The sequence below is a fragment of the Dioscorea cayenensis genome, chromosome 7 (assembly GCF_009730915.1).
Source record: "Dioscorea cayenensis subsp. rotundata cultivar TDr96_F1 chromosome 7, TDr96_F1_v2_PseudoChromosome.rev07_lg8_w22 25.fasta, whole genome shotgun sequence".
In the NCBI taxonomy this organism is placed as follows: domain Eukaryota; kingdom Viridiplantae; phylum Streptophyta; class Magnoliopsida; order Dioscoreales; family Dioscoreaceae; genus Dioscorea; species Dioscorea cayenensis.
In genome coordinates, this window is record NC_052477.1 from 7273216 (window position 1) to 7334496 (window position 61281).

Sequence of the window (61281 nt, forward strand, 5' to 3'; positions counted from 1 at the left end):
GCCGTCCTCTCTCCAAAAGATAGGAAAATGCCCCTTCATAACTCTTCAAAGCGGCTTTTTAAAAAAATAGAAATCAGGATTTCACACGCCGACGTGGATTTTTCACACGGATGTGTGGATTCTTTGTTTCTCTTAATTTCACACTGCGTGAACAGTAACAACTATAATACTATGAACAGTACTTTACTACATTGATTGCTACAGTGATCTGAATTCCTCTTCTTCCATTGAGGCCACAAGGTTGGGCACACACACGTGTGGTAGGTCATGTCACTTCTTCAATCTCAAATGTGTTAATGATGCTCTTGAAAACTCTGCATAAGTTGGAACATGAGTTTGTGACTGCCTTTGTGACCTTCCAATTTGTAGATAGATTTGAGCACTCTTGGAAGTTGGCACACACCCTCATGTGTTTGATCACGGCTCATGTCTTAACACTTGTTCCACACAAGAAAATCCTCGAAACCTGTGTTCATGACCTATTTTTACTTTCTTTCTTCTTATACTGCCTTTACAACCCTGAATGCACAAAAGAACACAAAAACACATGAATGAGCCATAAAACCTGATAAAAACAATGCTCATTATAAATAAAACATGCTCAATAATATGCATACACAAGCACTTATCATAATATATGAGGGAGTGAAGTTTAACTGGGATGAGAAAGGTGAATAGAATTTCCAAGAGTTGAAGAATTAGTTAACTTTAGTACCAATCCCTGCTTTACCTTCTAATGGAAATGACTCTGTGGTATTCAGTGATATTTCCCACTAAGGCCTCAGTTGGTAGAACTTTAAGAATTGAGTGCAGATACAAGGCAGAGGCTAATAGAGAATTGTTGGAAACCCTTAAATTAAAACCTACATTGTTGGAGCAAATCCATGATGCGCAACATTATGACGAGGAACTAGTGGAAGAGGTGCACAAACTTTAAGTTTAGGTCAAGTTTGTGTCCCTAGGGACCCTAAACTTCGAAGATTGATTCTGGAAGAGGCTTATTTTCAGCATATGTGACTCTCTATGAGAGTATGAAGATGTATCAATCAACTTGGGAATATTTCCAATGGCCAATAATGAAGCCTCATATAGTTGATGATGTGGCTAGATGCTTAGATTGTCAGCAAGTGAAGATAGAGCATCAACGACCAACAAGATTGTTGTAGTCTACTGATTCCTAGGTGGTAGTGCAAGTATTTATTTCACCATGGACTTCGTAGTTAACCTACCTTGCACATCACATTGTCATGACTCTATTTAAGTGATTGTTGATTGGTTGATAAAGTCAACTCATTTTCTGGTTCTCATACCAAGGATTCATTGGAGAAGTTAGCATAGTTTTACATTGATGAAGTTTTCAGAATTTCTAGAGTGTAGCAGCCACAAGAATGATCGGTACTCGTGGTGTGTGCAAATTCTCAAGATAAGAAAATGTTCGATCTACTATAATGCACAAGTGATTCAAGTAATAAATGTGTGCGTAAACGCAAGATGTCAATCCCACGAGGAGTATACATACTAGTACTAGCTAATTCTTACTATCTAGTCTAAAAGTCAATTTGGTTTTGATCCAAAATCTAAATGAAAACAAATAAGAAATTTATATAGGGTAAGAGTTATTATGATATTCAAGATGTGGGATTTCTCAAGCACATAAACTTTACTCCATACATAAATCAAGGTTGAATTGAGGTGTGGAGATTCTACAAGCATGACAATACTTCTCTTGAAGCTACTAGCATCTAAATCAATACAAGATTGGGTGAGATCTCTCTCCCTAGCCCTAATCAAACATGAGAACAAGACACTCAATGAACTTCTTGCTAAGGATGAGCACAAGACTTCTTACCAAAGATGAGCACTCGGCTTCTAACCAAAGAATTAACCCTATGATGAGAGGAGGAAGATGTCATATCTATAGGTACACCTTCAATTCTCTTTTGTCTATGAATATCTATTCACAAAGCTTTCTCAATTACAAACTGAAAATCAATTATATATCCCATTTCTTGCTATTACAAATCCATATATTCAATGCACAACACATAGACATAATACAAATTTGAAAACCTTTATTGGCTCCGGAAAGATTAAGATTCAAGGTACAAGATCCATCTTAGGGTTTCTCAATCTGGAGACCCTTAGCTACTCATGAAGTAGAAGTTCAAAACACAAATAAAGAGTGCTAAAAAATTGGAAGAAAACATCATAAACACTCATTCAATCTCAATAATGAAAGCTTAAGAAAAACCCTCCAAGCTTGATGTCGAACCAAAGGAGTTATCACCTTGAATTTCTTCTCCGATAACTCCTCTAATGTCTCTAAGATTTTTATACCCAAAATCTACCAAAACCTTGAGGAAATCTCCTATCCAAGCTTTAATTCTGTTGGTGGTAGCTAAAACCCTCCAAAAGGTCAAACATGGGGTGCATAGGTCGTGCTTCTTTTAGAGAAAGCTAATAAAATCAGGAATAAAATGCTAGGCACGGGCCATACCTGTCTCAGCAATGGTCATGCTTGGGTTTTAGCATGGCGGTGCCTAGCTCTAAATGGGGGGTGCCTAGCTTAGAGTTGGACAACTTCTCTTTCTTTTTACTCCCCATATAGCTATATCTTTGATGCCATTAATTTGGAGTCTTGTTGCTTTCCAAAGAACATCATTTTCACCTTGAATTTAGCCTTCAAATTGCATTAAACTTGTTCTTTTCATCCATGATAATCTTAAATTAGCCTAAACACAAAATGAAACAAACTAAGAACTACAACAACAAAATAAAGAATTGAGAAGCAAAGTAAGTGCTACAAAATATTATCTAAAAATATCCATGATTGAGTACTTATCATTGAATGTTTTTGAAGTTCAGTAACATCTATTACCCACAGACAGATGGTCAATCCAAGCAGATGATCCAAACTCTTGAAGTTTTCCTACGAGCTTATATTATTGAGTTTAAAGGCAGTTGGAATAGAAATTTGTCACTTGTGGAGTTTGCCTACAACAACCATTTTCAAGCTAGCATTGGTATGGTTCCGAATGAAACACTATATATGCGAATATGCTGAAAGCTACTATGCTAGAGTGAAGTCAGTGAAAGGAAGTAGTATCCTCATCTTTTTGGAGAGTTACACGAGTTGAAATTTTGAGGACAAAATTTTTGTAAGGAGAGTAGGATGTGATGTCTGGTTCCTAATAACGAAATAAGAGAGACTTCGAGTTAGGATCTATGGTTTGTAATGTGTATAAAGTTTTGTATAGGTCTATGCATAACAATTTTGATATTTCAATTTTACCTTAAAAACTGATTTTTTTTTTTCAGCCATGTTTGGATTGGCTCATTGATAACCCCTATAGAATGTCCCTTCCTATGTTTTTTACTTGAGGTTTTATGAGCATGAAAATAGCCCATTTCATCGAAATACATTTTCTTAAGGTTTATTAAAGGATGGGATGAAATGGTAAATTGATATTTTCCTACCTTAATGCTTAAGTTTGTTCGATCCATATCAATTCGTTGTTCTCCTTCAATCTCTGGTCTTTTTGTTCTCCACTCTCTCCTTCATCCTCTTAATGCTTTTCCCTTTTCTTAATTAATTTTTTCTTTTTCTTCATCAAGTAGAGGGCTAGGAATTGAAGACTCTTCGGCAAACTTATAGGGCAAGAAACTTTCTCTTTTCTCTTGAACTTCCTTTGATCTACATGAAATTGTTTTAGCCTTTTGGAAGCTCTTTGAATGAGTTTAAATATGGTTTGCTATTCTTAAGTGTTTTATCTATTGATTGTAATCGACTTTTTATGTTTTTTGTACATAGATGAAACCTATCTCCTAGTGTTTCATTTGTCATGTTTGAATGTGGAATTTAGGTGTTTTAATGACCCAAATCACCTTCAAGCTTATCCTTTTTGTTCTCCTCTTAGAAATTGTAGAGAAATGAATATATTTGCATGCTAAACCTTGATGCTTTATGCTCGGCTACTGTAGTAAAGGCGGTGTTACTGTATCACCCAAGAAGGTATTTCAATTTTCTTCGATTCATGTGTTTTAATGTTTTACATGCTCCTTTGATAAATTGGTTGGGTTAAATTAAGTTTAAAATCATCCTGCATCGTTTATAGGCCAAATGTTGTTACTCATAGTTTATTTAGCTTGATGTTCTTAGGTAGTGACCTCATCTAAGGGTAAAGGATTGTAGCAGAGGACTAGTGAGAACCCAAGATTGAGAGTTTGTAGTTTTGCGAGTGGAATTTAGTCTTAATTGTGCATAGCCTAACGTGGATTAGTTAACCTATAAATGTCTTTCATATATATATATATATATATATATATATATATGATTTCATACTTGACACACCAATTCCTTATTGTACGATTTATAATTACTTTGTATATATATGATTTTATATTTGATGCATTGTTTCTTAATTGTACTGTGTTATTCTATGTTGGTAAAACTATCTTGTTTTGATATCAATATATTTCAAAAATGTATGTTCAACGTGTTTCAAGATTTAAAGACTTTTTCAAGCTATGGGTAGGTGTTTGAAAAGATTTTTCAAAGTGTTGAAATGTATATATATATATATGGTTTGATGTGAGTGAATTCCAGTTGATTTTTCATGGTTCTGATAGGCTCTAACTTGGTGAAGAAGAAAGACATCTATATGTTGGCCCGATCTTCACAACGTAGGATCGAGGTAGAAGGATAACTAGCTATACCAAGTGTGGATGTGACCCGTGCATTGGGGAGAGAAGGTTCGAAGCTTCAAGTATTCTAACCCTCTGTCCAAATAATTATGGAACCACAATTGGAATGATCCATCTTGCTAAACCTATAAAGTACCATGAAAAGTGCTTGTGTATAAGTAATACAAATTATATTTTTCTTACATTGAGCATTACTTTTATAAGATTTTATAGCTCATTCATATGTATTTGTATCCTTTTGTGAATTTAGGGTTGTGGAGAAAAGTTTTGAAGAAAAGAAGCAAAAGTAGATCTCGGACATGATTGTTGATGGAGTTCTTGGATCGAACAAAGGTGAAGACGTAAGTTGTAGTCAAAAATATGTGGGTGTGTGACAACCTCCATTGTGCTCAAGTGAATACACAAAGTGGAGGGGCACAAAGACAGTCACATTCACATGTTCTGACTTGTGCAACATTGTCAAGAGCTTCGTCAATATAGTTTCATTAAAGACGTGATGTGATCTACCACGTGGATGTATGCCCATTCAAGCGACCTCGATGAAAAGAGTGAATTCGGAAACATTCCGACAAAGTACTGCAACAGTTTAATGTAGTAAAAAACAATGTAGTAAAACCACTATAGCAGTTACTGTTCACAGCGCGCAGGAAAAGAAAATCTGGAAATCCATACGACCGTGTGGATGCCCGATTCCAGCCCTATAAATACCACTTTGAGAGTTTTATTTGGGGATCTTCTTCCTATCTTTTACCCATCTTTTGGGGAGAAGCAGCTAGGGTTTGGAGAGCCTTTTGCTAGGTTTTTGGAGCGGTTCTACGGCATTCGACATCAAGTTCCTTTGGAGGAGAACTATTGGGGGAGCTTTTGTCGGCATCAATTCGGTGAGGTGTGTCCTAGGTTTGACAAGGGAACTTTTGGAGAAGACGAGTACAATGGGGTTTTATCTATGGATTGCTTGTATTTATTTCGATTTCATTATTGATTTTGTATTGCTCCATGGAGAGCTAAACCCCTAGTGGGTGCTTGAACTTATAAACTTTAGGATGATTTTGTTTCATTGACTCTTATTTTGTTTCCTTTAATTAATGTTTTAATTGAGTTTCAATCTCGTAAGCTTGTTAATTTGATTTTCCCTTAGAGTGACAATAGGGTTGAGAATCTATCTAGATAATCCTTTGAAGGGGTGACAACTTCATTAGGGTTAGACTTCGCGAGATTGAAGAGAGTTAAGAGGGTGAGTCGAGAGGTAACGGAACGTCCCCTTTCCCTTCCAATGTGATTTATTCTACCTATACATTCCAAGAGTTCTTTGCGGTCATGATAGATTGAAGTGCTAAGAGACAAATTCCATTGGGGCTTAGTTGCACGAGCAACAGAGTGAAGTGTTGAAGTAATCCTTAGTGTTGGGGTTTAATCGTGACTAGGGGTCTTTCGCTTGGACCAAAGGGTTAAATCTATATTAGGGAATAAGGTTTATCACTTAGAATTCCTAGATCTGCAAGCAGTCCTACATACTGTGAGGCGTCGAGTGTATCATTTTCCGCCTGGGCATAGTGTAAAGGGCTAGTCACGGTTGACCTTAGATTTGGGATTGTGTTTCTTTGGATTTTCATAACTCATTTAAACTTAATTAAGAGACATAACATTAGTCTTGCACTTGAAACAATAGTCCTAGGATGAGCATTGTCCGAGTACCCCATTTTACCATCGATTACCTCTTTTTACTCCTCTTGCTTTCTCTGATCTTTTACTCTTCTTTGCATTGATTTCTTTAATTCAACATCACAAATTGGTTTTCATTCTAGCTAAATAGCAATATTTGTGTTTCTAAATAACTATTCCCTGTGGATTCGACTACCCACTCACTGGGTATTTTATTACTTCATCGACTCGTGCACTTATGGTACACACATGCAAGGGAATGGTAGGTGTCTTCATCTACCTCAACACCCCGAGATGAAAACATAAAGCCAAGAAATACTGCTTTGTCGGTGTAAAAAGTGTACTTTGTAAGGTTAGCATATAATTGTTCTTTTTCAAAACGACAACTGTAACACGCAAATGTTCAATATGGTCATCTAAAGACTAGCTAAAAATTAAGATATTATCAAAGTAGACTACCACAAAATTTCCAATAAAAGCTCTAAGCACATGGTTCATCAATCTTATGAAAGTATTAGGTGCATTTATTAAACCAAAAGGCATAACTAACCATTCATACAATCCGAATTTTGTTTTAAATGATGCTTTCCACTCATCACCCTCTTTCATTCTAATGTGGTGATAGCCACTACGCAAGTCTAACTTGATCAAGATAACGTATCCACTAAATTCATCAAGCATATCATCAAGTCTAGGTATGGGATGTCTATACCTCACAGTTATGTTGTTAATGGCTCTACAATCTACACACATTCTCCAAAAACGACCTTTCTTAGGAACTAAAATAACTGGTACTACACAAGGAGAGAGACTTTCCCTTATATAACCCTTGTTGAGAAGTTCTTGAATTTAACACTGGATTTCTTCTATCTCCTCTTGATTTGTTCAGTAAGGTGGCCGGTTAGGCAATGGAGCTCCTAGTATCAAATCAACTTGATGCTCAATTCCTCACTATGGTGGCAGCCTGGGTGGTACCTCATTAGGGAACACGTCCTTATATGCTGCAAAAGATCTAAAACAGAACTAGGCAAAGTAGATGATAAATCATTAGTAGTTAGCAAACTTTCTTTATATAGGAGAACAAAGAACATAGAACTGGGTTCTCTCATATCCTTCATGTCAGCTTTCCTAGCCATCATCACTAAACCCTTTTTCTCCCCGGGCTTGGTTAATTTAAGCTATGGGGTTTTATTTGTCTTTGGATTCACTCGCTCACTATGATAGCGGCTCTCACTCAAGTGTTTCACATTCTCTCTCTCTCTTTTAGATCATCCATCAATATTTCCTCTAGAGTTATGGGAAGCAAAGAAATGTGCTCCCCTTTGTACATAAAAGTGAGTCAGTTAGCACGACTACTAATATAAACATAGTGATCAAACAACCAAGGACATTCCAACAATAATTGGCATGCTTGCATTGGGACAACATCACACTTTACCTGATTATGATACTTTCGAATGGAAAACTAAATTGTTACAATGTTGCTAACGCACAATGATACACAATCATTGAGCCACTGCATCTTCTATGGACTAGGGTGACATCTATGCTTCAACCCCAATCTCTCTGCCAAGTCTGAACTACAAATATTAATACAGTTGCCATTATCAATAATAATCCTACATTGCCAGTGTGGAAGATGTTATGCCATTGTTTCTTCTCCTCTTCAACAACATTGATGCTAAGCACACGGCGGGAAAAAAATGAGCAAGGTCCTTGATAAGTGTTGTTTGTACATATTGTAAGTTAATATTGCACATAGATTTAGCATTTTTTTATATCAGTTGTATGTGCTCATTTTGTGTTTTTACTTTCATTCGTGCAACTAGGATGTGCGCCCCATAAGAGCAGAGTTGGTGATGTGAAGCAAATTTGAGGCGCTTGAGCAAGAAATAGACCATTGCGTACAACAAATGATCACATCACCAACCAGACATTCATTGGAGTTCATATGGGCACGATTCACAGCCGTATTTGCATATAGTACTGTAGCAGGTTTAGTTTATCAGAGTTACTATAGTGGAATTAATGTACCATAGTACTGTAGCTGATCTAGTCAAAAATGACAGAGAGCACCATAGCCATAGAGTTGCTCGATTTTGCTCTTTTTAAGTCAGTTTGGTGAACTTTTGGAAAGGGGCTTGGACTAAAGCTTCAAGGGAGGAAAGATCCGGCTAAAGGGAGGCTCCAGCATCGTTCTTCATCATCTACACCATCATCCATACCACTGAAAGGCCTTTAAGAAGCTTTATTCGGCATTTTCAAGACTTCATTGGTGAAGCGTCATTCAGTCGTCGAAGGGCTAGTCGGGGGAGCTTTCACCAAGGACTTAGAGGGAGTTTGCTTGCTTTCTTTGACGTATTTGATGATCATTCTTGTTTGTAGATTATATTACTCCGTGAGGAGCTAAACTCTTATTGGAGCTTGGGTGTATGAACCCTAGGGTTGCATTTTGGTTGATTTCATTCATGCTTTTCTACTTTTTGATTTGAGTTTCAACCTCTTGTGTTAATGCCATACTACCATTTGTAGAGAGAGCTCGGATTGTGTATTAGGGTTGACCTAGTGTTGAGTGGAGAAACCCACTAAGGCTAGACCTACCAAGGCTGGAGAGGGTTGAGAGGGTAGAACTTTAGGTAGAGAAGAGCCTCTTTCCCCTTCGAGTTGATCACACCTACCTTGGCACTCCTATAAGAATTAGGCAATCATATAAACCCTAGTAAAGAGAGAGATCACCGCGGGGGTTTGTATAGGATTAGGGATTAATTGTCTCAAGAGAGCTTTTAATCTAATTTTGGGAGTCTGGTTGATCATTTTGAATCCCTAGAATGCATTGTATTCATAGGTAGCTTAGGCAAAGAGAGAGATCACCGCTAGAGCCTCTTCGGGGAATAGTCACTAGTTGCCATGAGAATGAGATTAGTATATTTTAGAATTGCCGTGACTTATCTCAACTTGAGTACAAAAGCATGTATTAAATCTCATACTTCATTTTTGTAACCCTAAGGGATCATTACCCGAGCATCCACTCCATTCTTGATTGTTTTCTCATTTAATATTACTTTTTCACCTCTTGTTTTTCCTCATCTTTAGTTTAATTATATTTGAATCCAAAAACTTGTTTAAGGCTAGATAATAGAGAAACATTGACTACTAGTACTTTCATTTCCCTGTGGATTCAACTACCCATCTTTGGGTATATATTACTTCGACACCTTATGCAATTATGGTACACAACGCAAAGGGGTATTTCAAGTTTTTGGTGCTGTTGTTGGGGAAATTGAGATATAGGAAAGCTTAGACTTTGTTAATCTAACCATATTCTTGCAATTTTAATTTTCTTATATAGTTTTCTTTTTGTCTATATATCTGTTCTTACTTTCTTCTTTTGTGTTGGTTTAGGTTTAGAATATGACTCATGGGAATCCATCAACATTGGTTGAAGGAGACCTTGATATTAAGCGAAGATTGTTTAGATCGGTTAGGGATCAAGTTCAAGAACCTGAGTTAGAGCAGGATCCACTGAGATTGAGGTTTAGGATTTCGTAGAAATGGTCGAACAAAATGAAGAGCAACAAACACTATCAGATCTTGCTAAGACACTCAACAGAGGAACCCAATCCAGCATTGTTAGGACGAGGGTGATAGCTGTGAATTTTGAACTCGAGCCCCCATTCATCCAAATGCTCCAACAGACCGAATAGTTCAGTGTGTTAGCTAACGAAGATCCCAATGGCTACATCGAGAATTTTCTAGAAGTGTACAATCTATTGAACATTAATGGGGTTTCTGATGATGCGATCTGGCTTAGAACATTCCCTTTCTCACTCAAAGGCCAAGCCAAATAGTGGCTCCAAGAACTACTCCGGGGTTCCATCACTACTTGGGATGAAATAGTTAAAGCATTTCTCACAAGATACTTTTCTCCTGAAAAATCTACCAAACTCTGAAATGAGATATCATTTGCACAAGCTGATTCAGAATCATTGTTTGAGACTTGGGAAAGATTCAAAGACTTGGTGAGAAGATGTCCACAACATGCTTCCCAGAATGGATGATATTTTATGCCTTTTATAACCAGATAAAGTCAAGCGCAAGATAACTCATCGATGCTGCCACAGGGGAAACTTTAGGGAATAAAACTCCAAAAGCATTCCGTCAACTTATTGATGACATAGCTGACAACGCCCCTTGCGTATGTCCCACAAGTGTACGGGTTTGTCGAGTAATAAAATCCCAGGTGAGTGGGTATCGTATCCACAGAGAGTAGGGAATAAAAATACTTAAATTGTTTCTTAACCAAGTGAAAGATGAATAATGGTTTTGTTAACAAGATGTAATGTAAACAAGAATAAAAGAGATAAGAAAGAGAAGCACAAGTAAATGGGAGGTAAGGCAATCGATATAAATGGGGTACTCATATATTGTTCCACCTAGAACGTTCGGTTCATGTGCAAAATCCTCTATTATGCTATCTAACTAATGCATTAATGAGTCGTGGAGATCTTTCAATACATGGTCCCAAACCTAAGGTGAACCATGCCTGACTCTATACATGTCCCGGAGGAGAAATCGAACAATCTCAACACCTCGCACTCGTACAGAATCACAATGAGTTCTAGGGATTCCAAGTGATAATTCCTCTTCCTAGATGTAGACCTAACCCTTTGGTCTAGGTGGAAGTTCCCTAGTCACAATTAAGCCCTAGGTGCTAAAATCACTTCAATGCTTCACTCTGTTACCTCTACAACTAAGCCCCAGCGGAAGGTCAACCCTTAGCACATTCACTATACTATGACTGCCAAGAACTCAAGAAAATAGAGGTAGGATAAATCACACTGGAGTGGAAAGGGGACGCTCCGCTACCTCTCAACTCACCCTCTCAACCCTCTCCAATCTAGCTTTGTCTAACTCTCGTGGTGTATCACTCACTCACAAGGGTTACAAATAAGAACTCTCAACCCTAGTGTCACTCTAAGGGAGTATTCATTCAATCAATCATTCAATATTGGAACTCAATTAAAGCATCAATTAATGAAAGCATAATAAAAGGTTTAATGAAACAAATACATCATAGGGTTCACAAATCCAAGTACCCACTAGGGGGTTTAGCTCTCCATGGAGCTAGTTACAATCAACAATGAAATCTAATGTAAAAGAAAGTAATCCATAGAAAACCCCCTCGATAGTTGTGATGATGGTCTTATGGAGAAGCCTCAACTCTTCCAAAGGTCCCTTTGTCTGGCCTAGGATACACCTCAACGGATCGATGCCGACGAAAGCTCTCCCACTAACCTTATTCCAAATAGAACGTGACGTCAAAGCCGTAGAACCTCTCCAAATCCCTTCCCAATACCTCTCAAAACCCTAGCCGCCGCCCTCTCTCAAGTTGAGGAAAAGATGGAGAAAAAAATTCTAAAATCGGGGTTGAAATTGGCCTTAAATAGGGCTGGAATCGGGTATCCACATGCCCCTATGGATTCTCCACAAGTGGATTCTCCACACGGGCCTGTGGAAATTCCATATGGGCGTGGATAATGTCCACACGCCTGTGTGGATTCTCTGAACTTCATTTTTTCGACCGGCTGTGAACAGAACCTGCTACAGTAACATCCCGAAACACTCCCGAATCCATGTTTTCATTGAGGTAACATAAATGGGCACACGTTTACATTGGCCTTGCTTTTTTAATAAACGGCTTCATTGGTGAAGATCTTGCTATCAATGCACAAGCTGGGATACTCGAATGTGACTGCCTTTGTGCCCCTCCAAATCATTGTGCTAACTTTAATACAAGGAGGTTGGCACACATTCTTGCATCTTGAACTCGACTTATGACTTCTCGTTTGAACCTTCTTAAGATTTCATCCAAATAGTGCGTTCACGACCTACATTGGCTTCTTTCTTTAACATTCGGCTTCACAACCCTATATGCATGAAAGTAACATAAATGCACACATATTAGCGCTAAAACCTGATAAAAGTAATGCTCATCATAAGAAAAGAATACTTCGCATTCCTATCACACAAGCACTTATCAATAGCTATGAATAGTTGTTAGTGGAGCAGTCGAGAGGGAAAGAAAGTGGCCGGAATTCATGAAGTGGATGCGGTGACATCCTTAGTGGCACAAGTTAAGGCCCTTAGCAAGGAACTTGATGTGGTGACTACATCAAGAAATATGCCTTTGATAAGTTATGATGGTTATGGAGGTGGACACAACCAAGCTGATTGTGTCCATCTCCATAAGATGTAGTGGGTCAATGATTGTGGATCATTATGCATTAGCAACATTGTAACAGTTCAGCTCTCCATTGGGAAGTATCATGATCAGGTGGAGTGTGATGTTGTCCCAATACAAGCATGCCAATTGCTATTGGGACATCTTTGGTTGTTTGATCATGATGTTCATATTAGTAGTCATGCTAACCAACTCACTTTTATATACAAAGTGGATAAATATAGACAAAATTTATCCCTGCTTTTCTTTTAATACAAAATAGCATTTAAGCCAATCCTTCCCACACAATAGTGCTTGATGAGCTTTGCGGCTCAATTACTCTACCACCAGCACTAAAAGAATATTTTTGAACCACCTTGGAGATAGGAATAGACACACACACATGCCAACTTCAACAAGGTTTGAAAATTCAAAGTATTTGAATTCTAGCATTCTATTGCATTAAATTGTGATGCCTCTTTTGGATAGCATATATATAATCTCTCTTCAAAGTACACATCTAATTCACACTTAACATGTTGAATGATGTTCAAAAGCTTCACTACCCCTAACAATACTTTTTGCCTTTACCACTTCCACTAGTCGAATCACCACCATCACTAACAATAAATTTGAAGTTGGACATTGAGATTCTGAAACAATATCATAGTCACCTTGAAAACTCTGAGAAAAGCACAAACTTTTTCTACTTTGGCCCACTCCTCAACATTAGGGAAATATTTGTAGCTTCATCTCTTTATTGATATCAATGAAAAACATCCTTGAACTCAAAAGCAATAGTCAACATATCATATGTTGTATTCCCTTGAGTGCGACAAACAAAAATAAACTTCTTTGGAGGCAAATGCAATTGATTTGTTATGTTACTAAATGATAAGTGCTTGAGAAAACATATTTCTTTATATGTTTTACATGCATTGAGCATCATTTTTATCATGTTTTATGTCTCATAAATTGTATTTGGTGTTCTTTTGTGCAAATAGGTTGTGAAGGTCTTGAGAGAAGAAAAGAAAGCAAAGATAGGTTATGAATGTACCTTTTGGGAGTTTTTGTATAACATAAGAATAAAGACACAAGAGGAGCTCACACACATGGGGGTGTGTGCCAACTTCCAAGAGAATTCAAGCTAGATTATGAGTTGAAAGGGTGCAAAGGTAGTCACACTCCCATGTCCCAACTTGTGTGAAGAATTCAAGAGCCTTCCCAATGATGATTAGATGATGAGAAGCCTCATAACCTACCACGCGGGCGCGTGCCCATCCATGTGGCCTCAAGAGAAGAGTGTTGGAGCCTTGTTTATGATGAGCACTATAGCAAAACATTGTTCACACGACCGGATGAAAATTCCACCCAATAGTATGGGTAGTTCTACAGCTCACATGGGTGCGTGAAGGCTTACACGGTCGCTTGGAGGCACATGACAGACACTGGTTTTTTATTATAAATAGCCCTTTTACCATATTCTTTAGGGACTTTTCACATCTTTTAAGAGACAAAGCGGCTAGGGTTTGGAAAGAAGCTCTTTGGCAAATTTGGGGTTGTTCATCACCAACTTTGATAGATTCTTTCTTTGTCATAGCATAAAGGAAGCCAACGGTGACCTAGCTTTGGAGAGGAATCCTTCAAGACTTTGATCGACCCATCAAGGCCATCATCACGAATTTAAGGGGGTTTTATTCAATGGTTTTTATTGATTTAAATTGCATTATTTTTTTGGTAACTTTCCCAATGGAGGGCTAAACCCTAGTAGGTATTTGGGCATGTGAATCCTAGGATTTTATTCTTGTATTGATTTACTTTGTGTTTTCTATTACATCCGAGTTTAATTGAGTTTCAATCTTGCTTTCTTATTACTTGCTTGTCATATTGATCTTATGGTTGATTGGTTTACATGATTTATTTGCCTTGGTGAGAGAGAGGTCTCCATTAGGGCTAGAACCTCAAGATTGAAGAGGGTTGAGAGGGTGAGTCATGAGATAGTGGAGTGTCACCTTTCTCTTCGGATCAGTACATTCTATCTCCCTATTTTCTAGGCAACCATATTTGGTGTGAGGTGTGAGATTGAGAGATTTCTCCACCTGGACCTTCTAGGGGGTTAGGGATCTTTCACCTAGAAGTAGGGTTAGGTTTATTTTTAGAAATCAGATGTATTATTAAGAATCCCTAGAGTCTATTGTGGTCATATGTGGTATGAGGTGTTGAGATTGAGCAATTTCTCCACAGGGACCTCTTAGGGGACTAGTATTGGTGATTTGGAGGCAGAGACTGATTATTCTTGGATTTCCTCAACCTTATTAGCTCATTTTAGAAAGACTTGGTAAATCTTGTGCTAATGTCAAATCCTAGGGGGAACATTGCCCGGGTACCTCATTTTCATTGATTGAGACTTCCTTCATTTCTACTCTTCTTTGTTTGCTTGTGACATTCATATTTCTCTTGATTAAGTTCATTTTCATCATATTCTTAATTCTAACTAGATAACTTAGAAGTAGTTATTACTATTACTTCCATTCCATGTGGATTCAACTACCTAACCTGTTGGGTACTTTATTACTTCGACACCCGTGGACTTGAGGTACATGCACGCAAGAGATATGTCAGCGGTATACATCATTATCCTTCATATACTTCAAACATTGATGTATAGTGGAAGGTACCACATAATTTTCATGTAATCATGGTCTCCCCAACAATGCTCTATAGGAAGCATTAGTGTTGATGACATGAAACTTCACTTCTGATGTCAGCTTCCAAATCTTGAAAGGGAGAGTAATTGACCCAAGGGCCTTTTGACTGTACTGGTTTAAGCCGTGGATAATGATCTTTTCAACTGATAGATGATATGTCTCCAAAGGAAAGGCATGCATAGTCTTTAGTGTCATTAGATTTACGAATGAGCCCGGATCAGTGAGGATTCAGTTGGCTCTTGTTCCGTTACAGGACCCAGTAACATATAAGGGTCTATTATGCTCCCTTGTCCCTAACAACAAGTCTTTCTCCTAGAACTTAATCACTAGAGAACTAAAGGTATAGAGAGCTTTCGTCATATGAGCTTCAGTAAAATAAGCTTGGTATTCTTTTGGGTTTTGCAAGACATGGATCAATGTGTCTTTGAGCTCTTGCGACATTATTAGTGCATCAAAGACACTTAGTTGAGTTGGAATTTTCTTCAAATGGGCAGTAATATTGTAGTCTTGTGTCTTCGAAGTAGAGATCTTCTGTGGCTGCATGATGTCTTCATTTATGTCAATTGCCTTCTCCTTCCCTTTATCTTTAGTGCCATGTGCTTGCTCGAGAAGCCTTCCAGCGTTATTGATTATCCGAGGCTCCTCTTCCACATCTTGGTGGATGCACCCATTATCATGTCTTTCTTTGATTGTCAAGGTATAGCATATACCTAACGTCTCAATATACTGCTCTGGTAGGTTTATGGCACTCTACTTGAGCACTTTATGTAACCAGCTTTTGAAACCACGACAATCTTCCAGTGCATGCCTATTAAATGATGAAAAAGACAGTATTTAGGATTATTATTCATGTTTATTGTGGCATCCTCTCTCCTCTTTAGAAGCAACACACCATCCTCCATCAACTTCTGAAACAACTCTTGAATTTTGTCTCTTCTTATGGAAAAGCTCCCATCTCTTACATTGCTTAGAAATTGAGATGCTCTTCCTTCTTCCATCTCAGCTCTTTGATCTTCACTATGTTGAGGATGTGTTTCCTCTTAGTGGAAAGAAGCACTCACAGGTTCTATGATTCCAAACTCGTTCCAAGGAGCATCACTATCTAGAACATGTGGTTTTCGATGAGTGACATCATATGTCACCTTTTGGATAAAGGATGGAATCTCTTCATATGGCATCACCTTTCTAATTATTTTATATTTAGGTGCTCTTCTTGGTTTCTCCTTTGGATAGTGTTGGATTGCTTGATAAGATTGTGTTGAACCTTCCTGCAACCTCTCATTTACCATTCGAACCTTTTCTTGAAAAGCTTGTTTCTTTCTCTGCTTTTTACTCACATATGGTTTCCCATATCGATCATATAACTACTCTAGTAAAGAATCATCTTCATCCGGATAAGGATTTGAAGGGGTAAAAGCCCTCTAAGGCTTTTCTTCTCTGAAACCATGGAGTTAAAGTATGAAGTTTATATTTCTCTTTACATTTTTTAAGAATATATGCTTTTATTTTCACTTAGCAAGAGCTTCATAAATCTTGTGCTTTATCAAGTAACATGGCGCTTTTTAAGACAAGATGAAGTGTTGATTATTTCTCTCTGAGGATAGGCAGTGAGTGGCCGCTTTAAGGGCAGGGACCCATGTTAAGGCCCGGTGACTGAAAGTAAGAGAGAATAATCATTTATTAGTCTTGTTTTCTTTAGAGTAAATCTCTGTGATTCTTGGCCCCTAAGACACTGAAATACTGCTATCTTATATCAAGATAATGAGAATTAAGATTTATTGAAGTAAAGGCTAAAGAGAAAACTAAGTGTGTGTTCTTTTCTTTTGTAATTGGAAATAATCTTCAAACTTGATATCAAAACTGTGTTGGAGAAGAAAGAGAGGTCTTTATCATAAAAATTTGAAAGACTTCAACCTGTAAGAGTTCTTTAAGTTTGATAGAAAAAAAAAGAAAAAAAATTAAAGTTGTTAATAGTAGTAAGAAGTAATAATTATTATCTCGTTTTTATAGCAATAACTATTTACAAGTTTAGTAGCAATAATTAATTTTAACTAGTAATATTTCTTATCAAGTAGTATTTCTTTTAAAGTAGCAATAATTATTACTATGTAGTACTTTTATTTAGCAAGAATTACTATTAAATTTAGTAATAATTATTATCAAATACTTTAGAAATACTTTTTACTTTTACCAAAAAAATTATTAGCATGATGTTTAGCAACACTAATCAATGTTTATTAATCTTAATAATAATGCTTAAATCTTTTAGCAATAACTATTAGAATAATTGTAGCAAAAATGCCCACAATCATACTAATACTTAATAAAATAATCTATCAAAATAAAATATAACTATGAACACAAAAGAATTAAGTATTTTAAAACTAGTAGATTCCATAGAAACAATTAATAATAAAATAGAACAACAATTTAAAATCTTAGAAGAAATTAGAGTACATTTATTAGGAAAAAAATGCATTAGCAACTAGTATATTGAAGCAAAACCATCAAAATATCTTAGCAATATCAACTAAATTAGATTATATCAAAACTGGATTAGAAAATCAGATTGCAAGGCAAGTGACTTTAAAACATTAGAAGTTATTAATAGAGAACTAAGTAACCTAAAAAATATGGTAGAATAAATCAATAAGATACAAGTAGAATTAACAAAACATATAAAGAAGATAATAGGAGAGTAAACATGCCAGGCTTAACCTTAGAAAAAAAATAAAAATGTTAAATACACAACTTATCAAAGTAGAAAATGAACATTGCGAAAAAAGATATTTAAAACATATGCCTAGAAAATCTATAAAAGTAAGAAGATTAAGAGGCTTAGCTCATAAACTTAGAAATCACTTGGAAAAATTAGAAGGAATAAAAAAGGAAATTGAACACAATAATCATATAAACAATATAGAAGCATATGAGATAATACCAGATGTCTCTTCATAAATTTAATATGTCAAGATATACTTTAAAGACAAAAATATAGTATATAGAAAATAGCTTAAACATAGCCCTAAATGATCATTTTGAAAAATTACATTTACAAAAGATGATGAGAAATGATCGCGTATTAAAGGAATTAGAAATTAAAATTAGTAAATTAAATTATAGATTAGAATACTTAAGAGCAGTAGAAAGAATGAGAAATAATAATGAAACTACATATTCATTTACAGTAGTTAACTTTCAGTAATGGATATTGTAGAATAAATTTTTGAAAAAACTAAAGTATTTTTAGATAATCCTATAGCAATATTAGACAAAAGAAATAATTTATATAATGAACCCCAAGTAATAGGTAAAAATAATAATTATTAGACAAAATAATGTTATAATATTGATGTTAGCTGAAACAATTAGATTATTTAATGCACGCCAATACATCAAGCTCACTTTATTTTGCCGACACGAGCCCTATCAACTTCCTATGCCATATGATGATATTACTACCGTCCTAACTCCTGGTGAACTTCAACAGCAGATCCATTTATGGAGAGCACATATGGTTGCCACTAACTGGAAGTGTACGCATCTGTACCTACATTGCCATCTTATCCTTAACACACCTATTATGAAGGTCTATACTGCTCTCGACCTTCTTTTTCTTGTTTACTCATCATTTCCTAATCTACACATGACCATGGTGTTAGTGTAAGCCCTAGCCCCAATACATTGTATGAACTCTTATTATTTTGATAATTATTATGAGGCATCATTTTATCTATTATTTCTATGCATAGTTAATAAGATAAAACATTCTAGAATATTGGTTCTGCTCAAGTTATCAAATGCATGACTTGGATGGTAAAACCTTGGAGCATAAACTCTAGAACAATATTCTAAATATCCCTAGTCGATTATTTTCATGGGAATGAAAATAAATTAAGACTAGTATGGCTTTTGTGATATGGCCTTGTTTTACGGGTCATAGGATATGGGATATCAATCAAAGGACACAGATACATGTTAGAAAATAGTGTACCTGGATTGATCCGCTCTTGAGAACACTACATGGTTGTAAAGTCATAAGAGTTTTTCTCAAATAATTCTTGTACTCAAATCCTTCAACCTTAAATCACTATTGATCTCAAATGAATCTTTACATGCTTTCACTTACACCTAACGTCATTCGTAATTGAGTGGCAAGTACAGGCATGTTTGGGTATGTCACAGTTCATGCTAAGAGACATGAGTAAAGTGAAGGGATTGCCTTCTCTGTAGAGAGAGTGAATATCACCGCCCACTTGATTAGTAAGACTGAGTAGTGCGTGGCCACACCCAATGAAAATGATAAGAATTATCATTTACTTGACCTAGTCAATTCACTAAGAGATTAAGAAATTAATTAGCATTAAAATAAGGGTGACTCGCTCCATGCCTTATGCTAATTAAGATATTCAGTGGCAAAGGATTGTATAAGGTTGCTATAGATTATGTTAATTCTCGAAATTGACTTTTATTTAATATTGGGTAATCGTATTATCTTGCTAGAAAATAATTATGATTTATGAGCATTAAAGTTTTTAAGCTCATTGACAATGTTAAATGGACCTACAGGATCGTACAATAAGAATTCCGGGATCAAGGTTCAGTATTTGTTACTTATTGGACTACCTGATTCGAGTTTTGGTTAAAAACCTAATTAGGTAGACCGAATAGCTTATTCGAGTTGGGTCTTGTTAAGTGTTGATCCAATCTAATTGATTTGGTTAATTAAAATAGTTTAATTAATCAAGTAAAGGAGAGATTCCTAATTTAATTAGGAGTGAAGAGTTTTATCATAAATTAGGGTTTTTGGGTTTCCAATATAAATAGATGGTCTAACCCTAATATGAGATAGAAAAATATAGAGTCATTGAGAGATAGTCTATTAAGAAACCCTAGCCATCACCCATGCCTCTTCTCCTTGGCCGCCGCCACCGGTGCCTGCCGTCGAAGCTTGCATCCCCTTTATCTTCTTTACAGATCGGATCTCGAGGCAAAGTGGAAATTATTTTTCTCTTGAGTCTCATTGATTGATCTTGGGTGCTTGCTATTCGAACCAAGAAACAAGTGTTGTTCCTTAAGGTACTAGCATACCTGCTTGATTCCCAGAGGCGTTCGTGTATACATAATTGTAGAGGGGAGTCACGATTCGCAGTCCCTTTTTCGATTTCTGAGAAATAAGGGTACGTTCAGAATCATCATCGAAAGAAAGGTAAAAAAAACTTTTAATTCTAGTTCTAGCATGCAATAGGGTTTTATTATGTTTACTTGCCATTAAATTTTTCTATCCGCTGCGTATCGGCATGTATATTTTGCATGATGATTTCCTTGTTTGTTGATAAGATCCTAACACATGGCACCTACTACCCTTCACATGAAAAAGATCAACTCATGTGCTAAAGCCTATTTTTTCAGAGATAGTTATATCGCTAGAGTTCCTAGTAAAGACTTAATGCTTGATACCGACTCCTTGACAGAACAAAATAGATCTTCTAAGAATGATCTTCATTCATCCAAGCTTGGGTCAATAACCTTCTTCCAAATCCATGCACTTGCCAAAGATAGCTTGTGCCCTTGAAAAGCTTGTGTCTTTGAATAGTTTGTGTCGTCAAATAGCTCCGCCTATAATTAGCTTTAGATCTTTGTTTCAAATCGCATTGCTAATTAATAACAATGTCAATACCTCCATATTGCACATACAGTGATGATACCTCCACATTGGCACTGAAAAACAACAATTTTATTTGACAACAACAGCAATTAATAACAATGGCAGCATTGACTTTATTTTACAACTACCAAATGCCACAAAATCATTAATGTTTTACAACCATAACAACAACTAGATTTTCATATTAACACAAATAACAACAATTATAATATATTACAACAACATTCAATGGTAATAACATTTGGTAAGATATTCAAGCTTTTATGATTAATGTGGCCATTCATGTGGTATATTTAACATGCTATTGAATCGGAACATTTTCATAATTGAGTTTGATATACTACTGAGTTTGCACAGTACTTTCTTTATTTTTCCAAAGATCCTACGTCCAAATATGGTATGCACTTTTTTGCTTCATGAAATTTTGATTTTGCAGAAAGTATTGACCAAATGCAATGGCATGGTTCCCCGGGGAGGGGAGGGGGCAAGTTTTTTATTGTCATGAGAAATTCATACTGAAGAAAGTTAATTATGTACATAGTAAAGTGCAACACAGATATCTCACCAAGAAGAACCATAATGAAAAAATGTCTTCGATACATCAAAAGAATGAGTCGACAAGCCCTTAGAGCTCAAGCAGAAGGAACATGCAAACCATACACTTTTTTATATAATCTAGTGGATTCATTAAACTCTGTTAAGAAAATGCAATTATTGAAATTCTTTTTCACATTAATAGAAAGACTTAAAATGAAGAGTCTTTTTGTTTGCTGCAAAATTTTGTTTTACATTGGTGGCACAATGGTGTGCAAATCTTGTCTTGATAAACGTTGAAATTTAAGGTATACTGGTAGCTAATGCATACTTTTATTTGAAGCTATAGACCAAAGCAACCATAAAAATAACGACAATTTCACATTGGCACAAAATGACTACAATTTCATTTGACAACAACTACATTTAATAAGAATGGCGGCAATGACTACATCTTACAACTACAAAATAACACAAAAGTGATAGTGTTTTATAACCAGAAGAACAACTATATTTTCATACTAAGACAAACAACAACATTTTCAATCTATTAACACAACATTCAACAACAATAACATTTGACAAGCTATTCTAGCTTTTGTGATTAATGAGGCCATTCGTGTGTTATATTTGACAAGTAATTCAATTAGAACATTTTCCCGATTGAGTTTGATACACTACCAACTTTTGCACTATCCCATCCTTGGTTTTCAAAGATCATACATCCAGATATTGCTTACATTTTTCGGTTAAGGAAATCCAAAGTTTATTGAAAGCATTGACCAAATGCGATGCATTGAGAAGAAAAAAACTACTTTTCTTATTCTCAAGCAAAATTCATAGCAAAGAAAGTTTATTACATGCATATAGTAATGTGCTAACCAAATATCCCACCAAAAGGAACCATAATGAAAGAATGTCTCTGATACATCAAAAGGATGAGTGGAAGAGCCCTAAATATCCATGCAAAAAGAAAAATGTAAATCATACACTGCTATATAATCTTTGGAAGTCACTAAACTCTATTAAGAAAAATACAATATTTGAATTTTTTGTTTATTGAAATGACTCTATGAAAATATTAACAGAATGACCTATAATGAGAAGTAAAGCAAGTCACTTTGTTTGCTGTAGGAATTTTGTTTTTCATTGGTGGCACAATGGTGTGCAAATCTTGTCATGATAAATGTTGAAATTCAAGGCATACAAGGAGCATCAATCTAATGCTTACTTTTATCGAAACATATACAACAAAGTAACCACAACAATGATGACACCTCCACATTGGCACAAAAAAACAACAATTTCAACTTAATTTAACAACAATGGTGCATTGAGTATACTTTACAACTACCAAATGCCACAAAATTGTTAATGTTTTACAACCATAACAACAACTATATTTCCATATTAACACAAATAACAACAATTATAATATATTACAACAACAATTGACAACAATAGCATTTGGTAAGGTATTCAAGCTTTTGTGATTAATGTGGCCATTTGTGTTGTATATTTATCATGCAATTCAATCTGAACTATTTCTTTCTTCAAAGTTAGTGAGGTCATCTCGGAAACATGAACCAAATAAAAAAAAATACTCCTTCACAAATCCAGCTTTATTAACAAATCTCAAGACAATGGTCATGTGGCAATTCAAGCATTTTTGAACACTGTGTGAGATGTAAGATGCATTTTGAGGAGCATTATCTAATACAATAAATGCCACATGTTCATTATTAGATACCAACAACTTTATTAATTCAAGAAAATTGCCTCGATTTGTTGAATCTGAATGATCATTGTGGCCTCTTAAGCTGCATGCTTGGAATGTGAGCCATCTAACAGCATCTATTGAAGTCGTTAATATCAATCTGTTGTTGGCAACTTGTTGGGAGGTTTGTTTCTCCATAACGTGGGGAATATGTTGTTCTTGGTTCATTAGATCACGAGATTGCATGATAGATTTCTTATGCAAAGAGTTTGGATCCTTTCTAATATGAGATAAAAAAAACACAATTTTCACCATCATTAACTTTTCCCATGATCGAAATCCATCAACTGTAAATGCTCCTGGTCTAACACGCCCAGTTGCCTTATTAAATAAGTAACAAGGAAGACAAAAATCAGCATCATTGTTGAAGAGTATTCCAACCATTTGGGGAATAATTTAAACCATAAAGCTTGGAAACAACAACGAGTTTTCTCATCCGTAGGATATTCTGACATTATATGTTGAAAAGGACCAGCTTTGATGTATGTACGCCGAATTCCATCTTGGTGGATCGGATAACACCAAATTGGTGGGCGTTTTTTAGGATCACGTTCCAAAGAATCTAGGCCATCTTCTTTTCAGCTAATCGAGGAGCTTTAGTTGATAATTCTTCCTCATGCACAATAATTTCACTTGAACACTCAATTAAATTTAATGGAATAGATGAACCATTAGGAAAGCTTCTTTTCTTAAAAAAAAGAATCAATTGTTTAATTCTTCATTTGAACAATCTAAATTAATTAACATAGAAATTGATTAGATAAATATTGTATTAAAGATTACAAGGAAATATGTTAGAAAATATATAAGTAACAAAGAAAACTATCTGATCCACTATGAAATTTTTCTAAATATAATCAAACTCATGTTAATTAGAAAATATAAATTATAATTCATAACCTAAACACCCGATCTTATAATTCATAACCAATAAGAAGACAAAATATAAGAACAAATAACCCTAAAATGTTCAATAGAATGACTAGCATCTCAGACATCATTCACATCACTAACACTAATCTGAGAGAAGAAAAGAGCAAGCAATGGAAATTCATCAAAAATATTGAAACATTAGCAATACATCGAACAAAATAACAACTAGGGGAATCATCAGTTCAAAGAGCTTACCTTGTTATGCTGGGCACACTCAATAAAGGTAGAGGGGAAGAGAAACCAGTTGCTATGTTTGAATGGGAGTGAAATTCAAAAATGATGCGTTTGGAATTTTTGACACTAGTTAAGGGTTGGATGAATTCATCACCATCATAACTTATAAGGAAAACAACTACAAATACCAAATCAGCAATGCCCCATTAAAATCCAAATAAAAATTACATATTTTGTATAAAATTAACATAAAACATCAATGAAATAAACACTGGGACAAAATCATTGAAGCACCTTCTTCCCCAAATTCACTAAGGCTCACATCTTCAAATCCCCCAAAACAACCCTCTGACACAATGAAAACTCTCCTAGGATAAGCAAAAAAAATGGATCCAAACGCAATCTCAGCATCAATTCACTCACAAATTCTACGTATTTTCTCTAAATCTAACAAAATGAACAAAAACAATATCATCAATTATGATCCCAAAATTCAAAGAAAAACTAGAGCAAGATGAAACCTTTGGAGTCTTGGAGAGCTTTGGACCATGGACGGTTGGTGATAAGTTTCTAAATACATCACTTTTATAGCATATATTTTATGCACTTTCATGCATACTACTATGAATTCGATGCCCATTATGTGTTTTATTTGTTATAATTGTTTCAGGACATCGAAGAACCATAATTGCAAGGATGAACCACATTTGAGTCATTTCGGAGAAGATTGACGAAGAAATGAAGTTTACACAAGCTCCAGACTCAAATTGATGCTCTAAAAGCATTTCACAGAACCCTGCGTGGGCATTGCAGTGACCACACACTTCTGTGCGGCCATTGTGCGGGCCGCACAGTGCCCGCACTGTGGTAATTCGACTTTTTTTCATATATATATATGCATATTTTTATTTTTCCCTTATGTTTCAATGTGTTTTCTTGAGTAATTTTCATGTGGGAGTGTGCTTAAGAGTGTCCCAAGTCATTAGAAACAAAAATGAGGTCAATCGGACACCAATTGAGTCGTTTAGAGCCATTTTAGTATAGGCTGAATGAGCATACTGGGGTCCATAAGGGCTGGATAGACCCTAGTATGAAAATTCCAAAAACTTTGAACTAGTTCATAAGGGCCGTATGGGGGCCGCATGGGGGTCAGTATGGGGCGTAAATTTATTGTTTAAAAACCTTTTTTTTTTCATCTTTTTCTCATCTTTTTCTCATTCTTTTTACACCTTTCCTTGAGACCTTTTCTCTTCCACTTTCCTCCTCCTCTAGAACCTTCATCCCCACTTCTCAAACTCATCATCCCTTGCCTTGAATCAAGAAGAAACTTGAAGATCTCTTCTTCCTCTCTTGAGAAGTGCTTTTCCTTAGGGTTTTGAGAAGCTTTGAGATAAGGATGTGTTTTATTTGATATTCTTCTTCTCCCTTTCTTTTATTTGGATTTTCTTTGAAGTTATTGATGGATAATCATGGGTTTTGTTTGGATTTAAAGAATAGAAGAAGATTGAAGTTGTATAACCATGAATCCATTGAGATTTGAGAAAGATCTTTCATGTTCTAAATTAGGGTTACAATAGCTCCGAACCAAGTTTGGTTTCTTTTGCTTTTCTTGTTAGTTTTGAGGGTTGGGAAGTTTTATTCTTGCTAGATCTTCTTGCTAGAGTATTTATTAAACCCTAGAAGCACTCATTTTCCCATTTTAAGCATTGTTATTCATTTCAATTGATCAAGTCATTGATGTTGCTTGTTTGGTTGTTCAAATGCTTCTAGGAGGTGAGACTTCAATCAAGGGGAAAGAACTAGTGGAGAAGTAACACTTGGGTGTTTTAGCTCGCCAAGTTTGTGAGTGGATTTACTAAATTATGGGCTATAAATCATGCATGCTTTCTAATACTTAAAATTGTTTACCTTTGAATGATAAACATCTTGTTGTTAAAACTTTTCAAATGTTTTCCATGGGATCTAGAAATCTTGATGATTTATGACTTAGCTTATTTCATGATTGTTGGTAAAGATTATATATATTATTTGTAGTTTGGAAACCCTATACTTTGAAATATATGTTTTCAAGTTTTGTATTTCAAAAGACTTGATATTCTTCTTATAATGATTAAAAAGGCATGTATGAACCAAAATGAATTTCCTTGTGATGATGCTAGATTCGAAGTATATTTTCAAAGATTACACTTGTATGATGTTCATGATGGAAATGGTTTCAAAAAAGATGTTATAATCAAGTTATTCACTCTTGGGGTGAAAGTTGCTAACATGAAAACTTGTGATCTCTTGATGAGACTTATGCTATCATATTGATGTATATATATTGAGCCTACCGGCTAGATTGTGATTTAAATGTTTTGATGGTGACATTGGGGGATACCTAATTCCTACTACAGTAAGGGTTAGAGTTTCCACGGGCCGACCTTGTTGGGGTTGTGTGGAGTACTCAAATGAGGTTTCACCCTTTCAGGGGGCGCGTAGAGAGCCTGAAAGGTGTACAGGGTTTGGTGCCCAGAGTCACCACGCAGGTTTCCCAACGGCCAACACCAAGATACGCGCATCTTGGTGGCTCTTGACCTAACCGAGGCCACGGTTAGCGAATGGAGGGTTTTTGAGGTGAGTTGTGATACTGTTGATTATTCTAAGTTGTTGATTTATTTATTTCTGAACATTTTGAGCTATGAGTTATTAAAGAAATGTTTGAATTTGGATTTCATACTTGTATGGATTCCGTGATTATGTAAAATGTGTTTATTGTGCATTTCTTATGTTATCCTTGCTATTTAAAGTATTTGAAATATCTTGAGAATCGAAGCATATTTTGGCATTTTATTTTATTTTTTATTCAATCATGTATGAGATTTAGTTCTATGTTTAGCCCCTCACTGAGTAACTTAGTTACTCATTCCTTCTTCTTTTCCCTCCTAGTTGATAGCACAGCAGCGGAGTAAAAGCGTGAAGTGCTTAGCAGAGTTTATTTTGTGATTTTCTTAAGCTGTGTATGATACTTCAAAAATTTTGGCATGTATTAGAAGGATCCACTAGGATGTTATACCTTCATATTTGATTTTCACTTCTCTTGGATATTCCTAATTGTGTCTGTCAAGACTATGTGATGTATGAGAGTTATACCCAGTGTTTTGGGGATGTTATCCTTATTGTTATGGTTTTCAGTGTTGTGATTATCCATGTTTTTATCTTGTGTTTCAATGTTGTTCTTGTGTAGCAATGTTGTTGTATGTCCTCATTGTTAAATTATTTCTTGTTGTTATAGAATATTGTACAAGGAACAGGATAGGCTTACGGTGATCTAGGGTTGAGGCAGGTGTATGACCTCCCCTGGGTTGTCATGGCGGTATGTCATGTGTGGGACCCATGGAACGGGGCGTGACATGCACAGCCCAAGCTTTGAACTGTGTGGCCTAGTGTGTGGCCAGCACACCACCTGCACACACACACGGGCAGAACCATTATTTTGGAGTTATATAAGGCAACCTAGGGCTTTTTAGGGAGTTGTCTTTGGCCACCATCTCTTCCACCATTCTCCTCCATCTTCTCCACCATTCTCCACCCTCATCACCGGATTGAAAGACTATTTGAGTAGTAAGACCTCAAGGGGAGAAGAAGGTAGCACTCAAAGAGGTCATCAAGGAGCTCACCGAGGCGGATCCGGCGAGACTTCGTCACCATCTTCTAGCCTACATCTAAGGGAGATTTTTATGGGCTTTTTCATCAATTATACTTTGTTTTCTCTCTTTATGATGTGGAACTAGCTTCCCAAGGCTACCGGGCTCCGATGAACCTTGGAAGAGGAACTTGTTTGTATGGATGGATGATATTTGTTAGTTTAAATTAATTGTTGGTATGCTTGTTGGTTTCAATCTATTGTTTTGATGTTCAACCTACAATGGATGGATTCCGTAGGTTTTGATTCATGAATTGTACATGTATGGCGGGATGCTTGCATGTATTAGGTCATACAATGATTGAAGGGGGATTCAATGTACCGGTACAGCAGAGGTTCCGGATGCCGGTAGCTCCCCGCGTGCATTAGGGTAGTTCTAGCCGAGAGCGAGCATTAGAATTACCCTATGCAAGACTCCCTATTCCCAAAGACATCGTAGGGCTATCTTCCAGAGGGAGGAACCCGTATTGGATTAGAGCTACACAGCGGAGGTTATGGGGTAGTCGACATCTGAGTCTAGCGGACCAACTCTAGCCAACCTTGTGCTTAATCTCCCAGATTCATCCTAACTTGTTCTTCTCCCGAGATTATCCTTGCCCGAGGCCTCTAGTTTTCATTTCTACTTGCTCTTTAAATTGCTTGTATGGTGTGCCTTAGTCCATTTTGTTTATAGTTCTTTCTTTTATTTATTTTTATATTTGTGTCTTATACAACAACTATCCATTTGGTAGACTAGATAGTGATACCTAGGACGAAGTAATAGCATATCTTGGGCCCTTGGGAATACGACCCTCTCGTGCTTGCGCAAAAGGTAATTACTTGATGACCCATGCACTTGCGGCAGGGGAGTCGTATGCCATCTTTTTAGAGTGTCGTGTGATGACTCATCAGTTGGCAGGTGATGGCAAGACCTAAAGTAAGGAAAAGAGAAGATAGGTCATAGAGGGAAACAATTAAAGAGGAAGAGATTAAGAGAAAATAAGTCACTGACTCATTGTCTTACGAAGTGTTTTAAATTTTTTTTTCACATAACTACCTTTGAATTTTATATTTATATATAAATGAATTTTTTTAAACCATATAAAAAATTTTACAAAATTAGTGGGGGCTAGGGAGAAATTTTCCAAAATCTAAGGGCCCGTTGGCCCTTTTTGTTTTCTTTTTTCACATAATTCTCTTTGAAGTTTATATTAATATATAAATAATTTTTTTAACCATATAAAAAAATTTACAAGAATTTATGGGCCTCCCCCAACACAAAAATAAATAAAAGAATCAGCAGCCTTTCGAACTTCTGCTTATTTATCCTAAACAAGAAGAAAATGAAAACTGATTACACGAAATTAAGAGCATTCTTTCAAAGTCATAGATAGGCATTCTATCATGTACTTCTCAGATCAACAAGTACCATTTTATCAAGTTAAACAACAGTAATCCTAGAATCTAAAGTATTTAAAGTGCACTCTCTCATGTTCTTCTTATTGTCACCAAGGCATTTTAATACGTCTGACAGGATTCCCTATATTACACATAGCATCAGCAGTTGCTTAATCAAATCTGAGTTTGATCCTGGCTCAGAAGGAAGGCTAGCTATATGCACAACACATGAGATCCAAATAGTTACAAGAGTAAGAAACATAATTATCTTGTCAAGTAGAATAACCTTGCTCGCCTTCTCAACAGGAGAGCCCATCGTAGATGCAATACCACCAATAGTGGCCAAGGTTGCCATAACTAAATTTTTATTGCTGTCACATAGACGCCCTCTCAAGGCAACAAATAATTCACCTAGTGAATCACAACAAAAAAAAAGGAAACAAGAATTATTCCAGTTTTATGCTCCAATTTAGACACTATCCAAGTAAAAAGTACCTATCTTAGTTACCTACTTGTGCCTAAAGGTTGGATGTGCTTGTCAGTTTCTTCCAAAATTTTATTAACCATATCAATGGACTCCAACTGTACCTGCAGTGTATGAAGAGCAGTATATGCGTATGATATGATCTATGAATCTCAAACTTGTTAACTAGAACATGAGGCACAATTAACAAGAGAGATTATCTTCGGTAATTATACTTTCCAGTCAGGGCTTCACAGATTTTTTTTCACAGATTAGGCGTGATCTTTGCACTAATATCTTCCAAGGGCAGACCATCAGCTCCACCAGCACCTATAGAGGATCTAGAATCGGAAGCTCTTATAGTTTTCTTTGTGGCTGCAGTAGCACCCTATCTAAAAAATAAATAAATAATAAGAACAATAAAATTAAGGCCTCCCAAGATCTTCTTAAATACTAAATTACATACCTCGAATGGGTTCTTTTCATATTCTGCATCAAGTGCACTAAGAAGTGTAGGCTTGACATCAATATGGAAAACTTTGATATTTGCAATATTATCAAGTTAAATAGTATATGAAAACAAAAAGTAGTCATTGAATGACTCTATTATGGAAGAAAATTACCTGGACCAAAAAATTTATTAAACACTCTTATAAGCATAATAGTTGAATTTCTAGCGGCAATAACACTAGATTGTAAACCAATATCTTTACAGAAATCAATTAAGTCCTGTGAAAAATTTGCCTCCTCTTTTAAGCAAACCAAAAATCATAAATTGTGACAAACACAACAGAAAAACACATAATTAAAAAGAAAACTAGAGGCACCTTCAACTTTAAGTGGGAAACACCAAAATCTTCAACTGCAGAGACCACCTATAGAATCCCCTCACTGAGAACTTTGGGATTCTTGTGTCCTTTCATTATTTTGTATAGATATAATTTAATAGGATAATCAATCAGTATCATTAATATTTACACTCAATACAAGTTAGGAAAAATAATCCAATCAGAGCCATAAAATATTGCTGACTCCTATGAGGTTGCATGATCTATTTGACAAACAAGAGTCAAATCCTAGATTATATTATCATATTCCAGATAAGCAATCTTCGTCCTCTATCACTTATAGTGAGCACTATATTATCTTCTAAAGAGGTTAGATTTCCTTCTTTATTATTCAAAATAAAAAAAAAAGGAAAATTTTAAGGTTACAAATACAAAGACCCTAAAAATTACTCCTCAATAACAAATTTTGTAGCAATCCAAGGAACAATAGTCAATAACAAAATGGTTATGAAAAAATAATATTCCACTCACCCTATCAAAGATAAAACCAGGAACAACTGCCTCAAAAAATGTAGTAAGGTACTTCATTGCATGGGCACATGCTTTAATATCAGCCACCCTCTCACTGATGCCCCCAGAAAAGAAGAATGCCCTACTAGGGTATTAACACAAGCACAAGTTCAACTCTACAACTAACAAGATGCCAACTTTAAGTCAGAATAAAATTGAACCCATGTAGCATTAGCTTTATGAAAATAATATGCAATTTGCACAGATAATATTACAAGGCGCAAATATTCATTTTAAAAAACAAAAGTAACTCAATAAATTTATCTTAAAATATAAGAAGAACACTACATAGCACACACCTTGAAGACAAAGCACAACACATCGTTTTGGAAATCTTTTCACTGTTGAGGCTATATATGTGATAATTTCAATGACATGTTGCTGGACCTACAGCAGTAGTAGTGAACTTTGGTGATGGAGTAGAAACAAAAGAAAATTCATCAGTAAGCTTGAAATTTGGAATGTGGATTCAAGAGGCAAGCAAACTAATTTCCTAAACAACACACCAAAAGTGCACATACCCAAAAAAAAAAAAAGCTCAAATAGCAATGTCAATCCCTTCTGCAAAAAAAGAGATTCTATTCTCAAGATAAGCTAACAATGAGGTATTAGTTTCTTCTAAAGAACAAGGCAAGAGAATAATTACTCCTTGTATTGTCCCTGTCCGATCAAAATAAGAAACCTTATCATTAACCCTTGTAAATGTTAGTTTATTGCCCTTTCTCCCAAATAAGGAGATGGAATGAGAACTACTTATTCTTTTCCACTAATCTAAATGCCATCGACCTCTCTAATTCCTTTAGTTTTGATCCCTACAAACATGTAATAGACATGTCCCCTAGCATATAATTGAATATATCCAATACCTGGACATTCTTCTCACCCCATCCAGGAAGAACGCATAACAAGAGAACCACAATCTCAGCAGATTGATCAAGGTCTCCAAGGTTTTTATCTTCCTATTTAAGTGATTACATATCTGCAAAAAAGAAAATCATGCATAAAATATACGCAAACCAAATAAAATAAAAAAAAAGATTACTAAAGAAAAGCAAAGTGATGCATGAAGGAAAAAATAAATGTTCAATCAATATTTAAAGGTATAATTGTTGGGTTGTGGACCACACATTATGCAGGGATATAAGGACTTATAAGCATAAGTTGCGTAGACATACACAACTAATGTTTTTAATTGTGTATATCTTATTATATTTAAGTTTTGAATGGACCAAATTGTTGTCATCTAATTCAAGTTTGAATAGAGTCATAATTATCTAATTTTAAATGTGTGGATATACATATTAATCATATGTTGTATAGAATTCGTGGGGCAAATTTGTTCAGTCTATGATGGACAGACTTGTAATTAGCCCCATAAAGATTTCTTATAAATAGGGTGTGGTCCCTGACTGAGCAAGCAATGATCTAAGATTCACAATTAGGGTTCCCATCTCCCCCTCTCTGTGTGTGATCAGTGAGGAGACCCACAAGGCCCAATCATCTTCATCGTAATCAATGGATTCAAGTGCAGGTACGCATCCGCCACTTTTTTTGTTCCTAAGTAATCTCCAAACAAAAAGATCCATGGTTTTTACATTGTTTATACAGATTAGATCCATCAAGTGATACCAGAGCCATCTTGTTTTGGAATTGTTTAGGATTTATTTTGATTAAGTCTTGAATTTAGTGATTAATATGAATACATATATATGTGTGTGTGTGTGTGTGTGTGTGTGTGTGATTTTATTATGCATCTTTCGGTTTTCATGTTAAGATACTTGCTAATTTATGGAGCTCTTAATTACGAGCATGATTGTGATTGTCGGATCAGATCATATATAGTTACACATTTTAGATCCTTTGCTTAATAACATGCTCACGAATTTTGAGAAATTAATTAATCTTATGATATTATATCTAATTAATATTATGTAATATATATCAATCACTTCATGATATTATATAATATATATCAATCACTTCATGACGTTGTTTCTCTAATAGGGATGGAGTGATTTATAAATCATTCATGTTCACAGTTTTCAACACATGATTAGATTTATTATTGTTATTATTATCATTATTTTCTTACGCTAATCTTGATGATTATCAAAATCAAAGCTCTTGAGTATAATTAATAATTTATGTTACTTTGAGATTGAATTGGATAATATTTGGATTTTAGTTTAATTATTATGAATTTAATTTTTTATTCATAATTACAAAGTTGTTTTAATAATCATTAGGAAAATAACAACTTAGAATTACTTTTATAGCTTTCTTAGGTATTTATTGCAATTGGTAGAAGCAGCATCTTCACCAAAGTGACCTCTATGGAAATCTTTTGTTTGTGAATAACCATGGTGTTAGTGTATGCTTATTCTTATGCAGACAACAAATTGGCCCAAAGGAAGACTATTGTCTGGAAGAGATTTGTTTGCACATGTGGTAATATGTTGTTTATAGTTATTAAGTGTTTATTTTGAGTATTTAGTTAGCCTAAAGGAAGACTTTATACTTGACTGGATTTTACTATAAAAACTTGATTACTGCAACAAGTTAATTACTAGTGAATTGAATCTCTGTCTAAGGATTAGGTTTAATGTCCCAACAATTAACTTGCAGATGGGTGGTTGTTATTTATATGCTTGATTATTTGATTTTTGTTGTTTAATTGTGAGTTAATTTTGTTAATTTCTCTATGTACAATTGATATTATGAGTGTTGGCAATATGTCTACTACACCCAGTGGCATTCCTATGCTTAACGGCACAAACTTTAAGACTTGGAAAAACAAGGTGACACTTGTTTTGGGTTGTATGGATCTGGACTTTGCATTTAGAGAACCATGTCCTGCACCTCTTATGAATAAAAGATCTCTTGAGGATAGGAGAGCTTTTGAGAGGTGGGAGCAGTCTAATCGCACTGGTTTGATGATCATAAAGAATACAATCTCGAAGACTTTTCTGGACACTATGTCTGAGAAAAATGATGTTAGCCACTTTCTCAACACCCACAAGGAACGCTTCGTAAGAAGTGATAAGGCAGAGACTAGTGATGTCCTAAGAAAACTTGTCTCTATGTGGTATAAGGGTGATGGGAACATACTTGAGTACATTCTCGATATGTTTTATCTAGTTGGAAAATTGAAGGGCTTAAAAATTAAGTTGCCAAAAGATGTTCTGGTGCATCTGGTTTTGATTTCCCTCCCTCCTTGATTCAGTCAGTTTGAAGGGAGCTATAACCATTAGAAGGACAAGTGGACATTAAATGAGCTCATCTCATATTTGGTACAGGAGGAAGATGGAACGAAACAACATAAAGTTAAGAGTGCACATTTGGCATCTTCTAACTCAAGCCTTCAAAAGAAGAGAAAATATGATAAAGCTATGGCACCAAAATCGTATAAGAAGACCAAAGGCCCTGAAAAAGAGCATAAAGAATTGAAATTCTTCTTCTGTAAGAAGGCTTCTCATGTAAAGAAAGACTGCCCTAAGTATCGTGGTTAGCGCGTAGAGAAAGGTATGTTTTTTGCTCATATATGTACTGAAGTTAATTTGGTTTTAGTTCCTAGATATACTTGGTGGTTGGATTCAGCTGCTACAACTCATATAAGTGTATCAATCTAGGGTTGCCTGGACTACCGAACGCCGAGTGATGGTGAAAGATACATCTATATGGGGATTGGAATGGTAGAAGTCGTAGGCGTAGGGACATATAGATTGTTACTTCGTACTAGTTTTTATTTAAAGTTGAATAACACATTCATTGTACCATCCTTCAAATGGAGTTTAGTTTCTATTTTAGTTTTAGACAAAGAAGGTTATTTTTGTTCATTTGGTAATAAAAGATGTGTTCTTCACTTTAATTCAATGTTGGTTGGAACCAGTACAATATGTGAAAGTGATAATCTTTATTTGCTTGATGTGGTTAATACAAAAAATGAATCCCATAATACTACTGAAACTAAAGAAATAAAACATATATTACAAAATGAGAATTCCTACTCACTATGGCACAAGCATTTGAGTCACATCTCTAAAAAGAGAATTGATAGGCTTGTAAGAGATGGAATTCTTGATGTAATTGACAAAATCGACAATAGTGTGTGCATTGAGTGCATTAAAGGAAAGACTACAAACAAGAGGAATGTAGGGGCTAAGAGAAGTAAAGATGTCCAAGAACTTGTACATATTAATATATGTGGACCTTTCCCTACGCATCTTGGAACGGTCAACAGTATTTCATTACGTTCATTGATGACTACTTTCGCTATGGTTATCTCTACTTGTTACATGAGAAATCAAAGGCTTTGAACTTTTTTAAGTCATTCAAGGCAGAAGTTGAAAATCAATTGGGCAAGACTATATAGGCCATTAGATCTGATTGTGGTGGTGAATACTACGATAGGTACGATGGATCAGGCAAACAACATTCAGGCCCTTTTGCTCAATACCTAGAAGAGTGTGGAATCATTCCTCAGTACACAATGCTAAGCTGTCCTAGTAAAAATGATGTGGCAGAGAGGTGAAATAAAACCCTTAAAGATATGGTAAGAAGTATGATTACTCATACAACATTACCTAACTCCCTCCAGGGTGAAGCATTAAATACTGCAACCTATCTCCTAAATAGAGTTCCCACTAAGGTTACTAAGAAGACCCCTTATGAATTATGGACTAGCAAGATGTCTATCCTAAGGCATTTATGAGTTTGGGGTTGTCCAGCTGAGGAAAGGCCTTATAATCCTCATGAAAGAAAATTGGATGCAAGGACAATAAGTAGCTATTTTGTGGGATACTCTGAAAAATCAAGAGGCTTTAAGTTTTATAATCCTGCATCAAAAACATGGGAAATGCCTAGTTTTTTTAGGATGCTGAGGTTGGGAAGGAGAATTGAAATGATGATTTTATCTTTGGGCAGGATTTGGATACATCTTTCTCTGTTATTGGTAAGGATCACAGTCAGGTTTCTTTTCCTGTTATCATTCAAAAGCAACATTTGGTACATGACATAGATGATGTTATTCCTACCCATCAAGAGGAAGCTCCTTAACCAGTTATGGGTAAGGAACAAGACATTCGACCTCAAATTTAAGAAAAATCGGTGCCTCTAAGGTCCACGATAGTAAGGAGAAGTCCAATTTTCAATGACTATTTGGTATTTCTCCATGAGCATGAAAAATATGTTGGCTCAATGGAAAACGATCCAGTTATCTTTAGTAAGGCAATTAATGGCTCAAACTTTTAAATGGATCGAAGCTATTGATGAGGAAATCCAATCCATGAAGGACAATGACGTTTGGGACCTTATTCCATTGCTGGAAGGTGTGAAACCTATTGGATATAAATGGGTCTTTAAGACCAAAAGGAATTCACAAGGCAATGTTGAAAAGTATAAGGCATATCTAGTTGCGAAAGGATTTACTCAGAGGAAGGGCATCGACTACAAAGAGACTTTTTCTCCTATTTCTACAAAAGACTCTTTAGGACCATTATGGCACTTGTGGCATATTTGGATCTTGAGCTACATCAGATGGATGTAAAGATGCTTTTTCTTAATAGAGACATTGAGGAGACCATTTATATGATGCATCTGAAGGGGTTAGTAGCTGGGGAGACCATTCAAATGGTTTGCAAACGTAAGAATTCTATCTATGGGCTTAAACAGGCTTCTCATCAATGGTACCAAAAGTTCCATCATATTGTTCTCTCATTTGGTTTTGAGGTGAACACTGTTGAGGATTGTGTGTATCACAAGTTCAGTGGGAGTAAGTACATATTTTTGATTCTATATGTTGATGACATTCTACTTGCCAGCAGTGACAAAGGGATCCTTTAGGAAACTAAGAAATTTCTCTCTAAAAGTTTTGAGATGAAAGATCTTGGTGAAGTATTCTTCATATTAGGGATCTAGATTCATCATGATTATTCACAAGGCTCCTTGAGTTTATCTCAGAAGAGCTATATTGAGAAAATACTGCAATGGTTTAGAATACAGGACTGTAAGCCTCATAACACACCTATGTCGAAGGGAGATTAATTTAGTTTAAAACAGTGTCCTAAGGAAGGAATTGAATCCGAATACATGCAGAACATTCCCTATGCATTTGCAGTAGGAAGTCTTATGTATGCACAGGTCTTCACACCCTTTTGACTCCAATCTACAATTTTTCTCAGAAATTATAATTTCCCTATTTAAGCCCAATGCTATTTAATTGTTGGCATTCGAACTAATAAATGAGTTCTAATATACAAAAAGCAATTGTACAAGATAACCATTTTTTTAAAACAAAACCAAGGTATGACTACAAGACAAATTAAAAAGTTCTCCTGTAGATAAATGCTTATGTACCCCTATGTTCCATGTGTAGATGAGGTTGTTTAACAAGATTGATTTAGATAATTTTTCAGTTGTAATTACATTTGGTTGTTGATAGTAATTTATATAAAATTTTTAATTCCTGAAGGTGCATGATTATATAGTTCAATTTGGAGATTATTGGGTTGTGGACCACACATTATGTAGGGATATAAGGACTTATGTGTATAAGTTGTGTAGACGTACACAACTAATATTTATAATTGTGTGTATCTTATTATATTTAAGTTTCTAATTCAAGTATGAATAAAGTCCCAATTATCTAATTTTAAATGTGTGGATTTACATATTAATCATATATTGTGTAGAATTCCTGGGGGCAAAATTGTCAAGTCTATGATGGGCAAACTTGTAATTAGCCCCATAAAGATTTTTTATAAATAGGGTGTGGCCCCTGACTGCGCAAGCAATGATCTGAGATTCAGAATTATGGTTCCCATCTCCCCCTCTCTGCGTGTGATCAGTGAGAAGAACCACAAGATCCAATCATCTTCATCAGAATCAATGGATTCAAGTGCAAGTACACTTCCGCCATTTTCTTTATTCCTAAGCAATCTCCAAACAAGAAGATCCAGGATTTTTACAATGTTTATACCCATTAGATCCATCAAGATTTGCAACAATATATGCATGTGTCTGCGTATGTGTAATAGAAATAGAACAGTTAACATGACATACAAGTTGAATATAAACACATTCAATTCACACTTAAAAACTGCTAGTTAATTATCACAAGTTGTGCAACTTCTGTGGCAAATTTTACTCACTAAAAAAACATCAAAGACTAATTGTCATAATATTTTAACTAAAATTAGGGTATCTCATGCCACATTTAGATTTAAACCAATAAAGATATAGGCAGATCTTCATTTAGAAATAGCATAAAATCATTGAGTATCTTCACACCCTTTCGACTCCAATCTACAATTTTTCACAGAAATTATAATTTCCCTATTTAAGACCGATGCTATTTAATTGTTGGCATTCAAATTAATAAATGAGTTCTAATGTACAAAAAGCAATTGTACAAGATAACCTTTTTTTTAGAAAAAAAAAACAAGGTGTGACTTCAAGACAAATCAAAAAAGGAATGCCATCATCAAAATTAGTGTTGCCATACAAATGCATAAAATGGAGAATCTCCAAGCACACATGACTTAAATTTCAACCTCTTGCTACTATTCAATCGTAGGTTGCTAATGTTGTATTTCTAATCAAAATACAATATATATGGACAATAATGAATAAAATTTGAAGTCTACCAAAGTGATACCTCCACATTTTCACTGTCAACAGAGACTAATGCCTTCAGTTGCACAGAACCTTCAGCTTCCTTTACAACACTCGGTTTTGCAGAGCAACTTTTTTTAGTAGTTTGCTGATACAAAGTCAACAACTACCTGAATCATATGAGCTTTCCACTATGACTTACAGCAGCCTGAACAAGCTTCTTCCCACTAAGCATACTAGCTGCAAATCTTAGAACAAAGGCACTGTCAGCAACCTTCAAAAGAATATATTACTTTTTAGAAAAATGGAAAAATTAAAAGAAATGTTTTTTTGATTTTCTGAAAGAAAAATTTAACTAAAAAGTATCACATATTAAGAACTGAAAAATCATAACATACATCATCAGTATAATGGCTAGGGCAAAAAAGCCCCTTGGCAAGCAAAAAGAATGCCCAAATAATATGAAGGTTTCTGATCTAATGTGGCCTTAGTGAAATATGTAGCAAGATAGGAAAATGATATTCTTTCCACGATCAATTTCTCTTGTATATGATCAAATGGGGAAAATCAAGCTTCAACGAAGGATGGTTAGTGTTAAAAATAATAAAGTATAAGAAATTCTACCATTCTATTCATTGCCAAGGGTGCATTTTGGCCAGAGACATTTGGAGCTCCTGCTTTTCAAACCAAGAGCTCTACCCTAATCTAGTATTTGGTTGCATTGATGAAGATATACAATGCATTTCCAAATTTACATATTTGGGCTAAAAGTTGGGATTTTGGCTTTAACCTAAACAATTAACAAGTTAAAACTCCTTTTGATTTCCAAATAGCACCACTGAAACACCATTTAATGAAGTAGTGTCAGACTTCATGTGTCCCTTTTCATATATGGCTGCTTGTGATATGACATATACCAAGCATTTGGTTCCAAAACCTTATTTATAAATAAAAGTAAAGTTCTATATGGAACTCTACAGTAATAAAAACAATTGTCTCAACCTCTAAGGTCAAATACAAGAAATGAATATGATCTACCGAAGAAAGTTTAATTTGTGATCAACAGAGAAGCACTTTTGCTTTTGCCTTAAATTTACAGTTTCCCTTCTGAAAATAATTTACAGGGACTCATCTGAGTAAGGCTTCAATATAATTTTTAAAACTGCACTTAATTTGTCTCATCTATTGGCAGATTCAAGGAAAAAAATATTCAAGACTTGAATCTTCTAATCTGATGTGAGTATAATTTATGCAACATTATAAATACATCTAATATTACAATTAAACAGGTTGATAAAAAAGAAACTTCTATTGCAACAATCTTATGCGATATAATCCAATAAGAAAAATTTTATGACCCTGGTCTCCTCACTAATCAGAATTTACTAAATACAACAAATAATAGAAGCACAATACATAGTAGAGAAGCACAGTAAATAAAACAAATAATAGAGAAACAAAAGATAACTGAAAAGACAATGCAGAATCTTACCCCCATGTCCAGGAACACCTCCGCTTGATGTTGGAACTGGTAATGGAATCAAACAAGTTAACATGAGAACAAGGAAAACTATATCTCATAATCATGAGTGTCAAAAAGATGGATGGAGAAATTTAACCTGATCCTCCACCCCAGGCACCATGCCACAAATTGAATTCCCAATCATTTCTATCATTTTCTTCTTTCTCACATCATCAAGTTTTTCTAGTGACCTTTCTAAAGGTTTCATACCAACCATCTAGAAAAATAAAGGAGCAAAGGTCATACATTAGGGGAGAACCTTACAAGAAATATGAAAACAAACAGCAAAAAACACAAAAATAGGAACTTATCCTGCACTTACCTTAGCTATCGCAACTAAAACAACAAAAGCTACATCTCTTACTTCTGGAGTACCATCATTCAGACACTAAATATTCTGGGTATGTCAAATAGAAACCATCAGTTATTACTTAAATCACTTAAGATAACTAGGCGCAAAAAGGAGATGGTGAAAAAGGAAGCAACATGAGCTAACCTCCATGCAAATAGGTACATATTCCTTATGTATCTTAAGAACAACTGCTCTATTACTTGTTTCTATACAAAATGTGACCCAATTTAAGGTTAATGAGTGCACTAGTGGAACCTTGTGTTTTCACAGCCACTTTAATATCTACAGAGAGAAGAAATAAATATTTAGAAAGGCCATCATCGGCTACATAATAGTGGAGCAAATCAACAAATGATCACAAATGTCTTATCTGTTAGTAGTTTTCCATTAATGTTCTATATTAAGATTCATTATTGGGGTATGCTCCTATTCTGCTTTCTAAGAGGCAAATGCAATAAATACTTCCACCTTTATAAAGGATGCAAATAAAGAAGTCCTTGATGTATTGATTTCAGATCTTGAGAAAAATATCATCAACATATTCTCCATATGCTACCTTTTCTAGATAATCTTTCACAATCCTTCCATAGCTTCGTTTTCAGAATCTAAATTTAGTTTAGGACAAGTTGTCTCTCATCGGCACCATGTGGTTGTTTATATAGAAAATTCAATTAAAAGATATACATGCATGTCCTAATCCAAATTAAATCAAATTTTAAAATATGTTTATCTTAATCACATATAGCCAAATCATAATGGAATTAGGATAGTATACGCTTAAGATAAACAAATTTCATAATATTTTGATACATCCCAAGATCAGCCAAGATCACATTTTATAACCAGTTTATACTGTAGCTAAAAACAATCCATTACTATAGTTTTTTTCAGCCCATCACTGTAACAGCCTGGTACTATAGTAATTTGAGTTTATATTTCTTTCTTCTTCTTCATTTCTTTCTACTCTTGGCCGAACCCCAGTTATTCCTTGGAGTTTTTCCAACAGCCCGATTCCGGTGAACCAAGCTAGAAACTTCTTCCTCCCATTCTTGTGGGTATCCTAAGAGCTTTTTCTAAGTTTTTATTCCATATTTTACTCGAATTTCACCATTTTTTAATTCTTTGAAAACCTAGGATTTGAGCATGTTGTTTGGATGATTGTAGGCTCAAATTGAAGCCCTTGTCCTTGTTATTCATTTTTATGAATGTTTGTAAAGAAATTTCTTGGTTAGATTATGTAAAATTTGGAGAAAACCTTTGTGTTAGGGTCGGTTTTACTGTAGTAGTTGCACTGATAAGCTTTAGTTGTTTCTCTGGTTTCTTTGGATTAAAGTAAGGCTCAGACCCTTAGGAATTCATTGGTAACCTTTAGACCTAGTTTTGAGCCAACCCTAGGATCTATTTAGGGTTGTTTGTTAGAGAGACTTATGGCTTGATTTATTTTTCTGCTAATTCTTGTTGGTGTTTTGTTGTGTTTTGGCAAGGAGGTGAAGCTTTGGCTCAAGGCAAGGAACCAGTAGAGGATTAACTTTTGGGGAAGTGAAATCATCAAAGTTCTAAGTGGGATTGTTTATGCATAATTCTATTAGGAGAATACCTATCATTATATTTTATTGTTTGACCTAAGTTTTATTGGCTTCTATACTTAAATTGAGGTTTTGATTGACTTAAAATGAGTTTATTTATTGATGTTTCATACTTGAAAATGTTGTTGTTCAAGGAAAGGAATTTCAGTATGATACTTGATTTGTAAGTTGTGAATTATTTGCCTTTGCAAAACTTTCATTATGCTTCGCATTCTGATAAGTGCTTGTGCAATACGAATGCGAAGCGTTCATTCCTTATGTTAAGCATTACTTTTCTCGGGTTTTTACACTAATATGTGTGTTTTTATGTTACTTTTATGTAGGTAGGGTTGTGAGGCCGAGTATGAAGGAAATAGGGCAATGTGGATCATAATGCACCAATTTTGGAGGAAATCTTGCTAAGGCTCAAACGCGAAGACATAGGTTAGGTGTGAGATGCTAGAGTGTGTGCCAACCTCCTCATATTCGAGTGGGCACATCCATTTGGAGGGGCACAAAGGCAGTCACATTCGAGCATTCCGACTTATGCACATAGAACAAGAGCTCCACCAACGTGTACACCATTGAAGAAGCAAGTGATCCACAACGTGAACGTGTGCCCGTTTGCGTTACCCCGATGAAAGTATGGAATTGGGAAGCTATTCAGGTCGAACACTATAGCATATACTGTAGCAGCACTGCTCACAGCCGGCCGAGAAACCAGAGAAACAGAGAATCCACATGGGCGTGTGGAAATTATCCACGCCCGTGTGGAAATTCCGCATGGGCGCGTGGAGCATCCACGCCCGTGTAGTCTCCCGATTCCAGCCCTATTTAAAGCCGATTCAGCCCCGATTTTGGTATTCTTTTCTCCATCTTTTCCCCAACTTGAGAGAGGACTTTGGCTAGGGTTTCGAGGGGTATTGGCCAAGGTTTTGGAGAGGTTCTACGGCTCCGACATCTTTTCCACAAGACCATTGACACGACTATCGAGGGGGTTTCTTTATGGATTCATTGCTTTTACATTCTATTTCTTTGATTGTACTTAGCTCCATGGAGAGCTAAACCCCTAGTGGGTACTCGGGTATTGTGAACCCAAGGATGTATTTGTTTCTTTGAACCTCTTTATTATGCTTTCAATAAATTGATGTTTATTGTGAGTTCCAACTTTGAATGCTTGATTGTATGAACATTTCCCCTAGAGTGACACTAGGGTTGAGAGTTCTTGTTGGTAACCTTGTGAGTGAGTGACACACCACGAGCGTTAGACAAAGCTAGGTTGGAGAGGGTTGAGAAGGTGAGTCGAGAGGTACAGGAGCGTCCCCTTTCCCCTCCGGCGTGATAGATTCTACCTCCGTTCCTCGAGTTCTTTGCGGCCATAATAGAGTGAATGGTCTAAGGGATGAACTTCCGCTGGGGCTTAGTTGTGCGTGCAACGGAGTGAAGCGTTGAGGTGATCTTAGTATCTAGGGCTCAATTGTGGTTAGGGACCTTCCACCTGGACCAAAGGGTTAGGTCTATAATTAGGAAGAGATTTATCACTTGGAATCCCTAGAGCTCATTGCAACTCTATGCGAGTGCGAGGTGTTGAGATTGTTCGATTTCTCCTCCGGGACATGTATAGAGTTAGGCATAGTTGACCTTAGATTTGGGACTATGTAATTAAGGATTTCCACGACTTACCATTGCATTGATTAGGAAGCATAATAGAGGGTTCTTGCACTTGAAACAATTATCCTAGGCGGAGCATTATCCGTGTACCCCATCTTTATCGATTGCCTTACCCCTCTTCTTTACTTTTGCTCTCTTAATTGTTGCTTTTACTGTTGAGAATTGAATCATTATCACACTCATCATCATTGATCTTTTACATAGCTAAGAATCGAATTAAGTATTTTTATTCCCTACTCCCTGTGGATTCGATACCCGCTCACCCGAGATTATTACTTCGACAAACCCGTGCACTTGCGGGATATACGCAAGGGGATCTTGTCACATTCATCATTTTTATAGGGAAATGGCAGAAATTTTGATTAGTGATTATTGTCCTGGTTATGGACTCCCCATTGTGAGAGATGCATGTTTGTATTATTTGGTTGGTGATATCCTACTGCAGTAGGTGGTTTTTACGGCCAACTTGTTAAGATGGGATATAAGACCGGCAAACTAATTGGTCCAGTTCAGGTGGGAATGTAGAGCCTTGACTGGATGTTTATCAGGAAGCCAGGGTCACCACATGGTGGACCGATGGGTTAACATCAAGAACATGAGTACTTTAATGGCTCTTAACCTAGCCATAGCCACAACGAAGGTTTAGAGAGGTTTCTAGACCATGTGCATTCTTTTATAGTGTCATTTTAAATTTGTGGTGGGGGGGCGAAGCCCAGCTGTCACTCTCAGGAGGACAGTCTCCCACAAATTTGATTTGCCAGTGAGTATTATGTTTTATGGATTTTGAAACCCGTATTATATAGTCTGTTATATTTATATTTATACTAAGTTGTATAGATCTATATATATTATTATAAAAGCTTAGCTTGATGTTGAACTTGTTTTATAGTATAAACCCTGTGTTTAGTATTTTGTGGATTTGTTGTTGTAAAACCCTAGTTAGGGTGAAAGGCTTTCTTGACGCTATCTTTTATTATATTGCATCGATGATTATTGTTATGTGTATTTATGTTCTAAACTGTTTGTATTATTAGTAAAGCATTATTTTGGTGAGTTATATCGTGTATTTTGGTGTATTCTTGTAGTGTTGTGCCAATCTACTCACTGAGTGACCTAGGTGACTCACCCCTATTTCCTTTTCCCAGGCAGTTGCAAGTAGTAGTGTTGTACTGAAGCGGTGTGCTAGGCATCCACTATCTATTTTTATTCAGTACTAAGCTCATGTATGTTATCCTTGAACATGTATATGTTGTATTAGAGCATGGATCCATTAGTGTGTTTGAAACTCTAAAGGCACGGTTTGTATATTTGTCCTATTTATTAGAAACTTCATTGTAATTGTGATAAGTACAGTTCTTGAACTCTAATGTAAGGTTATTTTGTCAATGCTTCCCTAGCGTACCTTTGAACTTTCTGTTTTGCATACTTTATTTAGGTTTGTTGATTCTAGGTATCTTTATCTGCCTTGCAGTGACTCGAGAGTTGAGTGGTGGAGTATCCCATCTTGGGTTGTCATGGTAATTATCACATCCCGGGGCCCGGGGTCAAGGCGTAACAGCACAGATCTCAAGGCTATCTTAAATATTCAAATATCAAGACCAGCCAAGAGCACAGATCGCGAGACTATCTAAATATTCAAATCTAAAGATTAGCCGAGAACACATATTTTGAGGAATCCCAAGATCAGCTGACAACGCCCTTTGCATGTGTACCATAAGTGCACAGGATGTCGAAGTAATAAAAGTACTCTGGTGAGTGAGTAGCCGTATACACAGAAAATAATGATTATAAACACAAGATTTGCTATTTAACTATGGTGAAGATGAATCAATAGTGGTGCAAACAATGTCAATGTGAAAAAGAAAAGGAATAAAGAAAGCAAGAAAGAGAGACGCAATAAAATGAGAGGAGAGACAATCGATAGAAGGTGGGGCACCGGGACATTGCTCACCGTAGAACTATTGTTTCAAGTGTAAGACCAATCATTATGTCCCCCAACTGATGTCTAATGAGTCGTAAAAATCCTTAAACACACGGTCCCAAACCTAAGGTCAACCATGACTAACCCTACACTATACCCCGGTGGAAAAATCGCTCAGTCTCAATACCTCACACTGTGTAAGGTTGCTTAAAGCTCTAGGGACTCCAAGTGATAAACCCTATTCACTATTTTAGATCTAACCTTTTGGTCCAGGCGAAAGACCCCTAGTCACAATTAAGCCCCAGCACTAAGGATTACTTTAACGCTTCACTCTGTTGCTTTCACAACTAAGCCCCAGCAGAGTTTCCTCTCTTAGAACTTTACTCTATTGTGACTACAAAGAACTCTTGGAACATGGAGGTAGGATAAATCACACCAAAGAGAAAGGGGACGTTCTGCTACCTCTCGACTCACCCTCTCAACCCTCTCCAACCTAGTTTTATCTAACCCTCATAGTGTGTCACTCATCCACAAGGATTACAAAGAAGGATTCTCAACGCTAGTGTCACTCTAAGGGAAAATCAACTCAACAAACATTCAAGATTGGAACTCAATTAAAACATCAATTAAGAAAACATAATGAAAGATCAATGAAACAAAAGGATCCTAGGGTTTACAAGTCCAAGCACCTACTAGGGGTTTAGCTCTCTATGGAGAAAGATACAATCAATAATGAATGCGGTGCTGAAGGCCGAATCGTAGCCGATGAAAGCTCCCCCAATAACTTTCTTCTGAAGGAACGCGGTGTTGAAGGCCGTAGAACCACTCCAAAAGCCTTGCCAAAGCCTCTCCAAACCCTAGCCGCGAGCTCCTCCAAAGATGGGGAATAAATAGGAAAAGGGTTGGAAAAAAAGATCCCCACATCATCATAAGTCGCAACTTTAAATAGGATGGAATTGGGCATCCACACGGACGTGTGGAATTTCCATATGCCCTTGTGCATTTCTGGAACTTCAGTTTTCTGCGAGATGTGAACAGTACCTACTACAGTATTTTTCCTATAATGATTTACTGCAGTAAACTACTACAGTACTCAGCCGAAATGTTCCCGAATCCACACTCTTCATCGAGGCCACATGAATGGGCACATATCCATGCGGTAGATGGCGTTGTATCTTCAATAATATCACATTGACGGAGATCTTGCTAGCATTGCATAAGTCAGAACACGCGAATTTGACTGCCTTTGTGCACCTCTAAACCATGTGTTTGCTTGAGCACGATAAAGGTTGGCACACAATCACGTGTCTTTGAGCACAATTTGTGTCTTCGCGTTTGTTTACTCCAAGATTTCGTCAACAAAGTGCATCCACGATCTACTTTTGGCTCCTTTCTTCCACTATTGTCTCCACAACCCTAAATGCGTAAAAGAACACAAATACACATGTATAAGCGATAAAATATGAGAAAAGTAATGCTCAATGTAAGAAAAGAATACTTCGTATTACAAATACACAAGCACTTATCATCAGCTGAGAGCACGGATATTGAGATGATTTTAAATATTCAAATCCCAAGATTAGTCGAGAGCGCATATCTCGAGATGATCTTAAACACATAAATCTCAAGATTAGCTAAGTACACAAATCTCGAGGCAATCTTAAATACACACATCTCATTATTAGCCGTGAGCACATATCTCGAGGCGATCTAAATATTCATATCCCAAGATCAGCCGAGAGCACAAATTTTGAGGCAATCTAAATATTCAAATCCCAAGATCAGCCGAGAGCACAAATCCTGAGGTAATCTAAAATATTAAAATCCCTAGATCATCTGAGAACACAGATCTTGAGTCAATCTTAAATATTCAAATCCTGGGATTAGCCGAGAGCACAAATCTCGACGCGATCTAAAACACAAATCTCAAGATTAGCTAAGAGCATAGGCCTCGAGGAGATCAAAAATATCTAAATCTCAAAATCATCAGAGAGCACAGATTTCGAGGTAATCTAAAATATTCAAATATCAAGGTCAGCCAAGAGCACAAATCTCGAGACAGTCTAAACATTCAAATCCAAAGATCAGCTGAGAGCACAAATCTCGAGGCATTCTTAAATATTCAAATCCCAGGATTAGCAGAGAACACATAAATCTTAATATTAGCTAAGAGCAAAGGTCTCGAGTTGATCTAAAATACCCAAATCTCAAGATCAGCAAAGAGCACAAATCTCGAGGCGATCTAAAATATTCAAATCTTAAGATTACCCGAGAGCACAGATCTTGAGGCCATTTGAAAATATTAAAACCTCAAGATTAACAGAGTGCACAGATCTCGAGGCGATCTAAATTCTAAGATGAAAAAAAAATCATATAAGATAAAAATAAATCAAATCAAATAATAATAATAAAATAATTATATTAAAATAAATCATATTTAAAAAAATAAATATTAAAAAAATAAAATAATAATAATAATGATATAAAATAATAAAATAATAAAAATAAAATAAAATAAATCAAATCGATAAATATAATAAAAAATTAGAAATAAAAAAGAAGTTCAAATCGGAAAAAAGATAAGATAAGATAATATATATATATATATTAAATAATAATATTATTATTATTATTAATAAAAACAATAATATTGAAATATATATATATAATAATAAAATAAATATATAAGAAATCAATAATATATATATATATATATATATATATATATATATTAACGTGGGATCGTGGAGCCGTTATTTGACGTGGTCATCCCACGATCAACAACGACCAGCCACGTGAAAGAGCGGTTAGTGTAAAACTTTTAAAGAAGGGATAACTTGCAAAGGATAGAAGGGGAAGAAGAACCAAAAGTGAGCGAGAGAAAGGAATTTATGATGGCAGTAAAGATCACAAAATGAAGAAGAACAAATCAAAGAATGAAGAACTGAACATTCATGAAAGAACTGAAAAACCACACCAGAGATTCATCCATTCCATCAGTACACACACACCACTCCATTTCACTATATGTAGGCAGTTCACCATACACAGCTTTACATAAAGGCTAACAACAACATTGACCTTTGACTAAGACAACAAAACAAGGTTAAACCTGACCAGCTTACAAAATAACCTTTCATTTTCCTAGAACTTACACACTCCTCCCTGGTGACTGAATCCAGACCCTTCAATTTAATTCTCTGATTCCCTCCAAGCTTAACCATCTTAATTAACTGACTTTGACTAATCAAACCTCTTTATTTGGCCTTCCAGACTTCAACTTCAGTAGCTATGCCTATGTAGCCTTCATTCACTCCAACATTACTCCCTCTTGATTGAAGGCTGCAAATTCACAATTCATCTCTGAGCCTGCAGAATTTCTTAGCATCCAAACATTTTGTGAAAATGTCAGCTAATTGATCTCCATTATTACAAAAAAACAATTGAATTGTGTTTTCTGTCACAAGCTCTCGGATGAAGTGAAATTTCACATCAATATGCTTTGTTCTTCCATGAACCACCGGATTCTTTGCTATTGCAATGCATGATCTATTGTCACACCAAACTCCAACAGGTTTACTGCATTTTACTCCACAGTCTGACAGAATTCTTTTAAGCCATAGACTTTAACAGCAAGTACCACACAAGGTCACATACTCTGCTTCCGTTGAAGATAGTGTAACTATTTCTTGGTTTTTTGATATCCAAGAAACAATCCCTGATCCTATTGTAAATGCAGCTCTTATAGTGTTTTTTTCTGTCTACTAAGCTTCCACCCCAATCACCGTCTGAATAGCACATTAACTGACAATTGTTCTGTTTCTCATAATGAATTCCAAAATCATTTGTACTTGCTAGATATCTGAGAATTTGTTTTTCTTCTCCAAGCTGATTCTTTGTGGGTTAATGCATAAATCTAGACATTAAATTAACTGGGAAGGCAATGTCAGGTTTAGACTGTGTCAAATAAATTAACTTTCCAATTAATTTCATGAATCCAGTGATATCTACAGATTTTGCTTCATCAAATAGACTCATTTTTTGTGCTAGGACTTAGAGGACTAATGGAAGGTTTGCAATTCATCATATTATAGCTCTTTAGTAAGTTTTTAACATATTTTCTTTGTGATATATGAATTCTAGATTCATCCTGCTTGATTTCCAGCCCAAAAAATAAGACATCAGGCCTAGATTAGTAATTTCAAAAGTATTTTGCATATCTTCTTTGAATTTGTTTATCATCTCCAGTGAAGGACTGATATAGATCACATTATCCACATAGATGCACACTCAAAGAATTTCTTCTTTGTCACCAATTTTTGTATACAATGTGTGTTCTGTTAGACTTCTCTTAAACCCTTGTTGCTGTAGATACACATCAAATTTTCCATACCAAGCTCTTGGAGCTTGTTTCAGACCATAGAGTGATTTATGCAATTTGTAGAACATCTGTTATTGTCTTTCAAATTCAAACACCTTAGGTTGCTCAACATATAGCTCTTCTTTAATTTCAGCATTTAGGAATGCTGATTTAATATATAATTAGAAAATTGGCAAATTTTTATGTGCTGGCAATGCAATTAAAAGTTTGCTTGTGTCCATTCTTGCCACGGGAGTAAATATTTCTTCATAATCCACTCCATATTCTTGAGTATAGCCTTTAGCAACTAATCTGGCTTTACACTTGTTAAGCACACCATTGGCTTTATACTTTCTTTTAAAAATCCACTTTACTCCAATCATTTTCTTTCCTGCTAGTAAATGAGTCAGTTCCCAGGTATTTTTTTCTTTTAGTTGCAGATAGCTCAACCTCTATTGCTTCTCTCCATTCAAGGATTTGGTGTGCTTCTTCAAATGTTACTGGAACAAACAATGTTAGTGAAAAAGAACAACTTTCATAAATTCCCTCAGAGATCTAACTCTGGCTGGTGGAGTTCCTTCACTATCACTATTACTTGGAGCATTCTAAATTTTTGTGTTTGTGTTCTATATAGAGACAGTTGCTCTTCTATCATCTTTAATTTTTGTATTACCACGTGAATTATTGCCAGAATTTTCAGCTTCACCAATTGAATTTCTGCCATAATACTCACCAATGAATGTAAAGCTTGGCAGAACAACTTTATGAGTATCTAAATTGTCTAAATTCCATTCCCAATATTTATGTTCATCAAAATTGATGTCACTGCTGATAACAATTTTACTAGTGAGGGGGTCAAATAATCTGTAGGCCTTAGAATCAATACAATAACCAACAAAGATGCATTTTTGAGCTCTACTATCAAGCTTGTGTAAATTCGGTCTTGGAATTTTTGTGTATGTAATGCATCCAAAGCTCTTTAAATGTGATACATTAGGTTTGACTTTAAACCAGGCTTCATATGGTGTTCTGTTCAAGATTGCTTTAGTAGGAGATAAATTTGATAAGTATACTGCTGTAGAAATAGTCTTAGCCCAGAAACTAATTGGTAAATGCTTGCTATTTAACATGTTTCTGGCTCTTTCTACTAAAATTCTATTTTTCCTCTCAGCAACACCATTTTTCTGAGGGGAATAAGGGGCCGTAAGTTCATGCTTATTTCCATAGTTTTCACATAAGACTTTAAATTGATTGGACATGTATTCACCTCCTCTATCTGTTCTCAAAATTTTTAATTTTTGATTTGATTGTCTTTCAACTAAAGCCAGGAATTTTTGGAAACAAGCAAAGACTTCATATTTATTTTTAATGAAGTAAACCCACCTCATTCTACTAAAATCATCAATGAATAGTAAGAAATACATGGTTCCTCCAAGATAATTCACTTGCATAGGGCCACATAAATTTGAATGAACTAGTTGCAATCTTTCTTTGGCTCTCCAAGACCTTCTAGAGATAAATGGTTGTCTAGACAATTTACCATTTATGCAAGGTTCACAGCTTGTGATTTGTATTACTTTGGATAGACCAGTGACTATTTGTAACTAATTTAGAAATTGAAGGCTTTGATAGTTTAGATGACCATATCTGTCATGCCATAGTAGGAAATTTTCTTCCTCTGACATTGCAACATGTGACTGTCCATCTTGAGAGAATTCCACTGGAAATAAATTGTTCTTGTTTTTATTTACAACCATCACTTGATCACCAGTCTTACCATCAACTATGCTACAATTTCCATTGCCAAAAATTAATTGATAACCATTTGTGACTAATTGACCCACACTGAGAAGATTGTGAGCCAAATTTGGTACAAATTGGACATTGTGAATCAGTCTAGTTTCACCATTTTCTGTACTCATTGTCACTGAACTTTTTCCTGCAACTTGTATTATTTATTGTCTCCAAACTTCACTACATGCCTTTGATTTTCATCCAAACTGTAACAATTCCTTCTTTCCTATCATATGGCCTAAACACCCATTGTCAAGAAGCCAAACTGAAGGCATTGGTGATTCTATTTCATTGTATACTATAAATAAGCTTCTAAATTCATCACTTGCATTCTTGTTACTGTTAGAGCTTGAACCTTCTTCCATATTTCTGTCTTTATACCAGCAATTTGACTGTATATGACCAAATTTCTTACAATGATAGCTGACAACGCACCTTGCGTATGTACCACAAGTGCACGGGTTTTGTCAAAGTAATAAATCCCAGATGAGTGGGTATCGTATCCATAGGGAATAGGGAATAAAAACACTTAAATTGTTTCTTAACTAAGCGAAAAGTGAATAATAGTTGTGTGACAAGATGTAATGTAACAAAAGTAAAAGAGACAAGAAAAAGAGCACAAGTAAAGGGGAGGTAAGGCAATCGATATAAATAGGGTACCCGGATATTGTTCCGCCTAGGACAATCGTTTCAAGTGCAAAACCCTCTATTATTCTTTCTAACTAATGCATTAATGAGTCATGGAGATCCTTCAATACATGGTCCAAAATCTAAGGCCAACCATTCCTAACTCTATACATGTCCCGGAGGAGAAATTGAACAATCTCTCAACCGCGCACTCTATAGAATCGCAATCAGTTCTAGAGATTTCAAGTAATAAATCCTCTTCCTAAATGTAGACCTAGCCCTTTGGTCCAAGTGGAAGGTCCCTAGTAACAATTAAGCCCTAGGTGCTAAAATCACTTCAGCGCTTCACTCCGTTGCCTCTGCAACTAAGCCCAAGCGGAAGGTCATCCCTTAGCCTATTCACTCTACTATGACCGCAAAGAACTCGAGGAAATGGAGGTAAGATAAATCACACCAGAGGGGAAAAGGGACGCTCCGCTACCTCTCGACTCACCCTCTCCAATCTAGCTTTATCTAACTCTCGTGGTGTGTCACTCACTCACAAGTGTTACCAAGGTGAACTCTCAACCCTAGTGTCACTCTAAGGGAGCATTCAATCAATCAAGCATTCAATATTGGAACTCAAATAAAATATCAATTAATGAAAGCATAATAACAAGGTTTAATGTAACAAATACATCATAGGGTTCACAAATCTAAATACCCACTAAGGTGTTTAGCTCTCCATGGAGCTAGTTACAATCAATGAAATTGAATGTAAAAACAAGGAATCCATAGAAAACCCCCTCGATAGTCATGACGATGGTCTTGTGGAGAAGCCTCTACTCGTAAAAGGGTCCCTTTGTCCGGCCTAGGATACACCTCGCTGGATCGGTACCGATGAAAGCTCTCCCACTAACCTTCTTCCAAATGGAGCGCGATGTCAGAGCAAAAGAACCTCTCCCAATCTCTAGCCAATATCTCTCAAAACCCTAGCTGCCGCCCTCTCTCAAGTTGGGGAAAAGATGGAGAAAAGAATGTTGAAATCGAGGCTAAAATCGGCCTTAAATAGGGCTAGAATCGGTAATCCACACGCCCCTGTGGATTCACCACACGGGCCTATGGAATTAACGCATGGGCATGTGGAATTTCCACACGCCCGTGTGGATTCTCTGAAAATCACTTTTCTCGGCCGGCTGTAAATAGTACCTACTATAGTGAATTGCACATGAAAGTAACATAAATGCACATATATTGGAGCTAAAACCTGATAAAAGTAATGCTCATCATAAAGAAATAACACTTCAGATTTTTATCACACAAGCACTTATCAAACTTCCCCACACTTAAGCTTTTGCTTGTCCTCAAGCAAAAATTAAAATATTAAGGCAAAGATGAAGGAAATATTGGAAGTTCTTGGCCTTAGGTTCACCAAAGCATACAAAGAGAGCATTCTACAAGTAAGGGAAGTTTCAACATTAAATACAAAAAATCAATGCTCTAACTAAAAACTTGAATCAAAAAGGACAACAAACCCGAAATCCCGTAAGTGTATGTAAACTCACTCAAGTCAACCCAAGATATACTCCTCAAAGTTCTAAGTAAAAAGGACTTATTTATCTATAAAAAAGTAACGAAAATTTGAAAAGATGGTAGTAGCTTCACACATCCTCCAAGGTAGCCCTTTCCAAAGCGGCCACTAAGGTGGCTTTCAAACTTTTGAGGTGGTAGCTCTTTCTATCGGGGAGGTAGCTTTCACTCATCCCATGAGATAGCTCTTTCTCTCATTAGGGCATAACTAGTATCCGACTTATGAGAGTAGCTTCATACTCCATAGGTTGTAGCTCTTTCCACCCAACAAGTACAACTAAACAATGAAACTATTTTGTTCTTTATTTTCCTTTTCTCATTTTTTTTCAAAAATAACAAAAGACACAACTATAACTAGTCCCTTTATCATCAGACTTGAGTTTCTAAAAGAGTTTAAAGAGTGAGTAGTGCAACAAGTGTGAATCGGGTAAAAATTCCTAGAAATTCAAGTAAAAACTAGAGCATGAGAACATTCAATGTTAAAAATTCTCTTAAACTCAAGAATACAATCATTGTCCCCAATGTACACATGCAAGCTCACTCATAATATATATCAATTAAGAACATATGTGGGAGAAGCAATCAAAACAATACTCCCCTGACACCTAGTGTTGCATTTGATGGAGCTAAATCCTTGGGAGTGATGTTCCAATGGGTTGTGAAACACACACGGCTAATTGCCGAAGCACCTTAGCCGTGTCCATGACAAGCTCTCAATTCCCATACTGACAAGACCATCTGCATGCATACACGAGGGGGTTCAGTGAAGCTCAATAAAACAAAAACAACTCGAGTATATAAAAGATAAGGCAATGAATACAACTCGAGACAACAAAATGAAAATAAACTCAGAAGGAAAGTCCTTTCTGAGTATACATGTCCAAAATAAAATGCAGAAGTTAAGAAATGAAAAATAAAGTCAAATGTCGGTGTCGTCCGCTGTCGGCTCTGGTGTTGATGCGGGTGCTAAATCAAATGGCGCCAGTGGAAATAGTGGTGGTGATGCCGGAGGGGTCCTCAGTCTCCTAATAAAGAGTGAGGATACATCTCGCTCTAATAGCTATAATACAATGTCAAGACGTGCCATCATCCCCGCGTACTGCGCAACCTGTAAAGTTCGGACCTCCGCGATCTCGAACCGAAGCTCACCCACAGCACTCTCGAGCCTCTCAAAATGATCATGAGCTCTAGAGGGAGTAAAAATGGGTACTGAACGCTATAGTGTCTCCTACGCTGCAATGGGTGCTCCGGTCCCTATCGGTGCAAACTAAGGCTCAGGAACCTGTTTTGAACCCTCCGTTGTATCCCTTCCGCCCTCAGTGATCTCCGGGGTAGCCATAGCTAGAATGTATGCTCCAGGCCCACATCTACGCACCAACCCCATCATCCTAATTGTATCAAACCCAAGAGGAGAAGGCACAACCGTCCTCTCGGTACCTCGGATGGCATCCAAAAAACCCATCCCCAAGATGAGTCTAGTGACGTAGGAACCAGCGAATAATACTCCCACTCTCTCAAATTGGCCATGGTGCCTCAAGACGTCCGCCACTACGTGCCCCAGGTGAATCGGCACATTGAAGACCATGGAATATAAATAGAGTAGGTCCTGCCTGCTCAAAACAACTGTGTTGTCACCTAGACCGGACACAGACCTACTGAGGACTGAGTGTAAGTATTTGTAGCTCAGCCGAGATAGGCTAGTGGCCTTGGACACACCTGGTTTGTACTGCCCATGTCCACACAAAACTCGGTACGCTTGCTGCGGAGTCACTGTGCCTGGAAAATCCATTGGCAAGCGTCCATACTCCTCTATACTTGTGTAGGTTTCGTCATACAAACCCATACGAATGGAGAATTCAGTGACACTCATGCAAAATGGATGTCTGAATACTCGGAACTATATAGCATTCACAGTGTCAAATCTCCCATATGGTTGATCAAACTCGAAAGACGCTAACACCTCTAGCGTCAATGCATGGAAAGCTGGCTCTTGGATAGTCAATAATCTTCTCTAGCTTCCCACTACTAGCATCTCATCAATCTTATCGGCTAGCTCGTCACCCCACCAAATCTCTTTCAGCACACTCAAATCCACAAAGTGAGATTAACCAAAATTGAGTGCTGATAATCTCTCAAATCGAACCTGATGCTCGAGATTCGAGAACTCCATGTGTACTGGCTCAGGTGGGGTCTCTCTGGGACACTTAACTTCATGCATCTTCGAATGAGGTGCCATATCTACAAGAATTGACGAGAAAACAATCAACAAAGCTCTATAAACAGTACTGCAGAATTCCACACTGGCCTGTGGAAATTCTCCATACCCATGTGGATCTGCGTAGCGTGAAAATCGCACGGCTGCATGTCAATACTCCTAAAATACAACTTTAAACCACAGTTAAACACTTTCTGAACATGCATAAGCCATTATAAAGTGAAAGTTGATACAACTCAAGACTTTTAATCCACTAAAAGCAAGGATTGGCGAATGAGAGAGATTAAAAGTTTTACCAATGAAATGGGTATGAAGACCTCGAATTCGGCGTAGAAATTGCCTGCAAATCCCTCTAGAACAGCGGTAAGAGGTTGAGAAATTGATCAAGAGTGGTTTTTTGAGTGATTGAAAGTGAAGGAGAAGAGAATTCAAGAAGATTTTAAAGAAAAACTCGTGTCTCTTGCAATTCTGCGTATCTACACTGGCGTGCAGAAATTACCCACGCCCATGCGCCTCCACCAGAGAGACTCACAGGGGCAAACACACACCCCTGTGCGCATTCTGGATGCCACTCTATGTCTCTGAAAGCACACACATGGGCGTGCAAAAAATATCCATGCCTGTGCGCCCGACCCACAGGGACAGCCGCACGCCCCTGTGGCTTCTCTATACCACTGAGAAGAATCGCTAATTGTTTTGCACGCTCGTGCAAAAATTCTGCACGGGTGTGGACATTCACAGGTCCAACTCACATGGGCAAGCGCACGGCCCCATGTCTTCTCGGGATGGAGGAAAGCTCTTCTGCAGAGATCCACACGGGCGTGTGGGAAGTACTCATGCCAGTGCGTTTGTTAAAGGTTCACCAACAGGGCCGAGTCCACACCCCTATGTACTCTCGGGATAAATTGCTAAGTCTCTGCAGGAAAACGCACGCCCGTGCGAAAATTACACACGGGCGTGCAGAAGTCACAAGGTCTCTCACAGGGGCGCGTCTACCCCCTGTGTCTTCTCTAGACGAGCTCGCAATGCAAATCTATGGGCGTGTGGAATTTCCACACGCCCGTGCGTTTTCCCTAGATGCATTAGAAAACTCTGCAAGATCTGCAGAAAATTTCTGAACATATATACAAACTCAAAGCCTGCCCTATTATGCAAAATACGCCAGCGAAAAACATGAGAAACTAGCTCAAGTGACCAAAACTTCGTCAAATCCACATGAAAACACACGATGACATTAAGAGTCCGCAATGAAATCACAGCAAAAGCAACTAAAAATCAAGACACTAACACTCAACACTTTATTCATGCAAACACTATACTAACAACTAAGAAAACAATAAACACTTGGGTTGCCTCCCAAGAAGCGGTTGTTTAACGTCACTAAGCTTGACGTACCTTGCCTTACCTCACAGGGGTTCATAGATGAAGGTTGCCCTCTTACCCATAGCTTGAAAGCATGATGAGCAAAGTCTTTTGAAGGTAGAGGGGGAATTATCGGGCTTGGTACCACTTAGTAGAGGTTCATCCAACTTGTTCGGTTCATGCATCTCCCCAACAGCCTTGGGGCATTTCCGGTGGTGCCTCCTTGCTCTCTTCATCTTCCGAAGCACCTTCTTCATGATCCCTTGAGTAGAGAGCACTTCTTCCGTTAGACCAAGCATCATCACTTCTTCATTATCCACCACTTGGTGGAACAAACCTTCATAGAGGTCCGGGTTGAACATTTCCTGCATGTATTCGTCAACAATCACATCAGTAGTGTCTAGAAAATACAGAGTATCATCAAAGTCAAGAGAATGTCGCATGGCTTCGGTGAGGTGGTATGTGAGCTTTTCATCTCCAATCCTTAGTGTCAACTCCCCGCCGTCCATGTCGATCAATGCCTTGGAAGTGCACAAGAATGGCCTCCCAAATATCAAAGGTACATTTGCATCCTCATCGACGTCCAACACTACAAAGTCTACAAGAAATATGTACTTGTCCACCTTGACAAGCACATCTTCAATGATGCCCCTCGGATGTCTCACTGTTCTGTCCGTTAGTTACAACATCATCCGAGTGGGCCTAGGCTCTCCCAAGCCTAGCTTCTGAAAGAAAGAATATGACATGATGTTGATACTGGCCCCTGAGTCTGCCAATACCATTTCTTCACCCAAATTGCCAATGTTGCATGGTATGATGAAGCTTCCCGGGTCTTTCTTCTTGTTCGGCATATTCTTTTGCAAAACCGCCGAACAAGAGGCATCTAAGATCACTGAAGCACTCTCCTCCAACTTTTGCTTGTTGGTCAACAAGTCCTTCAAGAATTTTGCATACTTAGGCATTTGGGACAATGCCTCAACAAAAGGAATGTTGATGTGGAATTGCTTAAACCAACTCAAGAACTTCTTGTACTGTTCATCCCCTTGGTCATTCTTCAATCTAGAGGGATAAGGGATTCTTGGCTTGAAAGGTGGGAGTGCCACCTCCTTTTCTTTGCTTGCTCCCTCCTCGACCTCTATGACCTCGGGTGAGTCTACATTGGGCTTCTCACTCGGAAGCCTACCCTCAACCTCACGACCACTTCTCAAAGTGATCGCCTTCACATGCTTTCTAGGATTGGTTTCGGTATTACTTGGTAAGCTTCTTTGTGGTCTTTCCGATAGGGACTTCGCAATTTACCCCACTTGATTCTCAAGATTGTGCAAAGAAGTGGTGTGGTTGAGAAGTGTAGCCTCGACTAATTGAAACCTTGTATCCGACGATTGCACAAATCTAGTCAAGGCCTTTTCTAAATCGGTCAGTCATGTCCCCAAACCTGAAACTCGGTTCTCCATGTTTGGGGCTTGTTGTTGTTGGGAACCGGATAGTGCCATGGCCTTTTGTGGTCCTTGGTTGCTCCATGAAAAACTAGGATGACTCTTCCAACCCGGATTGTAAGTGTTGCTATATGGATTCCCTTGGTTCCTCATTGCATTACCCACAAAATCGACTTTCTCCACTGAAGATGCATCACCAATAGAGATCAGGCAATCGAAGGGAGCATGTCTTCCACCACACCTAGTACAACTAGTCAAGGCTACCACACTATTAGAAGTTAGAAGGTCTAACTTCTTAATCAACGATCCACTTGAGCCGCTAATGAAGTTACTGCATCTATTTCAAGGAGCCCGACCACCTTTTTCCTTTCCCGCGCATTCCACTGATAATTGTTCATGGCCATGTCTTCCACTAACTGTCGGGCTTCTTCCGGAGTTTTACTCCCCATTGTACCTCCTGCGGAGGCATTTAACAACATCTTTGTACTCATATTCAACCCATTGTAAAAAGTCTGAATAATCATCCATTTAAGAAATCCGTGATGTGGGCACCTCCACAAAAGATCCTTGAAGTGCTCCCATATCTCAAACAATGACTCTAACTCCATCTGCACAAACGGCGATATCTTATTACGAAGCTTGCCCGACTTCCCTGGAGGAAAGTATCTAGCAAGAAAAGTTTCGATCATCTCGTTCCAAGTCGTGATGGAGGCCTTGGGCAAAGAATGTAGCCACTGCTTGGCTCTTCCCTTGAGAGAGAATGGGAAAGCCCTCCATCTAATAGGATCATCCGATACACCGTTAATCTTCAGCATATCACAAACTTCCAAGAAGTTCTCTATATAGTTGTTCGGCTCCTCATCAGCCAAACTATTGAACTGCGTGACTGCTGAATCATTTGGATGAATGCTAGTTTTAACTCAAAATTCGGAGTTGTAATCGGGGGTCACATAATGCTCGATTGTGTGCCCAAAACTGAGGGTCTAGCATAATCAGAAAATATCCTATGTTGCTCGTTCTGTTATGCTATATTATCTGGCCCTTCAACTTCTATTTCAGCTTGATTGGACAGTTCTTGTGCAGGTTCTTTTTCCCATCTTCTGAGTGCACGTTCAAGTTCAAGATCTCCTTCAATCAATATCAAAGGGTTCCCTCAGGTCAAAACCTGGAACTGCACCCAAAGAAAGAAAACAAATCAGAACAATGATAGAAAACAAAGATATGAAATAGAATGAATGAATGAATAGCTAAAAAAACAAAGTGCAAAGTATCTCTAAACGCCTACTCCCCGGCAACGGCGCCAAAAACTTGACAACGCACTTTGCATATGCCCCGCAAGTGCACGGGTTTTATCAAAGTAATAAATCCCAGATGAGTGGGTATCGTATCCACAGGGAGTAGGGAATAAAAACACTTAAATTATTTCTTAACTAAGCGAAAAGTGAATAATAGTTGTGTGACAAGATGTAATGTAACAAAAGTAAAAGAGACAAGAAAAAGAGCACAAGTAAAGGAGAGGTAAGGCAATCGATATAAATGGGGTACCCGGATATTGTTCTACCTAGGACAATCATTTCAAGTGCAAAACCCTCTATTATACTTTCTAACTAATGCATTAATGAGTCGTGGAGATCCTTCAATACATGGTCCCAAATCTAAGGCCAACCATGCCTAACTCTATACATGTCCCGGAGGAGAAATTGAACAATCTCTCAACCTCACACTCGTATAGAATCGCAATGAGTTCTAGGGATTCCAAGTGATAAATCCTCTTCCTAGATGTAGACCTAACCCTTTGGTCCAGGTGGAAGGTCCCTACTTACAATTAAGCCCTAGGTGCTAAAATCACTTCAACGCATCACTCCGTTGCCTCTGCAACTAAACCCCAGCAGAAGGTCATCCCTTAGCCCATTCACTCTACTATGACCGCAAAGAACTCGAGGAAATAAAGGTAGGATAAATCACACCGGAGAGGAAAGGGGACGCTCCGCTACCTCTCGACTCACCCTCTCA

The 61281-nt window shown here is 36.7% G+C and overlaps 1 long non-coding RNA gene, 2 other non-coding genes and 1 pseudogene across 3 annotated transcripts; 2 read left to right on the forward strand and 2 right to left on the reverse strand.

The window, feature by feature from the left end:
- Positions 1-10307: 10307 nt before the first annotated feature.
- Positions 10308-10410, reverse strand: LOC120266242. Its single transcript, XR_005538083.1, has one exon. It is a non-coding gene; the product is annotated as a small nucleolar RNA R71 (small nucleolar RNA).
- A 15543-nt stretch (positions 10411-25953) lies between these two features.
- On the forward strand, positions 25954-27479 carry LOC120265877. The gene is made up of 3 exons (XR_005537782.1): positions 25954-26222; positions 26851-26996; positions 27309-27479. It is a non-coding gene; the product is annotated as an uncharacterized LOC120265877 (long non-coding RNA).
- Positions 27480-29446: 1967 nt separating this feature from the next.
- Positions 29447-32228, reverse strand: LOC120265047 (annotated as a pseudogene).
- Positions 32229-59802: 27574 nt separating this feature from the next.
- On the forward strand, positions 59803-59909 carry LOC120266203. The gene has a single exon (XR_005538045.1). It is a non-coding gene; the product is annotated as a small nucleolar RNA R71 (small nucleolar RNA).
- The last annotated feature ends 1372 nt before the right edge of the window (positions 59910-61281 follow it).